Source organism: Pseudopipra pipra, chromosome 5, assembly GCF_036250125.1.
Source record: "Pseudopipra pipra isolate bDixPip1 chromosome 5, bDixPip1.hap1, whole genome shotgun sequence".
Taxonomy (NCBI): domain Eukaryota; kingdom Metazoa; phylum Chordata; class Aves; order Passeriformes; family Pipridae; genus Pseudopipra; species Pseudopipra pipra.
Window position 1 is genome coordinate 61,657,182 of NC_087553.1, and position 72,089 is coordinate 61,729,270.

The 72,089-nt window shown below is 41.1% G+C and overlaps 2 protein-coding genes and 1 long non-coding RNA gene across 5 annotated transcripts; 1 reads left to right on the forward strand and 2 right to left on the reverse strand.

Moving 5' to 3' along the window:
• Nucleotides 1-4,519: 4,519 nt before the first annotated feature.
• On the reverse strand, nt 4,520-37,374 carry PIK3CG (phosphatidylinositol-4,5-bisphosphate 3-kinase catalytic subunit gamma). Of its 3 annotated transcripts, none has more exons than XM_064656328.1 (11): nt 37,283-37,374; nt 29,679-31,694; nt 25,337-25,402; nt 25,007-25,232; nt 21,109-21,212; nt 19,438-19,584; nt 18,117-18,207; nt 14,923-15,053; nt 14,200-14,311; nt 12,159-12,316; nt 4,520-6,519 (listed from the first exon to the last, which is right to left on the reverse strand). In XM_064656328.1, exons 2-11 carry the CDS (start codon nt 31,680-31,682, stop codon nt 6,238-6,240), a joined length of 3,321 nt encoding a protein of 1,106 aa, XP_064512398.1. In that variant the 5' UTR covers nt 31,683-31,694; nt 37,283-37,374; the 3' UTR covers nt 4,520-6,237. The 3 variants fall into 3 exon arrangements, with proteins under 3 accessions (XP_064512398.1, XP_064512397.1, XP_064512399.1); XM_064656327.1 differs by lacking the exon at nt 37,283-37,374 and adding an exon at nt 36,759-36,884; XM_064656329.1 differs by lacking the exon at nt 37,283-37,374 and adding an exon at nt 32,921-33,159.
• A 20,271-nt stretch (nt 37,375-57,645) lies between these two features.
• LOC135414954 (uncharacterized) lies at nt 57,646-63,530 on the reverse strand. Its single transcript, XR_010430916.1, has 4 exons — nt 63,295-63,530; nt 58,823-59,098; nt 58,032-58,161; nt 57,646-57,847 (listed from the first exon to the last, which is right to left on the reverse strand). It is a non-coding gene; the product is annotated as an uncharacterized LOC135414954 (long non-coding RNA).
• Nucleotides 63,531-63,609: 79 nt separating this feature from the next.
• CCDC71L (coiled-coil domain containing 71 like) lies at nt 63,610-65,370 on the forward strand. The gene has a single exon (XM_064656330.1). The coding sequence runs from the start codon at nt 63,762-63,764 to the stop codon at nt 64,605-64,607; it is 846 nt and encodes a 281-aa protein (XP_064512400.1). The 5' UTR covers nt 63,610-63,761; the 3' UTR covers nt 64,608-65,370.
• The last annotated feature ends 6,719 nt before the right edge of the window (nt 65,371-72,089 follow it).

Here is a 72,089-nt window from a genome sequence, read left to right on the forward strand (position 1 = left end):
AGAACAGAAATGAAGAATTAGGGTGAAAATCCTGAGCAACAGCAGGGAATAATCATCCATATTATGGTTTTATCTACTGATAAAAAAAAGGGAAAGTTTAAATTTTATTAACTGCATTTATTCTCATTGAATAGTCCTGATAACAAAGTAATAAATGATAACAAAGTAATAAATAACATACTTAAATGCCATGAATCCTGTGAAGAGGCCTTTCAGTAACATACTCTTATCTGCTGAGGTCTAAACCCTGCTGGTGGTGCTGGCTGTGCCTTCAGAGCCCTCAAGAGGGGAGAGCAGTACCAGTCCCTCATCAGACAGAGGGTCAGGGATCTGCTTCAGAGTGAGGGGGGGAGAATCTGTCATCAAGCAGTTTTCGGTCAGCTCTTTAGTGCAACATGCTTACCTTTGCTTCAAAGCCTCAGAGCACACAGCTCATCCTGGCACATAAACCCTGACTCTACATCCACGTTTGCCAGGACTGCTGTAACTGTGTCCCCGTTCCCCTGGGAAGGCTGCAGCTGCACCCAGCGGCCACGTACTCCCCACAAGGCTGGTGGCAATCTCCACAGGACCTTCAAGCCTGTGGTCTTGTTAGAAGCCACTCTTCACCCTTGCTTTGGTGTGCGTTGAAATGACAAAATCCCAAAGATGGTCCTCTGAAAAATTAACATGTGTAGCTAATTAGCATCTCCCTAGAATGCAAGGTTTGTGGTGGCATGGACAGTAATGCCTTTGCATGAGCTATAGGCTTGAATTGAAAGGTCCCTGCCTGGAGTGATTTGGTTTCAGATTTCTTAAAAGTTACTGAGATCTCCTGGGTGTTTTATCTTCCAGGTAGGCAGAATTACTGTTTTACAAGGTTTGGAAAATACATCATATTCTGTGGAAAAGAAGCAGGTTTGTAAAAGAGAGATCCTGTCATGAACTTCATCAAAATGAAGGATAACTTTGGCTGGAGAGAGAGCATTTCCTGAGGAGACCTGTTTATTTCACCAAGATTCTTTTGTACAGACATCTGACAGCTGAGCAGAACATCTGCCATCCTGCATCAGAGTCTGTCCAGGCCAGTATCCTGTTCCTGACAGGGGCCAGCTCCAAATGCTTCAGAGAAAAATGCATTTCCATCATGATGGGAAATAACTTCCTCATGTGATGAGTTTAATGCCACTCCCAGACACTTGTTGGTTGATTTGGGGAAGAAGCATTAGATCAGTTGTTTCTTTGCCTTTTGTTTTGTTTTGTTGTTTGTGGGGTTTTGTTTGGGTTTTTTTTGCTTTTGTTGTTGTTGTTATGGTTAATCTCAGGTTATTTAACTGTAAATATACTGAACAAAATTCAGCTCTGGCCATATCTTGAATTGTTAATGAACTCTATCATGGAACTGCATTGTGGGAGCAGATTTCTTAGGTTACGAAACATTCATAGGCCTCATAGCCTTTTGCAAGATAAGTTTTGATAAAGGAAGATACATTCAAAGGGAAAGGAGGATCTGGTACAAAGTCTGAGCAGTAGTTTTAAAACTGTTTTGTACTACTGGTCATTAACATTTTTATTTTCTTTCTCTTTCTCCTTTCAGGGCTCTTGCCTGGGTATTCTTCATTACATTAGATTTGACCTTTCTTTATCTACTTGATGCTTATCTTATAAAGAAATGCTGCTATCTACAGGGTATCATTTTCCTTTTTTTTTCATGCACCTAATAAATAGATCAGTGGTAAACTCTGGCCATAGACACTAGACCAAAGACAGCTCTGAGAGTGTGACCAGCTCTTAAAAACAGTGACTCCTAATGCTGAACACCAGAGTGATTGCACCCGAATGTGGGATGTGCTCTCACTTCCTACATACAGCACTTCTGCCATACACAGGTCTCTTTTGTCAGCTAAAATTAACTGGCACATGTTCCTGGCAGTGCTGCTGCTGTTTCCAAAGTGACAGCCTCTTCTTTTGCGTCCCCAGGAGAACACCTGAGAAACGGCGCATCTTTCTCTAAATGCTGCCTCCCTGCCTTCCCCAGCCTGCAGAGGGCTCTTGCCATGCCAAATGCTGCTGGGCACCCTCTGAAACAACAAACCCCCATTCCCAGGGTAGGAAGGAAGAAGTTTTTCCTGTCAAGTGTCCACTTCTTATTATCATCAGCCTCTCTCTTACTGGGTATGAGACTTACTGATGCTCAAAAAGCCAGGAAAAACCATGTCCTTCTGACTGTCTCCTTGTATCAGCAGACTAGAACGGGTCACCAATTCCCCTTTTCTCTAATGACATAAGTATGTACAAATCTCACGTGGGTATAACCATGTCATTTTTATTTTTGGTCAGTCCTTGTTATTAACCATGTAACTGCAGACAAACAGGTTTCTCTTCCTCTCTGCTTTCCCTTCTCCAGCATGAATCTTATTTTCTCTAAGCGTGCCACAAAGTTTAGAAATGTATTAGTATCTTTTCTGGCCAGTTCTGCCTCCAAAATGCAGAGTGGGGTAAGCACAGCAACAATTTCTTCCTGCGGACCTCTATCCAGGAGAATCAATGATTTCTAGAGTGTTGTTTCTAACATACATTGTGTAAGTTGTAATTAGAAGATTCATGAAAGCACATCAGTGCTTTTCAGAAACTTTAGTATTACTGGGATGCTCAAAGGGCACACCGGACCCTGCAGGTGGTTTGGTATCCCAGATTTTAATTTTAATAATTTCTTATTTTCAAGACTACTTTACACAAACTACATAACAAAGTCATCAGCACAGAATCTGTAATCTACATAATCCCTGCCACTCATGTGGATTTGCAGAATGCTGCTGGTAGACAGGAAAAAGGTTTATAATGAAAAATATGAGAGTTGTAATTTCCACTGATATTTTTCTCAACCAGTTGTTCGTATCTGTATTTCTGTAGAATTGATCACATTTTAGAAAAAAAACCCTGTTAAACATGTTAAATGCGGCTAAATACTCTGGTAATGATGATTAAATACCTCTAACAAGTGCAAACAGTGTTTTCAATGAAGATCTAAATATAATCATGCTGTACATCTTAGCTCCATTTCAACTTCTCTTCCTGTCCTGGAATATAATTAGGATGGAGCCTTGGGGACACACTCATCACTAACTAGCATCTTGATGACCTTGCTGGAGCCAAAGCATATGTCAAGTCACAACCAAGTCTGAGGAACTGACTCCAAGAATAGATTCAAATTTCCACTGTTAGGTTCAGTAGTAACATGAATTAGGCTACCAAGCAAATATAACACATCTTAAAGACAAAGTAGCCCTTAAAAGCAATTTTCAAAAAATAATCTTAAGACTCAGGAGACAATGATGATAATTGAAACCTCTCTGCATGCTGTGTTAGAGCCTCTGAAAAACATGGTTAGTGACTAATTTACATTTCCTGATTTATAGCCCCTAAAACCCAGCTATTCTGAAGGGTCAGTGTGTTTATGCACTGGAAGACTCAGGAAATTCTGGTTCAGCCTCCTGTCCTGGCAGTGGTGTCTGTGCTAAAGCTCCAGCTCTCCAGGCCTTGGGTATGTAGCTGCCACTGCAGACAGGGACGGCCGCGTTCTGCACTGGGACATGCAGATGTGTGTGTACTCATGCCCACCTCCTCACCTGAAAAGCAGCTCCACTCCACCTGGAAGCTGCACTGCCTCAAACCACATCTCTGCACTGTTTCTCCCTTGTGTCAGGGCTTGCCAGAAACAAAGTCAGTTGTGGGTGGAGCTTTCCAGAGGGACATGAAATCCAACCGATAACCAGCCGTACGAATGTGCAGCTGTGTACAAGCACAGGGCCGGTGCCCAGGGCTTGCTCTGTAGGTAAAAAGGAGATTTGGCAGCTCCAGAAGTCAGGCTGGCAAACATCCAGCACTCAGAAGACACAAGGCAGCCTAGCACTGCCTAGGCAGCCCAACCATATGCTTCATGGGCAAGGAAAGCAATGAAGAGTCTGCAAATTAGCTCAGCACGGAGGTGCTCCAGATGTGTGTAACAAACTTATACAATTCAATATAGCACATTGTAAAGTGCTGATAAAAATCATCAGCCTAAGTTTAGTCCTGCACTAAACAGCTTTCCTCTGGGTACAGATCTCTCATAGACTTTTTCCTGCAAATGCAAGCTGCTTCAAGAGTGCCGTTTCCTTTGAAGTTGTGATTAGCATTTATTTCCCCATGCTAGAGTTAAATTTAGCAGTAGATCTACTTACTTTTTGAAACCAGGAACTTACTAAAATCTTCTTTCTTTATAGAACAAACCAGGAATTAATAAAGTGCTCTTAGAAAGTGGCAACATTCTATTCAAATTTTACAACTACAATAACTGCAACTCTAATACTATACACTATTAAAATTTAAGATATTTGACATCGTACAGAGTTATTAATATGGAACTAAATCAATTCCTCTGAGTGGGACTTTGAATACGATTTCTAACTGAGATTAAATAGTCTTTAAGAAACTGGATAAAAAATATTTACATGTATTTTGGGCTAAGCTGCTTTTTCATAAATAATAATCAAATGAATAGAACATGTCCATTTATTTCAGATCTATAAAATACAAATCTAGAAATATCATTTTACAGACAATATTCACCATTTAGTTTACATTTCAGTATGGTCTTAAGCCTTGCACAGAATAATAATGTAGCAGAACAACAAAACGGTCTACATTTTAACTTTATAGATTTCCTTAACTAGAGTCTACCATATACATCAAAAATAGTTGTGCACAGTAACCAATTAAACATCTACATTTCAAAAATAGATTGGCTACATCTCATAACTGAGACACCAATTACAGTACATTTATTAAAAATCCTTCAAGAATGCACTCAGTAGTAACAGTAGTTAAAATCATAACTATTCGGAGAAATGATCAAAGCAAATGATAACAGAATTTAAAAAATTCAGTTAATCATTTATATGTAATGTAAAGGCCATGTAACACTACAATAAAGAAAGAAATTACATGGGCACAAGTGCAAAAAAGCAATATTGTAAGCCATCTCCTTTCTTTGGTAAAAATCAATTAGCAGGAAGTATACCATAATTCAAATTGAAGACTAATTCAGGCTATACTTTTTTCCTTTCCTACCATAGGCAGACTTGATGATTTGCAGGCATCCTACAGTAGAAAAGTTAAAATTCTACTTAACACTGTCCATTTTCTCCTCTTTTAAGTTTAAATATTGGAATTAAAGATAAGGATTTTTTTCTTTCATAAATAGCTTTTCAGCAGTATAGTCTCTTAAGGAATTTAAAAATAAATAACAAAATATACACAATTTCAAAGATTACATTTAATTCCTTCTAGGTATATCCTGAAAATATATCGCCAAAGAATAAATAACTTTGGGTTTCTCAAATATTTGGTCAAATGTCAATTACTCTCATATAAGGAGTTTTCTCTGAGGGATAAGGAATTACCACTGCTTTTCCTACAAAGCTTTTACTATACAGGTGAAATTTTAATAACTTCACAGTAAGAATAGAATCTGTAATATAATATGGATGTTCACCATTAAAAAGTACAATAAAAAAATCTTTCAAAATTAAACCTTCAGAATTTCATGTTCAAACCTGAGGAACTTCCAGGTAACTATGAAGTTGTCCTGGCAGGAAGGACAATCAAGCTGAGTTGTCTGTGTCAGGAGGCTACAGTAACAGTAAGGCAGTTTCCTCCAGTGGTAGAACCAAAGCTCTTTTCTATTGACAACATATTAAAAGTCCAGAAAGGACAAATGTTGAGGAAGGGGCAAGAGAAGGATGTTGGTTAAGAACACTTGAGTGTAAGTCATCCTGAGACAGGCATGGGCTGCCTACAGGGATTTTACTATAACCACAGATTATAAATAAATTCTTCTGGTTTTGAAGGACTTGACTGTCATGAACAATTAAGGTAACGTCACAGGGGATTTGTAGGTTACCATCTTACTCAAGCTCCTCATATTTATCTGAAATTATTACTAAAGAAAACATGAAAAATGCAGGCCACATCAGCAAAGCAACTGGTTAATAGAATTCATCCAGCAACCTGAAGTGTCATTAAAAATTAAAAAAAAAAATTAACTGCAGGAAGATCTTCTGGAGGGGCAGAGCAAAGTCCTTGCCTTTTTAGATGATCCATTTAAGCTGCCAGCAAAGTAAAGGTTATTTTGATTGCTCATTTATTCAGAATTCATAAATAACGTGTAGATTCACTAACCTCTTATTCACACCCACAGCTAATTTACATAAAATATTAAGCAGAATGCTTTTCTACTCCTTGTTTGATTCCAAGCACAAGATGTAAAAACCAGTTAAATTGCACAGTCCAACCCTTATCTCTGCAAACCTCTATCTGATCAAGGAAATGCTTTTTGGCATCTTCTTCACTTTTCCCTACTGTCAGTGCATCCCTGATATATTCAATATCTTCTTTGCTGGTTAATTGGGGCATTCCAGTCATTAGCATCATGGAGAACAGGATGATCAGCAGGTTTGTGTGGTGTCGAAGAGCTAAGTAAGCCTTCACACATATGTCCTACGAGAGAGAAGAGTTTTTTGTTAATTAATGAGAAGAGCCGAGAGGGATGGGGGCAGGAATTTCACAGGACTCCCATTAACCAATGCTGTTCAGTCACTCATGTCAGAGGGAGGAGACCCAACAGAGTCACTCACCTGAGCAGAGACACGACCTGCTCACCTCTGCACCTGGTGTTCAGTGTGACTTCATTCATCACCCCACGCTGGGGCAATGAGTGCTGTTTTGGTGTACAAAGCAACAGCTCTTCCTAACCATACATTAATCACTAAAAATCTCAGCTTCACCAAGATCTCAAATTAATTTCCTTGCCATATAATCTCCTGTGGCTGTTAAAAGAGATAGCAATAAGTCATTGTCTTCCTTTCCAATTGGGATGTTCCCATTTAAAGACCATGGCTGGAAAGTGATACTGGATAAAGCAGGGGACTGCTCTTCATTTTGTGTAGATGTCTATTAACTTCGCAGTGGTGACGGTTTATTTAACGAGGAAGATTTTTCAGGCCTGGTGTTCTAAGAAATATTTCTAGCTGACAGCTCTAGTCTTCAGGCACTCTGCCTTGCTGTAGGACTTCTATCTTTTTGTACTATCAAACTGGATTCCACAGACTTTTTTTATAGCATTTTCATTTCCATGTATAAATAATCTATGCTTAACAACACAATCTTTACAAGAATGAAATATCTACAGCTTGGAAAAACATGCAATGCTTTTTTAAAATAATATTTAATGATAAGTGACTAACATATAAGCTGAAATTATTTCTTTTATTAAATTTATTACTCATTTACTATTAGAAATAAGAACAATGCAAAAAAGACATCAATCATCAATCAAGTAGAAACTAGGCCTGCAATGCAGTAATGTAAAAACATGAAAAATATCTCCATGAAGGTTGTTATTAATAAAACCAAAGCTGAAGCAATGCTAATTTTTACCCAATTAAATATTCAATTTAACCTTTCCACAACTGTATATTAATTTATCGAAGAATTCTTAGGAAATCTAAATATTTTAATGTAAACTTCCATCAAATCCCATCAGCCCTCTAGAATGCTTTTTTTTTATTATTTAACAAGCTGTGTGGGTTTTTTTGTCCTCTGAAACAGGAAGATGTGCACAAATAATCTTAACATCTATCACTGTTCACTTGAGCAACACCAGGACACCCAACCAGACAGGTCAGGAAGATATTAAGGAAGGAAGATGATGTATTGAAGAACTGTCTGTACGATTTCTTTTCTTTCCTATTGCCTGGAAACTTAAATTTTTCACTCTGTTTCCAAAAAAAATCTGTCCTGAAATAAGATCATATTTATGAACTCCAATGCTAGTTTAGTTCTAGCAAAGCAGAAGATAAATTGCAATGGTCAAAGTACAATTTACAACAGAAAACACCATCATCTTATCACAGGGAATAGTTTCTCTCCATGACACCAGGGGAAAAATAAAAAAAAGAAAAAGAAATTTTACTTATGCATTATCAACTTCAAACAGGGAAATCTTGTCACAAGAGTTAGTCTGTGTTTTGTTCCCTTTGAAAGAGATGAAAGCTCTTTACAGTTACACCAAAGAAGGTTTTACATTTCTGTATGGATGATGCATCTCACTGCTCTGGGTGTCTGAGACAGAAAAACAATTATGCAGTCAAGAAGAACCTGGCATCACTGCATCTCAAAGGCAGTCCTTCTAGGAATTCAAAAGATTTGAAAAATCTGCATCTGCCTGTTACACTTATTTATTCAGACAAGAACTTAATGTAGTTTTGAATTAGGATCTTCCAAGAAAACGAGTTTTTACACTTCTAGGAGAGGCAGAGAGAACCAAAAATAACACAGACAGTCTGTATGTGTCAAGGATATGTGCATGTTTACCCTGGGATTAAGAAGAAAACTGCTAACTAATCTAAAGCCATAGGCAAGATGAGAGGAGCTGAGGAGAAACCAAAATCCCATTGTCCAACAAACAATAAAGAATAATTATTCTGAGAGCTTGAAACTGTCCTAAATACTACTATCCTAAAATTCAGGCATTTTTGTAATATAAAGTGTCCAAATTCTGTTACATCTCTTCTCTGTATATTCCAAGTAAGTATTTTTCAATGATGAATTGTCTACCCTTCAGTTTTCTATCACCTTTGTTTGACAATCAAATAGAAGAGTTTGTACTGAAAATACAGATCTCTGTATTACCAAGTCAGCAGAGTAATGAAAAAAATTCAGTAAATTAGATATATAGACTAAAAATGCATTATTTAATGCAAAAAATTTAATACAAAAACTATCAAAGATAATTTTAGGCAAATTATTAATAGGTAGGTGGACAAAGCACAAAAAAGACTACAAAGATCTCAGATGAGGCTTTCTCAAGGGTTTCTAAAAGTAAGAAGTGAAAAAGTTATGTGTTCATTGGAGTAAGAGAGTTGGTGGGTTTCAGCCAAAGGTTGGAAAGGAATTGCCACCACATATGACAAAGCAAGAGAAATCTGGGCAGTACTAAGGCAGCTGAAAAATTCATAGACAAAAGAGAAAAATACTTACCTTCTCGGATCAAGTTATGCTTAAATATATGTTTGCAATGGGGACAAACCCCCATCAAATAGTGCTTCCTACTAAGCATTTCTGTGATGTCATTAATAACCTCTGGCCTCTAATTTTCATTAAATCATCACAAACAAAAACGGAAACAAGATTTAGATTAAGAACTTTCTATTGAAAGGAGCTTCATTGCTAGTTCCAGAAAGGTTGCCAGGCCATTGGCAGCCTCAGAAGTTCACTAATAACAAACTATACTCTTCTGCAGTGAATTCCAGACAAAATTAATTGTCATTTTAACCTCCTCTGGTGTCTGTAGTATGAGCTATGGCTACATCTGTATGGACTGTGTCTAATCAGTAACAGAGAAATAAAATTTTTAAGAAGTAGATATTTTAAGTTATTAAAAACACCAAAGCCTCTAAAAAACAAAGGATTCTTCTGAAGTACAACCTCTTTTAATGTAGTTCAAGTACAAAATAATGAGAGATGCTCTTAAAAATTAATGAAGGATAAATGCTGAGAGTTTTCCATTAATACATGAATGAGTCAGCAGGCACGCTGAATGAATGTCTCAGTATTAGGAAATATAATGAAACAAGTTAGTTGAAAAGTGAAACTATAATTTTGTTTATTTTTTTTACTCTGGCCATGTAATTAACACATACCTTTTTTATAGCAAAATATGTGATGCAGATCTTGCTCTATGTTACTGTTTTGCTTGTATGAAAGTATTTTAACTTCCTTTTTACTGGTCTTTGAGATGGAAAAGCCTTTTATTGTACTACCACAGTGGTTTATAAACAGTAGCTATTGCAGCATAACTATACATGAACTTATGTTTTTTAGTGAGTTTATTGTTGCCCGTGCCTAAATCATCTCACTCAAAATGCCCAGGTCACATATCATGGTCACAGTTCACAAAGGCAAGGCACATTAATCACCTTTTATCTGGTTAATGACACTAATGGAAATGACAGTGGCGCTATCACAGCATTCCTAAAATGTCTGCATTAGTGGGATGAAATTAGAAATTAATTTTAGAATTAGTACCAGAGTAACAAAATGTGTATTAGTCAAATCCAAGACAGGGTGATGGAGGCAAGACATATTGAAGAGAAGCTGAGACCAAAATCACCTCCAATTGCTTTTGGCATTTGGGCTGCTGAAGTAAAGGTCAGATATTCCCTAAAGAGCCAGATGATCCACATATACGAACACAACTTTAATTCACTGAAGTCATCAACAGGTCTTTCAACTCTGTTTGAAAGTCCACTTTCACACTTGAACTATCTTCTGCTTCCAGAAAAGAGGTCTTCTTTGAAATAACACACCCAAGAGTGGTGTTTCAGCCCCTCACTTGCACATGGCTACATCTGCAGCAACAGCATCATTGCCATAGGCAGCACAGCTCATAGGCTTCTCTGAAAGCATGGGCTCAGCATCCCCTTCCCATCCTTAAATCTTTTGAGCTACAAGCCCCCTTCAAAACACTTGCACTGTGATAAAGCTAGTCCTTGCAAAGTGAAGACTCAAATATTGCACTTGTTCTTCAGTTATTTTCAGAAGTGTGGGCAGTGACTTCAATGAAAAGATAGTTGGATCTTCTTGTGGGTCCTTTCCCCCTACACACACCCCCTCTCCCTCCCTTGTGACTGTCTCTGGTGGACAATGTGATTTGTCCTAAGATAAGAATACCAGGTGGGAATTGTCCTAAGATAAGAATACCAGGTGGGAATTGCAGGAGGAACTGTCTGGATGCTCACATAATGAATGCATTCCAGAGATGGGGGAGCAGCGATGACTGTGATCAACTTTGGTACACATCCTCTGATTTTGGTATACATTGTCCTGCAAAAGGGTATAAAAACTGGGCCAACTGGGCAAACTGGTCTCCCGAGGCTGCAGGCAGCTTCCACCCCTGGCAGGCACACCTGCAGGGTATGTCCAGCTGTTAAATGGGGAACACTCACTTTTGTATGAGTGAGTAAAAGTGCTGAGATCCGGTCACTTACGGAGATACAACTGCTGAAGTAGTTGCGAGGACCCACCTGGTGTTCTTATCTTAGGACAGTTCACACTGTTCATCATACACAATTGCAAGGGAGAGGAGGTGTGTGTGTAGGACCCAGATCTGCTATATAGTCATGTATATGTTCAAAGGGACATAGTCACCGTCCAACAGTGAGAATCTTAATTAGGTACTCAGGTTAGAAAACCAGACTCCTGACTGGGACTGGTTCACCCACAGCAAATCTAGAACATAAAAGTTAGGCTTTTGCTCTGACTCACACTCTGCAGGAGACTTTTCTTTTGATATTGTAAGGAACCTGCTTTCTAAATCAGGCACTTATTTGAAGCCTCTAAAGATGACCACAGGAATAACACTGCAGACATACATTTACTTCAGACTAGCCATGCTCTCAACCACTTCATTAAACACGCTGAACAGCATTTTGCTTTGCTCCCTCTTTGCCCAGGTCCTACAGTTGCTTGAATAATCACAACTGTTTTGGAAGTGCTCAATTTCAAATAGAAGCTGCAACTGAATAGATTTTTTAACACCATTCTTTTCTTTCAGAGTTAAAATCTATCCATCCATTTCACAAAACCAGCATCTGACATAGCTTAGGGTCACTACGGATTTTTATTCAGATGCAGCAGTCTGACCACTAAAACTCGAGAGCAGAATCAGTAGGGAATCACTAGTAAAGCCAGCTGAGGAATGCCTCACACCTGCTTGCACTATACAGAGGCTCTGCTTAGTGCCATGAGTTTCCTCTAATTTCACAAGCACTGAAGCCCTCTGCAAAGTATTTTCAATCGAGATAAGAAACAATGAAAGCACTGCTTATCTGGTCTGCTGCTAACAAGCTTTTCAATGTGGCTTTGCGGATGTTTGAATTCTATTTCCCATAATCCTACAAATAATTTTTCCTCTTAGTTGGGCTTAAAGTATCCCAGAATTGTATTATGATTCATTACATTTTACTAACATAATGCCAAGGAGCCTAGATCTTTGAAAACCAAGGCACTAATGTTCATTTCAGATGATAAAAAAAACATTGCTTAATTGATTTGCAGCTAGATACTCATTCTTTTACCTGAAATTTATGGAAATGGAGACTTGTCTTCTTTCCGGAAGTCCCCATGACATACAGGAAATCTGGAGTCAGCACAAAAGGAACTCTCTCCTTATTAATTCCAAGGAAGCTTTTATAATTCCCAAGAATATGGCCAAAATCAATATGGAAAAGGTTACCTTCATAAAGAGAAGAAGAAGTCAGAGTCACACTCAAATACAATAAAATGCCAAGAACACTTACTTGTATTTACAGTAGTTCCAAACCCTTTTTTTTTTTTTTGGTATATATGATCACTCTTTAGTTCAGCAGAAAAGACAATTTTCTCTATTTTTTTTTTCTTGAAATAGATAATTCTGTCCTTTTGGCAAAATTACTTTTTATTTATCTTTGGCAATTGTTAAAAACCCAGCAGAGCTGTTGTATTTCCTAAACATACACTCACAGCTTTTAAAAAATCAACCAAGGAAAGCCTGTGCCTCAGATCCATAACAATCAGGGCATCACTACACGGAAAAGGCTTGAGGGTTGTGTTTCAAATACCCATGGGATTCTGGTACTACCCATCTCCTTGGCATATGTCATTGACTACAACATGCTTCTTCCTCACAGACCTGCTCTAGCAATTTCTAAACCACTCTGTATGTGCAGAGTAACTCTGTATTGTCACCCTTCTGATAGCTTTGAGAGAGCAGCAGGGTATCAGTTCCCACAAAAACAATGAAAAACTTCCCTTTTAAGGATCTCTACACCTACAGGACTGGAATTTGCTGCTACTCTTCAGATTACTTCATTAATTTCCCTGGCAGCCAGGTTAAGGATAAAAGAATATGGTTACTTAAAAACACAGATTTGTAACAGTGACACATGTATAAAAAAAGATAAAACATCAAATTATGTAAGATGATACTCAGGAGTGATCTGTAGGTGGAACATCCTTATTTTAAGCCAGCTTCCAAGTTCCCCCAACCTACCAAATCTGACTCCCTGCAGACCTCTCAGACTGACATCCTTCTGGCTTCTCAGGCTTAAGATAGCCCCCATAAAACACTCAAAGGCAAACCTGCTCCTGAGCACAGCAGAATAACACTTCTCTGCTTCCCTGTCTACTGACCTATGCCTCATGTTCTGCCTATAGGAACTAACACTGCATTATATTATATATAATGTTGAAATTAAAGCATTCCTTTGTTGTCTTTTCCTCAAGGACTTCTGCTGAACTTTTTTACTGTAGTCTTCAATCAGCTAATTTCTGCCTTCAGGGTACTTCTCTCTAGCCTTCAACTGGTAAAATTTTAGCTATAATATGATGAATATTACATATCCAGCTTTCTAACTAAGCCCTATTTTCCTAATTTTCCTAAAGACTAATTATGAAGTAAGAGGATCATGAAACTAAAAGTGAATTCCTTAGACCAAAAAAAACTTCTTCATATATACTGCTTGTTCTGGTGTCCTTCCCGGGACTTCCATAGGTAAGTAAAATTAGTATGAAACAATGTGCAGCTACAGAAACAATTCCCAAAGTTTATACTACAAAAATTTGTGGGTTTCTTCAGAAGGATTGCAACTTTCCCCAGATTTTAGCAGCAAAAACAATACACTCCATGTACAATTATTTCCTAGGATTTTTTTACAATACATAAAGCAATTATGTTCCTCAGAAGTGAAAACACCTGAATTCTGACATGCAGTTCCACTGAATTCTGTCAGAACCACATCCACACATCATCAGCTGTCTGCTTTATGTTTTTCTGGTGTTTGGATCTTAGATGTAGACACAAAAAACCATTGTTTTACATTCCTCATGACTTAGTTTGTATCAAACTGCTCCTTGAAAAATAATGGCATTATTAATGATAATATCTAGAGCCTGTATGAAGGCCAACAGGGGTGACAGTACATTTCAATGTCACAGGAAGACCTGAACATGTAAGCAACACTGACAGAACTGGATTGTGTCTCTTCATTCATTGTTAAATGCCTTATTTATTAAAATGAAAAATAAATCTAGTTAAGTATAGACAGTCTACTTCTATGAAATTCTCACAAAATAACCCACCTGTTTCTGTAATCATGATGTTGTCATTGTGCCTGTCACCTATTCCAAGTACAAAGGTTGCCACACAGTATCCAGCACAAGAGTAAACAAATCTTTCCACAGCTGCCTGAAACTAAAAATAAATCTTAGAGTTGACAAATGCTTCAATGCTAGACACTAAATGCAATAATTCTCAGAGTTATGTACCTTTCTGTTGACATGTATCTATCAGCAGTTAGACAAACTGTCTTATAAAACACACTGCTGCACAGCAGAGATCACGATCACAGCCCCGCACTGAGCTGTGTGAGCAGGCTCTATCCCTCAGCACAGAGAAAAGCAGCATACAGTTGCTCACACATTCTGAGGAAGAAAAGCTGGCAGAAAGCTCTAGCTGGTCAGTGGACCTGCCCAAGCAAAGGACTTGTGAATACCCAAAACTGTATCTAAATCCTCTAAAACTACACTGACTTTCAGTGCTCTTAGATGTCCTTTCAATCTTCTCCTCATGTATCACTTCTAACTTCCACTGACAAAGAAGTAATTTCAAAAGCATCTTGTCTCTCAAGAGTCTGGCTGCCAGCTGGATGCTAAGGCTCTTTCACAGACACCTGCAGCTGAGTGCAGGGAAAACAAATGGATTTTTCAAACTCCTGTAAGTAACAAACACAAACATATGGGCTCTATGCTCCTAAATCAGTAGGGTACATCTGAAAATCCTACTTAAAAATTCAAAGAACTCACCTTCTCTTCAATCATGCATCTCTCCTTGAGCCACTGATTTAGTATTTCATCCTTAAATGCACCAGTGTTCCCAACTGTGCTCTGTTGAATTTTGGCAATTGTTGTAGCATCTTTCACAATTTCGATCATTCCTAGAGAAAGTAAGGAAGAAGTTAGAAGAAGTTATTGAATTTATATCAGAGCATATTAAAAATATGCAAAATTAAATTTTAAACTGGGTTTTAAAATTTACTACAGAACTTCATAGGTTGTGAGCAGACATTCATTTTACAAGCAAGGTTCTTGTTCATTTCCAGCTGAAACCAGCCAGAGCTCACAAATAGCCTGGCATCCTAAAATCCTCCTCTTTTATAATGGAAAGTATTACATGATGAGTGGGGACCCTCTGCATAAGGCGTTACCCCAGGAGAGAAACTACTCCTGTCCTGAGCCCCATTCACATTCTCTGCAGCTTCTCTCCAACTTCACAAATATGAGGAGCTGAAGAAAAGCTTCAGTGTTGCAGCAGTCTAGGGATGCAAGTGTTGCCAGGGCTGTGGCAGAGGAACAGAGCTGGCCATCCTGCAGTAAATTCAACTTAAGCTTCAGTGTTCATATACACAGAAAAGTTCAGAAATACCAGTACACAGTGAGGATTGGTAATGACATTGCTGGTGGAAAGCTCTGGCTGTCAGGGCTCACAGGTCTGTCCCAAAACTGAACAGACCCTCGCCAAGGCAAATTGGCACATCACAGCAACGTGGTGCAGAAACAAGGCCTCATACTGTCCATGACAACACAGCATGTGATGTAGGGGAAGCTAGAGGGAAATGCAGGAACAGAGGCTGCAACACAACTCTACACTGTAGCCAAGACTAGCAAATGCAGTCTGCCCTTGGACTGGGCATACCTGCATGGGGGGGGAAGTCAGATTTTAGCTGAGGTTATTAGGTAATTGGAAATATTTAGTTTCCTCCTCTGGTTCAAGTTCAACAGTGTCTTCTAGCTTCAGGTCCAGCTCAGAGATGAGCAAGCAAAGAAAAATATCCCTTTCTCCTCAAAGCAGTTTCTGACTTCGTTTCAGTTTGACTCTGAAACAGATCAATTTATTTCTATTCACAGACCTTTTTCCTTTTTGCAATTACTGCATTATGTGCAAATTTTTCAGTCACAGAATAACAACGCAGTAATCTCTTCCTGCCTTCCACTCATGACTGAATTCATGGCTGAATACTCCCTGAAGGTATCTCTTCTGTCCTGACAGTGGCCTGGATTTGTTTGTAATAAAACTATTGTGGAAATATGACCTCTGAAACCCACTGTCAAGACCACCAAACTAAAAAGCTCTGCATTTTGGTCCGTGCTTGCCAAGTTGTTGTTTTCCTCCGGGGAGTGAGCTCCAGATCACATTCCAGCTGTTGAAAAGGTTTTCCCTGCCTGTGCTCAGAAATCTCCCTCTACCGGCCAACAGCTCCTTGATTCCAGGGCCACAGAGCTGGCGCAGGAGGCATCTTTAATTAGGACAGAGGTTCTCAGCTGGGAGGAAGTGCAGCAGTAAATGCACTATGTGATGTGTTTCTGGGGATCTGTGGTACTAAAGCAGATGATTTTTTAAGAGCCAGCTTGAACTGCCCTGAAATTCGGCAGGAATGCAGCACAGTAAGTAGTGATCATTGTCTCGCAGAGCTAGGAACATACAGACGTGTCAAAGGGCAAGAGAACAGGGTATGATCTTTTACTAGTGATACATAGAAGAGAAAATTCCTCCTATAGAGTAGAAGTCTACTTGGCAGCAGCAGTGGAGAGGACACGTTTCCAAAATTACAAACTGCACTGAATGCAGATGTCTTTAACAGACTGAGAAAGCCCTACAAGGGAGGGGATGCCAGCCCCAGGTCTAAGACACCTGTTCCACCCTGTGTTCAGTGTAGCATGGGATACTGTCCTTGTGCCAATACACAGAAACTGCCCAAGTTCCATGGAAATATTAGGAGGGAGGGAAGAAGAAGCTTGTAAGAAGACTCTGTGTGAATATTGTGAAAGAACATTTGCATACCACTACTCTTTGGTTTTGTTCCGAACAAGTATAAGCTCTACATCAAAGTGTCCAATATTGAGTATTACTAATTTAGGCTGCAGGTATTCCCAGCAAGCCAAGCAGGAGTGTTTACATGATTAACCATGCCCCTACTGTGGTGCTAAAAGGAGGCTAAATTCTTACATCTCTTCCATGCATATAGGAAAATAAGAAATTATTTCCTTAAAGAGACAAAGGAATGGGGAATCAATTAAGAATTCATGAAAGAATAATTAAGTCTGTAGCTTGAATATGAGAATGCTGGGATCAGTAGCAGAACTTCTCTTTCTTCCTCCATTTTTTCAATAAATTACACTGCCTTAAGATGATTTTAAACAAAATCATACAAAATCCTAAAAATCTCTCTAAAATATTAGGTTTATTTTACCACATCTAGAAGAGGAAAAAACCCCCAATCTTCCTTATATTTAATTAGTATTCTGATTTACAATGTTCCATTTCCTTTATTATTAAAATTCTATCGATATGTATTATTCAATTTTAAAACATTTATATTAGTAGAAAGGAAACCCTCTTATATCACACTACCAGGTATTTTATCAGTGAGTTTGGGTTTCCTGTGTTACTGAGATATGCTGAAATTTTATTTGCCAATGGGTTTTAGAGAGCAAGTGCATTACACATGTATATTAAAAAGAGTTCTTCATTTTACTGGGATTTCTTACCTGATTTCTCTCACTATGAATTTTGAAAAATAGATCATCACGTTGTTGCTTCTATGTAGTATAGGGTATGAAGCTTTAGGTCAGAAAAAAATGTAGATGTTTTGCTCTTTTCTCTGTTTCATTCTTATCAACACGTTAAAACACATCTTGAATAAGTCACTCACTTTCACCACTGTTTCCTATTAAATATTGTTATTAAAGAGAAACTTGCAGCACCACCCAAGCAGTTGGACTTGCACAGGAACCACAGTTAAGCTGGTGCAGTGCAGCAGCTCAAGGACATCCATCAGAAGGGCAGAAATCACTGCCAAGACGCAAACAAAGGCTGCTCACAGACAATGTAATAAAGTTCTATTTATCTTAGGACTACAGTACATATTAGAGTAGTTCTCCCATACACAACTTTGGTAAATATGATATTTTGAATTTCTAATTACAGTGTGATCACATACCTATTTTGTTCCCTGTAGAAATACAACCATACGGTAACAAACAGAGGTCCAAGGATTCTGCTTCCCAAATGGATTCCATAATTCGAAGAATCTAGTAAAAAAAAAAGTATATGCTAAGTTATTTCAGATTATTTGAATGTTACGTATTACTCATACAAATAACACTACCCAGATTTCTGAGATGGGGCTAAATTTACAAGGCTATTGGACAGACTAAGAGACAAATACAGAAAGTGTGCAGCCATTCAAGATTATCAGTAACAGAACCAGGGTTTGTACTTCCTCATCTGTCCTGTGACTGGGCAATCTCTACCCCTTTATAAAGTATTAATAAATATATTGTATAATTTCTACATATGCTGTGAGGTTGAATACATTAGTAAGGACGTCCATTTTTCCCCATAAATATCCCCAAAAGTACTAACAAACCAGTTTTCAAAACAATCACTGAAATATTACTACAGTAATGCTACCTACCAATTTCTTTTTCATTTAACTTCACCCATTGCATAAATAAATGATAAAAACACTTCAGAAAAACAGGCCATCTTTCATGAAGTAAGATTCCATCTCTAGAACACCCAGATGTGATGTATGGTATATGGCAGGAAAAAACAGGGTTACAGTATGGACTGGGTCTAGCTGGGATGAAGCTCATTTTCTTCAGAGCAGCTTGTATGGTGCTGAGTTTTAGGCTGGTGACCAAAGCAATGCTGGGAACACACTGATGTCCCAGCTATTGCTGAAGGGTGTTTGCTGAGCGTCAGTGCTGCCTGTTCTTCACTCTGCCTCACTGTGACTAGATCAGGAGGGCACAAGAGGTTGGGAGGGGACACAGCCAGGCAGATGACTCAAACCAACCAAAGTAATACTCCATGCTCAGCAATACAAGAGGGAGGAAGGGGGTAGGTTACCCATCCCCTGTGCAGGAACCGGCTGGACACTGGTCTACCCATGGGATGTGGTGAGTGACTGCCTTAGCATCACTTGTTTTGTTTTCTTTCTCTTTTCTTCCACTTCTCCTTTGCTTACTAAACAGTTTTTAGCTCAACCCACAAGTTTTCTTGCTTTCATTCTTCCTTTCCTCTTTCCCCATCCCATTGGCATTAATCCACAAAACAGTAACATAAGAAACTGCAGCACAAGAAAGATGATCCAATGTTGATAAGAACCTTGCCATACACAGTTTAAAAAACAAAAGACAACCTCATATTTCATATGGACAGTAAAGATAAGGTACACATACTTTCAAAAAGGAAAACTATGTTAAAATATTTTAAAATATTCACATTATTCACTTTATATGTTTTAGCTATCATACCTGTAAAATAAGCATGTCCTGACGGAGGTCATCTCCATGTTTGAAGATTATGCCTATGGTTTCATTTGACAGAGCTGTTGGATCTGCACATTTAAACTCAAGCCAGAGGGGCTTCTTCTTAGATGCCATTACTTTACATTTTTCTATCTGTGAAAGACACATTTACTGTTTGCTAGCCATTCTACTCCAATGTCAACAGAACTAACCTTTTTACACAGCAGCTACAGGATCATTTATCAACTTCCAATCAATTATACCACAAAAAACACACTGAAAGTACATGTAAGGAACAGTGTTCAATTGCCATATAAAGCCTTACTGAACCTGCACAACTTTTAACCACTGCCCATGATAAAGGAAAAAGTGTATCTTGACTCTCCAAAACTGGATTTGGCATGTAAATCTGCTTTAGACAGATTTAATTAGGAATAGAGATCCTGACAAAACTGGCAAATATGGACCCTCAAAACAGGACTTCAATAGGTGCTTTGCAAAAACAGAACATAATCATTGTCCAATGCAATTTACCACATTATCCACCCTTGTGACTCCTAGCAACTACACTCCATATTGCTTGACTCAATTCCCTTAGCAAACTGGTCAAATTCATGGAGAAAACGGCATTTTTAAAACTAATGTAACATAATAATTCGTAAAATAAGAAAATTAATTCCCTAGTTTTATTACATTTTTAATCTTGATAAATTCAGCATTGCAATGAGTGAAACTGCATTACTTCAAATGTTTTCTCCAGTAATTATGGCTAATAAAACTGCAGTATGCAATACTTTCTATTCTGGAATTCCTGATTCATGGCTGAACATTACTATGTACAATAAAGCCATCTAAAACAAAAAAATAAGCAACTGCACATTAGTGTTTGAGAGCTGATAGAGAGAGATGACACAGGAGATGAGTATTTTAGAATATTCACATTTCATAAACTGAAGTTCTGAGCCTGCAGTTTAAAGCAAAACAGTTTTTACCATCCTTGGTTTGAAAAAGGAAAGAAGTTTTTAAATCTTTGAACTTTCTATAAACACACTGATTTTGCTTCTAATACTTGGTTTAGACTAGTACCTCAGCCATGCACAACTGGGAAGTGTTTAATTCTCTCATTTTGAAGATAGATGAGCCTATAGCCTGTTTACTGAGGCACAGGTTTATTTAACAGAGACATGGCCATATCTAGACCTGATGATACCTAATATCCAAATGAGTACCTGGCTATTCAGCAATTCCTTAAGTTGGATGGTCCTTGGCTAAGAGAAAAATCAAGGGATTCTTTTCTTGTGGGGTCCTTGCTGCACATCAAGTGACTCCAAGGATCTTCACTGTGCCTCTTTACCCACACCTCATTTTGCATAGCAAATGTATGATCCAATTTCCTTTCACTACATATCCTGGATTAAACTAATGGAAAAATTATAATTGCCATTTAATGATTAGAATTTCATGGGTTGCGTTTTTTGTAGCACACAGTGGCATATCATTACACTTAGAGAAATTGTAATAGCTCTGGGAACAAAAACTTACTGAGCCCATGAAATGGCATCATGTTCACACTGAAATAAGACCTTAGACATATTAGCAAGATTTTTTACCAAATGACACATACTTGCAAATACACTTCTTTTAAAAAGGATTTTCAGAAACTCAGAATATACTTACCACCAGGGCTCCTGCTCTTAGCCCAGGATCATATGGAACTCTAAAACTTTCTGGAAGTTTGCTGCTCTGTAATTTTTCAAGCTTTTGTCTCAGCTGTGCAATAACTACAATGACAAGTAAAAAACCACAATGAAATCAAAAGCTGGATGGCAAAAAGCTTACAGGTAATCAAACTTGTTAAGCATCATGATTGGTTAAAAAGCTCTGCTTAGCTACTTTTTAAATTGTTTTCCTCATGGATCTCCTGATTTGAAGAATGAAGGAAGACTCTTTAACTTGCACTATCAATGGTCAGGGTTGTTTCAGATACCTAAAGTTTTCGAGCACCACACAAGTCGTGTGCTTTCTCTGCAGTGTTAGAAGCACTGCATAGTGCTTGGTGTCCTTCTGAAAATTCAACAGATTACATTAAAATGTCAACTTTCATTTAAAAAACAAAACACAGTAGAACACAGAAAAATACTCTGCCTTATAACTGACAAGAAATGCAGACAGACTTGTGGCTTTTGAACTCTTGGTAAGAGACAATAGAGAGGTACTGAATTTCCTATCCTCCTAAAACTGATTTCATATTGCAGCCCTGTTAATCCCACATTCCAGTAAGAAGAAAATTTGCTGCATGTTTATATGAACGAGAATTTTACTGTTCATATCTGAACTCAATCTTTTAATTCATAAAACTTCAAGCTTCTGAATCTTCAGCTCAGAACAGTACAGATTACACAACATATGAAGTACTTTGTTCATCTCAGCTAGCAGGTGTTAGCAGTATAAGCAATACACTGGTTATTACCCTGCATTAGGATGAAGACCTGAACACTGTTCTAAAAGAAACTGTAGCTACACAGCAGAGGATGCATATACATGTTCGAGTAATTTTGGAGATAAAAATTAAAGAGCAAAAAAAACTGTATTGAGAAAACTAGACATGGACCTGGATACTTGAAATGGGATCATAATCATAGAATCATGGATTAGTTTGAGTTGGACAGGACCTTGAAAGGCCGTCTAGTCCAACCCCCTGCAACGAGCAGGGATATCTTCAACAAAACTTGCTCAGAGCTCTGTCCAACCTGATCTTGAGTATTTCCAGGCATGGGGCATCTCCATTTCCCTGGGCAACCTATTCCAGTGTTCCAACACCCTCATCATAAAAAATGTCTTCCCTATGCATAGTCAAATGTACCCTCCTTTAGTTTAAAGCCATTACCCCTTGTCCTGTTGCTGTAGGTTCTGCTAAAATGTTTGTCTCCACCCTTTTTTTATAAACTCCCCGTAAGTACTGCAAGGCTGCTGTAAGGTCTCCCCAGAGCCTTCTCTTCTCCAGGCTGAACAACCCCAACTCTCTCAGTCTTTCCTCACAGGAGAGGTGCTCCAGCCCTCTGATCATTTTTGTGACCCTCCTCTGGACTCATTCCTGCAGGTCCATGTCTGTTCTGTCCTGAGGGCCCTGGATCTGGACACAGTGATCCAGGTGGGGTGTCACAAGGGCAGAGAAGAGGGTAGAATCACCTCCCTCAACCTGCTGTCCACACTGCTTTTGATGCAGCCCATGATACTTTGGCTTTTTGGGCTGTGAATGCACATTGACAGAAAATGAAGACAGTTTAAGAGCTGCTATCAAACTAAGAAAGTCAAGCCAAAAGAATTAGCCAAGAACTCACAGAACACAAATGTTACACAAACTACAAGGTTTTAGAAAAGAACTACCTAGCAGTGCCTGGTGACCATTTTCTTCTGGTAAAAAATAAATCTGACAGCAATACCCAGGAGCTACTAAGTGGACTTTATAATTAGACACTTTTCAAAAAAAACACCAAAACCCACAATAACCAAAACCAAACCAACAAAATCTCCTCCCCTCCCAAAAAAACCCCACCTAGGTTGTAGTAACTTGGGTCATGAAACAGCTATCTAAAACGTAACTATATATTTCCTAGAAAAATGTAGCTTTACTTCAGTAAGTCTCCTCATTGCAATTAGTGTAAATTGAAAACTGCAGGCCAACTAATTGAAGCAAACAAAGATAAGGAATTAGCTGATTTTAAAACACAAGCAAAGGCACTTGCTAAAACAATTTTCAAGTTGATCTAGCTTAAGAACAAGGTGTTATGCATTTTAAGAGATGAAACAGCTGCACAGACACATTTCTGGGAAACAAATTATCTAGCACAGTGGTGATGAAAGCAGATAATCCTGTGAAAGATGTAGTATTATTATCTTAAGAATTTATTTATTATTACTTGCTATGTTCAAATATAAGCAAAGAGATTACATGAAAAGTTAAAGAAACAGTTTGACAGCATGACTGCTACTAGAATAGTATGGGCTTAACATTTTTAAAAAAATCCACAAACACTGGAGGAAGAAACATATATACAAGAATTAGATTAGACTCCATGACAGAATGAAATGAAACAGAACAGAACATTCAGACTGAAAATATGAACAACGATGAACATAGAAATGACAGGGCAAAAAAGAAGCAATAACCTAAAGAATAAATTTTAGGATATACATTTTTAAAAACATAAGAAGTAGAGGGGGCCTGTAGGAAAAATTATGTCCCCCATAATCTGAGAATAAATTACATTACTTATAGAATTAGTAGGACACTCCACATTTTCAGGAAGCCTTATTCAGTGAAAATGTCAATTATATAAGTCATCTTTCAATGTTCTGCTGTACATTACATACAAAGATTTCTGTAACTTCAAAACCTCGTGGGTGTTAATGTGATTGCTTTCTCTTGAAACTTTTCTTCTTTGCCCACATATCCTTCAAAGATAATGTATTATGGAATCCACTGCTGTTACAGACATGTACAGCTGCAAGGATGTAAAATTTCTTTCCAAAATACGGAATTCTGACTAAATACATTTAGGTTACGGAGTATTTTAAGATAAATTTAGGAAGTTGATTAGAAACAATGTTTTATATGGGGCTTCAGTAAGCCACTTAACTCACACTATGTGGTAACATAACAGATATTACACAATATATTGAAGAATAAATGCATATTTCCTTCAATTTTCTTTTGAAACACCACCACACCCACTTCTGCATAGCCAGGGTGGAAAGGCTCTCCAATCCAAGGAATTCCTGGCCTGGAACAGCCCATGCTGAACACACAGGAAGAGGTGGTCTCTCCACAGCTTTAAGAGCTTTAATATTATCATATGTCTTCTTGCACTTACCCCCAACACCAAGAAAGTAACAAGAATGATGATAGACAAGCTTTTAGGGAAGTTGGGGGGGGAAGGCGGGCAAACCCCAGAGGTAAGCAGGCACTGCATGATACTACTGTGGCTTCCAAAGCAGTGTTTCCAAGAACTAGAAATAACAACACCACATCCACATCCGTGTCTCAGAGGAAAAAATGCTCCTCAAAGACATGCTCAGTATATTCAGCCCTGATCCACCACCAGCTTCTTTCATGGCATAGCAGAAGTGGTACTGGACTCCTCCACCATCTTCTTGCCAAGAGTCTTTTAGTGAGAGCTTAGGGTAAGGCTGTGTTTCTTGGCAAGTGTCACTTTTTATTTCCAGTTGATATTTGTGTCCTGGATTGTTTCTTTCTTCAGTGCTGGCATTCAGCTAAGGGTTACGTACAAGAACTTAGCTGTTTGCCAGTTGCATGGTGTGAGGTTCAAGAAGATAAGCCAAAGCATGGGAAAGCACTGGGTGTCTAGAACAGTGATATTCTTCCCCTTCTGGGGGAAGAAACTATTACTGGTTCAATCATTATTAGCTTACACACATATTTTAAAAGAAAATTATGCCCTTTGATGGTAATTTATCCACAAATTTTCTAAATAAACAGCGCTATCTAGTTTTTCAAACCCAAAGAGAAAAAGCCAGTAATATTACCAACAAAGAAATGCCTGTTAGCAAATACCTTGAGAAGTAACATCATACTTTTCTGCAGAAACTGATTTTATCTCCATTGTGACTTTGTGCAGTAATTCAATAACTTGAACCTGCTTCATGAAGTCATGCAGCATTGCCTTCCCACAGCCCCTGAGATAGGCCTCGAGGATGACCGCAAACCTCTGCTGGTAATGCATGGACTGGGCAATCTCGCTTCTCAAGAACCAAAACAAGAAGTGACCAATTCTTTTGTTCTGGTGGTGAAGAAAAATACTGGAATCAGCACACATTTCTTGACAAAGGGTTTTAATAATGCCAGCAACTTCAGCGTAAGTTGGCTGTATTTTGAAGTACTTACCCTCAAACCACGTTTGAGCAGAAATCTGGCTAATGCGCTGTCATGATATGGCTCAAATTTCACAGCCTGAGTAATACAAACAGAAGGCATGTTATTAACACACTTAAGATCCCAATGCACTTACATGTATGCTGACATCTACAGAATACACTGCTGCAGGAGTAGAAAATGTGTAACCAAGCAGATCTTTTCGAGGCTTCTCTGTATCTCATTCAAGAAGCACTTTTTCTTTGCAACAGGGTTCTTTTCAGGTTTATTATTAATGTGACAAGCAAGGCATGGAGTATCTAACCAGTGAGGTTGACCTGAGCACATTAAGGAATGTGAACAAAACAACATCATTCCCACGCTGCAGGAAAAGGTAGCAAGATCAGGAAACAGTCTGCAGTCTGACTGATGCTGAGAATGCTTGAAATTTTTACTGCCAGATGAAATAACATATTTGTAATAATTCTTCAATAAAAATATCAATAATAAAGTGCTGGTTTTGGACAACATCTGCTACTTTGGGAGTAAGGCCCCAGGGTTCACTGCTGGGTTCTCCAGAAAGCATGGGATACAGGAGCAGCTTCTCAGAGCACCTATCTGGCCTTTAACCCCTAAACGAATCACAGAATCATAGAATCAACCAGGATGGAAAAGACGTCGGAGATCATCAAGTCCAACCCTTGATAACAGAATAAAGGCTCTGATACACATCCTGTACTGATGCAGTGCAATTAAGAGGAAGACTTCACCAGAGCTTTTTTTTTAATGACTCTGTGAGAACAGATGTATTTTTTCTCTTCCAAAAGCTGCTCCCCTCCACCCAAGCCCAAAGACATTTCCAAGCTACTGCCAAAAAAGCGTGTGGAAAAAAAGTCAACAATTCTTTTCAAGTGTCAGCATTGGAACTTTTTTGCTGTTATTCTCTTCTTCAACCCAATAACCAAGTGAATTTGTCTTCCAGAAAACTATCGCACTTCCAGATACTGGGCTGTGCCAGGGAACTTCACTTCAACTCATTTTTCCAGCAACTTCTTTTCTGTTGCTTCAGGAACTCAAGTTTATAGGAGCTTTGTATTAAGGTTAATGGTGGAAAAAAAGTATGCATGTATATCTCATGGCAAGAAAAAATAAATAAGATGCATACAATCTCTGAAACAGAGTCAGAAAATCCTGTCATGGACTGAGGGGGTTGGTGAATGGCTTCAGGTTCTGGAAATAGAGTGCCAGGAAGCAGCCTGTAGGGAGATCAAGGGAAAACAAAGGGATGCGCAGAGAGCTGGGTGCATGTAGTACGCTCAGCTTTCAGAAGCAACTAAGTATGCAAACCTCTAGCAGTACTTATTCAACAGAATATAATGGCTCTTTCAAGATCGTTGCAGTCTGCAGCTTGCAAAGAAGCAACCAAGCCATCAGCAAAGGTCTGCTAAATTCATCAAACGAATCATAGTTTTATAAACTCTTAAAAGTGCTGTGGCACACAGTTGCTTTTTTATTAAAATATCAACATGATTTCTGAAATGTTAATCTTCCTGTGGGTTTATTCAACAGAAAAAAAATCAAGCTTTTTTAGTCAACCTTCTAGAATGAACCAACTTAGAAAAAGGTCATAAAGACACGTTCTTCCCAGCTGCTGGTTAAGAGACAGACAAGAAAGCCAAGCACCAGACTTGCCCTTCTCCTGTATCATAATTCTGCAAGAACTGTCTTGACTGTCTCTACAATACGGTGCCATTTCCCCAAACAACTTCATCTTATTTAGGAAAGATGATAAGAATTCACAAGCATAAACTGATTTTATGATATATAGATCCTTTTACTTTGTGTATGAGATTAGGAGGTATGAGGGATTTTTAATAAAAATTAATTTTCACTGCAGTAAGGTGCCCAACAGCAATAACTATCACATAAATTCAAATGGATTTGCTTACAGTTCCAAGGAAGCCTATTAAAAACCTCATTCTGGTATATACTATGCTTAATGTTCTCAGTGCATATCCTTGAAAAACAATTTAAGACTGAAATACAGCCAAACCACCAACATTGCTCCAAAACAAAGCCTCCTCATTAAAGTTGCAAATATAGTTTCATAAAATAATATTAAAAATGTATTATGAGCATTCTTATCGAGCTGATGTTTTAGAAATAATCATTTTCAAAAGTCAAGCCCGTTTTTCTTTTTTCCTCACAAAGTCAAACATCAACTTTTGCACAGCAACAATAAAAGCTGGCCATTAAAAGATGTCTGCTGGCACTTCATCAGGTCCCTGCACATATCCTTTGCCTTGTCAAATCAGCACAAGAGCTTTAGTCACTGCCATATGCATGAACTGTAGTCGTTAGTGTTTGTCTTACAAAGGATTCTGTTGCATTTTAACTATCCTATCCATGTTCTATCAACTGAACAGAGAATGACAGACCATTACAGGAAGCTAAATAGGTTTATTTATGGTGTGGCTGCTTCTATTTGGTATAAACCTGGGGGGAAATAAAATGCTTGCTTGATTTCTAAGGGGAGGTAAAATGGAGGTAAAAAGAGGGCAATAAGCCACAGAGCTTTCATAAAGGCATGCATTTGAAAGGTGATGACCATTTGCGAAATGGACATTTCGGATGTGTCCACTGACGTAAAGGAATGGCTGACATCCATTCTCTGAAAAACGTAGATTTTTACATACATTGTGGTACCAAAGCTTTCCTGCAGGATGCTGACAGCCTACATTCCACTGTTAGCTGAGAAACAAAGACAAGGATAGCAGTAGAGAGGTGAAAGTTGGAATCTAGCATTTTTTTCCTTTTTAAGGATAGTAATCTGTAATTTCTTACATCTCTTCCTAAAAATGACACAGCTAAGTTAAGCCACTATGATTTTATGCTATGGTACTTTATTTAACTTTTAGAGAGATTTATTTTTTTTAAAACTCACCAGATTTGTACTTTCTGAAAACAAACAATTTCAAAAACAAATGGAAAAAAATCCAGTACTTCCTCCATTCTCTCAGGCATTTGGATAGCAACCAATCACCATCCCAAACTCCTAATTTGGATACCAAAAAAAGTGAATAAAATTGCTGAGCCACATGTAGATAGCAAAAGCTCACAAGCCAAGCAGATATATATAGCAGCAACTATGTGGGAGGCCCAATGAGGTAACCGTAGCGACTCGTTTGGTTAATGCAGAAGTGCATAAATTCTGCCTAATCTTCAGATAGGCAAATACAAGGCTAGAAAGGTTTTGTTTAAAGCACTACTGATGTGCAGCAAAATCTGAGCTACTAACTTCCATTTTCCTGGGAACTCAGGTGCTCTCTGAACCTGCAGAAATTAAAAGCCCCATCCTGCAGCTTCCCCAGCTGTAGCTGTTCCATTTCTATTTTCTTTTGAATTTTGAATGCCAACTTTGTCCTCTGATTTTCTGAAAAAAGTATTTCCTGCTCTGAGGGACGACAGCCTTTCCACGCAAACCAGAGCCCTGCCAGGTGCAGAAAGCCTGTGGAGTCGCGTGACTTCAGGGGCCAGGCTCACCAGGAAGAACACGGGGTTACAGCTTCCATCAGCCACCAGAGGAGAGGAGACTTTGCTGCTGCCCAGTGAGGGCACCGTGTTGAGAAAAAGCAACCAAACCAATTTTCATGTATAACTGATATAAACCTTCCCAACGTTTCATCTGGCAGATCCACATACAAAGCACTTCAAATCAATACAGCATTGCCATTAAACCCACAGATTTTCACCCAACTTCCCCAAATGACTTAATCTTATTATGTAGTCCTAGCAACTCTTTAATTACTTTCAAAAATTTTTTTGGAAGCTTCTAGATAAATTTGGTCCCCTTAACACAACAAGACTGAAGTCTGCAACATACTGTGTAACTACACTGGTGTTCCTGACCTAAAACTCAACACCAGATTTTTCTTCAGGCCTTGCCCATGTCAACCTCTGCCTTTACTTTCTTTCTGTCAACACTCTCTTTTCTAAACTATTGTAAAGTCGGTCAACAGCTCTTCAGTGCTGTGTGATTCAGACCTGATATGAACAAGATTAAAGACAGCACAGTTAGGATTTACTCCCACCATAGCTTTGCTGGAATTAACAATTTTCAGAAAAACTTACTACTGTAAACACAAGATGTAAATTGTAAGACAAAAGGCAATTATAACACAGAAACAATGACACGAGCAAAACACAAGAAGTAGAAAAGTATGTTTTGTGTTAACTTGGTTACTACCACTGCTTTGACTAAACCCTGAAGACTTCAAACCCAGGGATTACTAATAAGACCTACAAAAATGAGAATTGTGATGGGGTATGCAAATATTCCTGCAAGGCAGAGTTCAAGAATGCAAATACACCTTACCTGCACAAGCTGTAAAAGATAATGAAGAACATCATCATCTTCTAAACTTTCCAGTTTTTGAACTGCCATTGCTCGGACATTTTCATCTGAAAAGTTACAGTCCAGAAGTTGCATTGTGAGTCCAACATCTAAAGTGCTCTGATCCCAAACCTCTTTTTTAGCTAGCAACTGGTATGTTTTGGCCACTATTTCTTGTTGTCCCCATTTCACAGAGCTAAGCAGCTTAGGATATGCCTTGGGGTGCTTTATGCTTTCATATCTGAAGTGCCACAACAGTTCTTTGTCCTCAGGAGAAAGTGGATTAAGCGGGTCAGTTGCTATGATCTCTTCAAGTTGTTTGCGAAGCTGGTTGGGCATTTCAGCTCGGGTCCTGTCCCCTTGGGGGTCTGATGCTATCCTGTGCTTGGGCAAGGCAATTGGGTGACAATATCTGTCCAGCACAATAGAGATAGCCATTGAGTTTTCTTTATCTGGGTTAGTTGCTGATGTGAGTTTGTCTGCATTGATACTTCCCTGTTCTTCCCCCTTGCCTGGAATTTTCCACATGTGGAGCACATACTCCCCACTTCGTAGCAAGAAACGGTGGTCTATCAACAAAAGATTTACATAATAGAGAAGCTGGGTTTTGCATTTTGTATCAGAGTTGGAGGATTCATGTGACTGAAGGTTCGTCTTTGTGGAAGGCCCCTGTGCTTTGCCACAGTATATCTGAAGATTCAGAAGTGCTCCTTTAGGCAAATCCTTAATTTTGATATCAAACTCCAGCCAAATATTCCATAGAACCTCCTCAGTAAAAGGCTTTGATGAAGTTCTTCTCTGTGAAAGGAGCTGCTGCCCATGTTGAATGTTAGCTTCCACAAACACGGTAAGATCAGTATTTCTTGGTAAAATTGGGATATCAATGCCAATTATTTTCACCCTGAATTTCCTATTACAATCCCACAATGAGATAGTGAAGACTCTCTCATGGTCTTTTCCGTCTATTGTCAATTGTTCATGGTAACCCGTAACTCCTGTACAGTCATCCACCAAGGGCCATTCTTCCTTCTGAACCTCATCCTCATTTGGGTCAGGGGGATCGTCTAGGACAAGGTGAATTTCTTCCCCATTCTTAAGGCACTGTCTTATCCAGTGAAAGTCTTTGACTGGTGTCTCTCCAATAATGTACTCATCTCTGCCACAAACCCTGAGAACAAAATCCAGTTCGCTATGATCTTCAGGAATGTCCATCAAAGATTTTTTCTTTGCCATTTTGGTGAAAAAGCTGTGAAGAATCATATCTGGAGTGTCATCTATTGACACTTTAATTTTTTGACTAGTTGTTCCCCTATGTATGATTATGAAAATGTTATTATTAATGATCTTTTTAAATAAATATTCTGGGAGTGGCTTAGATGTAGTCCATGGGTGCATTGCATACAATTTAGGATCTCTGCAGGCTACCTCTATCATTCGTGGAGTGACTAATCTGCGACGGGTAAATTCTAGCTCATCATCATGCACATTGCTTACATCAGTGACATCATAACCAATTAAATCGTTAAGCTGCCGCTGAAATTCCTGAACTTCTTCTGACGGTTTTTGTTTCTGGACAACATAAATCTTGCCTACCTTTTTCTGTAACACTTTCCAGTACAATATGCAGTCCAGTGTCTGCAATACTTGGTGTTTATCATAAATTTCATACCATTGCCCTTTCTTCTGATACTGCAGGACAAACTGATCCGGGGTGAATGCATGGTAGAAGTCTGTGGTTTGACTCATCTCTATTGCACGCATCCAAATCTGAGCCTTCATTTGCTCAACCGTACAGTTGCCAGCTATTTCAAGTAACATCATTTCTGGTACTTTAGTATGTTTATTGCTTGTAGGTAAAATGAACTCAATGGATATCAGTTCCATTGATGAAAAACTACTCGATGTACAATGAGGTTTCATTCTTCTTCTCCTTCGTTTGTTTTCCTCTCTCATAACAACAGGCTGTTCATGATCTCCCAACTCCATGCCAGAAGAAACCTAGCAAAACATACAAATTCTTGATTACTTTTTCATTTACATTTATCTTTAATTTTTTAAGTCTTGCTAATTAAAATCGTAGGCCACTCAGAATCCTGCCATGTATACACTTACCATATTTCTGCTTCCCCTTAATTTCTAGTCACAAATACTTGATTTACATGGATCAACTCAGATGTAGGCTATTCAATTCAATACCAAATATAAGTAAAAAAAAAAAAATCAACCCTACAATGATTAAATAATTAAAATGGAGCTTTTAGACATCCTTCCCAGATTTTACTGAGGATAAGCAGTCTGAGTGCACGACCTCCACATTGATTTGTTCTTGCTTCTATTTGATCAAGCACTGATTCTCCTGTGGCCTGATCTGTTTTGATGGTGCTGATGTTAACACAAGTGGATTTACATAGAAATCAAAAGACACACTCCTGTGTATGAGCAGAACACGATCTCACTGAGCTCCAGGAATGGCAGAAAGTAACAAAAAATGCAATATTTGCAGACTGGACAGACATGAGCTTATTCCCAGTTTCCACTGCCTCTTTTAACTGATGAGCAATCAGGACTTCCACCTAAAAATAGCCCTTAGGATTCAAAAGTCAGGAACTATTTCTGAAGACAGGTATTTAACATGTATCTAAATACAAGGCTAGTGTCCTTAGATATGCTTCTTTTGAATAAATCAATTCACCAGACTGATAACATCTACCCATTTCCAAAGTACACACTTTCAGTATGAACTAACAGTTTACTACAGAAGAAAAATCTCCCAAGTTGATGCCAATTTATTACCCTATACATCAAATCACACCTAAAACAATACCAAACATAAGTAGCCTACCTTATTAGCATTCAGTAAACAAAATATATTGTTGCTCTCAGTCAATCTCCATTGAACAATATTAAAGTGCAAATTATTCATCGAGAGCTTGAAAGCGGAAAGCAGTGCTGATCGAGCACACTCGCACAAGCCAAGCTACCACAACATACTGAACTTCCTTCCCAAACAAGACTTTCTACACAGAAAATCTTTCTCTAACTACTGGAGAAAGGTAAAATCGGTGTAATGATGCCTCAGCAGATAATAAAACAAGCAGATAAAAATGTAAAAGTTTAAACTGAAGCAACACAGCATGCTAACTAAAATTCTTTTTTCAAGTTCTGGAACGCAGTGACTGTGGTCACACCACCTCTGTAATTGACAAAGTAGAAGGAAATATTACCTGCTTATAAAACAAAGGCTGAATTGCCGAAGACGACTCATTTGTTTAATTTTTGAAGTTCCTATTTTTTTAGTGGAAGATCATTCACACAGAAAGTTTCTTTGTTTAAGCTGTTCTGCTTTTCTTGCTTGCCCTCATATCCAGATGCAAAGGAAGTGCTGCACTTACCAGGAAGGAAGTTTTAACCAAGTTGCTTATACATATGATTGCTCATTTTAAAAGAAGTCAGAATGCTTTTCCTGTTATAACAGTAAAAATACACCAACAGTACACCAATTTAACATAGACGCATAGAAGACATGCTTGAATCCTTCTAAAAATAGCAAAGAATAATCTGGGCAATAAATTTAATTAGTTCAAATAAAACATTTAAAACCAATACATTTTTGAGAGATTACTTTATACAAATACCAATACTTTATAAATACCAATACCAAATAAAAGACAACTAAATCTGCAATGTTTCATTACTTTTATTTTCATGGGGACAGCTGTTTGAAGTTATCAACTTAAATTCACTAGAGTTTTTTAAGCCAGTCTCTGTATAGGCATCACGTGGATGTTGTATCTGCCAAGGACCGTGCATGGTAACCTCAGCAGTAGAACTGCTGGGCAATCTTATCCCTAGTATTTTTAACTCATTCATTTATGATTACAAACACATAGTGAAATCCACTAGAAATGATGACTTAAGATTCAGGAAGAAAATAAACTACATACTTCCAACTCTAAATCTTGTGGTTAACTACAACCTGAAGAGCTGTTCCTTTACTAAAAAAAATGCCCACAGGAAAAAATATTTGGGAAAACATGCTCAAAACAGAAAGACAGAAAAAACTCTAATTGTATCCTTTTTCCTTACGACTCTTCCAGTAAAATACTGACCATTTTGAAGAGCAACAAGTAGTACACATCCTACACTGGTACATATCCTACAAAAATTATGATTCTGGAGAAGGAAGAAAAAATATGAAATAACTGAAAGGTCTTTTAACAACAGTGAAGTGGTGTGCCTTTTTCTTTTCTTTAACATATTCACACTTCCTATTTGTAAGACATTTTTTTATTAAAAAGTGAAAAATAACCCTCCCTCTGTGTTGGCGAAAAAATCTGACAGCCTCTTACATGTCTCCAATGTGCCATTCCCAACCTCTGAAATTAACATTTTACAGGGGTTAAAAAACAGAAAAATGCCCTCCCCCATATACACAGCTCTTCTTTCTCAGAGAATCATTCTGCTTGGCAATCAAGATTGATTTGTTTTTAGAGGATATTTTTCTCAGGAAGTGAGTTTGGGGGAAACACAGTGTCGCAGCTCCTTTTACCTTATAAAGCCAGTATTTGAATTTTCTCATGGCAGTGGCGAAGTTACCCTGAACATTTTGTCACTGAGGTGGAACCTACTCATCTTGGCCAAGACACTTCCAACACTCATCCTCCACCATGTGCAGCTTGTCAGCATTCATCAGCCACAGTCTCTGTGGCATCTCAGCACTACACACTGCGTTCCTCTCTCACGTTGTGTAATTTCTAAAATGCAATGTAGTCACATATTTTTCTTCATTTAAACATAAGCAACTGGCATCAAGGGTTTTTTCATGCCAACAGGCTGCATAGATTTTTTGCAAACAGCCCTTGTTTTAAAGTCATTATTCTGCCCTTATATAAGTAAATCTGGACTCATTTCAGTTTCATTAGGTTCTGCAAATCTAAGAAAGCTTCCAGATTTAAAATGTCCTCAGCTTGCTGCTATGTGCTATGCACCCAAGGATTAATTTTTCAAACACATATACAACAAATAGTCCATCTTCTGCTAAGCTCTTCTAGCACTACTCCATTGATCGAGACCATCCTTAAGGTGACACCAAACTATATCCATTTTCTGCTATTCTATGTGTTGGCAAAACCATCTTGCTTCACGCATACGTGTCATAAAACTTTGATGTTAAATCATTCAAAATAAGTTCCTAAAGCCTTTGTCATGCCAAAGCTTTACTTACAGTGTTGACATTTCTTTATGCCTACTGCAACAACACCCTCAAAAAAGGGGGAAAAACCCCCACTTTTTTATTTCTAATTCTAATGAGCCTCATCAACCTTGAATATCCCTGTATTAAGAGAACTGTCCTATCACTGGTGCATAAATCCTGATGCGGTGCAATGGAGCAGGAGGAGGTGGGGTATGTAGAAGGTAACCAAGGCAAGTAAACAGTCTTGCCTTTGTCTCCAGTTTGTTCCTATTTCTTCACCCAGGTCAGCAAGCTGACCATAACAAGAACAACAAAAAATTTGGTTAATTTTCAGCTGGATCAGTTCCTTTATCTGACTCATCACTTGCAGGAGTGGTAGGGCAGTGAGGGAAGAGAAGGGAAAGGAATGGAACCAGTACAGTTAAGATGAGATTGAAACATGATTCACAGCAGACTTAGGAGACAAATTAATGAGCAAACTTGTTAAATGATTTGAAAACACGGGATGAAAGGCGCTTTGAAAAGACAATGTGGTATTATGATGAATTACTTCATATATTCAGCTAGAAAAAATTTAGGATAGCTGTCAGTCTTCACTGCTCTGTTAGGCCTGCATTAAAGTTCTGCTGGTTACTATTATGCTTATTCTACATTAGCTCCTGCTTCTGCTTTAATCCATCATGTGGAAACCTTATTTTAAAATTAGTCTTTTCACTTTAGTGTGAACTCCTTCCCAGACAACTTAACCTGCAAGAAAATAAGCACTCTCTACCAGAGTAAGAATTACCTCATGTGTACATTATGCCAATATAATAATCACAGAATCAACTAGGTTGGAAAAGACCTGTGAGATCATCGAGTCCAACCTTTGACCCAACACCACCTCATCTACTAGACCATGGCACTAAGTGCCACATCCAGTCTCTTCTTAAACACCTCCACGGTTTTTATGTTCACAATTTTAGACAAAGTTAACATAAAAAATAAGTTTAACCCCCCCCCCCCCGAAAACTATCATGACATGACCCAAAGCTTTCCGAGCAGCATACTACATCTACTTGCCTGCACTGTCCTGTAGCAGGAGATAACTTTGCATTTGCTGGACAGGAGGACATCTTTCCTACACCTACTGGTGATCCAGTGCTGAACTTTGCAGGTAAGGTACACCGCTAACATATTAAGGATGAACACAACAACAAAACCCCACTTTGCTCAGTTTGTCAGATCCTCTAGCAACTACTAGCTCTCATGGGAATTACATCAGTGCAAGTTCCCATTTGCAAGTAAACTTCACAGGTAATGCAGTCACATTTCTCATCAAAAAGTATACAACTCAGCAGATACAGCTTGGTCCGGAGGTAGTTAGTCAATCAGACTGCTATTACAGCTGTAGCACTTTCAGGCTCCTCCTGCCTTCACTACAGACCTTTGCATATTTTGGTTTCTACATGAGTTATCTATTTGGGGCCGATTCTGGAACAAACAGTAACTTCTGTCCGGCTCCGAAAATTTAGGTAAGGATTTCAGCCAAGTTCTAGTAACTGGCGTTACACAAGCCATGGATAATCTATCTACCTTCAAAGCAACACTTCACAGAGTTTGGAAACACGGAGATGGCAGCTATGGTTCCCGCTGGGACACACTCGCCATTTGGACACTGCCTGTCCTGTCAGTTTGTGCCCAACACTGATTCCCAACGCCGTGATCTGATCGAGACCAACAACCAGCTCCCGAATGCCCTCAGCTATTATTTCAGACGATTTGTGGCGCGGTTTTATGGTCTGCATGTACCAGACAAACACAAGAGGCTACTATTTGCCGGATGAGGCAATACCGTTATTTACTGTTTAAAAGCGGAGCTGACTCACAGATCTTAAGACCCAAGGGAACTGCTGCCACTGTCTAGTGTGATCATTCGCTTCGCATTGTTTCAACGTTCCAGCAGCTTCGTCGGCGGCTTTTCCATCAAACTCCATAACTCCTGTTTGGGCCATGACGTGAGGCGGGACCGAGGCCGCGCGGGACCGGGCAGCTCGGGGGGCTCAGCGGCGCCGGGGGGCGACCCCGACCAGACGCACATGCCCTGCGGGAAGAGGCCCCGAGCTCGGGAACGGCGGGATGGAGCCGGGGCTACCTCCCTTCTTCCCTCCCCCGGGCCACTACCCGAGCCCCGAGATGGCGGCCGGCGCCGCCCGCAGCTCCTGCGGGCGGGCGAACCTCGCCGCGCCCGGACCGCCGGGGCCGGGAGCGCCCTGCGGCGGGCGCGGGGCCGGGCAGGTCCGCCCGTGGCCGCCGCGGGAGCGGAGCTGCACCGCCACCTGCGAGCCCGGGCCTGCGGCAGGGCCGGCCTGGGGCGGGGTCCGCCGCGACCCCCCGGCACGGAGCTACTCACCGCAGTGGCGGCCCCGGCCCCGGCTCCGGACAGGTGTTCGCCTCAGCAGCAGGAAGCAGCGCGGGCCGGGGGCCGGCGGGGAGGCTCCATGGCCGGCGGGAGACGCAGCTCTGGAGCCGCCGCCAATCACACGCCGGGCAAAGAGGGAACCGGCTGTGGGGCCTCCCCGCCCCGCCCGGCCCCGCCGCGGCCCCGGGGCACCCGGCCCTGGCCCCTGCCCCCGGCGCGGCCGCATCAGCCGGAGTGCGGACAGACCCGCCGGTGGCGTGGAAGCACCACAGCCGCGGTGCGGGTTTACTCGTCAGCACAAGTCATGCAGGATGTGCCCTGGTGTCAGTACAAGCAGCAAATCCCCCCTGGGAGGAGCTTCCTGGGTATTCCTTGCCCAGGGCCCCGCAGCCGGCGTGCGCAAGGCACTCCCGCAGTGACCCCCGGCTGCTCGGGCTGCGGGCGGCTCGTTCAGGGCAGGGACAAATCAGTTTGTCTAAGCTGCCCTTCTCCTTTGGAATGATTTTCATACTGTCTGACTAAACGTCTTCTACAGGTTAAGCATCTTGCTTATTTTTTTTTAAACTACTTTTTTGTTCGAAGTTGCTGTGTTATTGTTTTTCTACTATTTTCCCATCTCCAGCCTGGGCAGTCCTGGATCTCTCTTTTTAGGTCATGTTCTTGAGACCTTCTGTGATTCCTGTCGCTCGCCTCCGGGTTCTTGCCAAATGGGCCACATTGTTTTTGGAAAGCACTGCACAAAACTGGACATAGTAGTATTCCAGCTAAGGCCTTGCCAAGGCTGCCCACAGCAGGAGGAATAATTCATCAGCCTTAGGGTGCCAGGGCTCCAAATGCAGCTCAGGAATAACCATTCACATCCAATTCAAACAAACAAACAACTCCCCCTCACCACTCTTTCCCCACCCCGGCTGCTGTCTGTTTGGCTCTGAATATGGAGCTGAGTGTTTCTGTCTCCGCAGCTCTTTTTTGGAATGAACAGCAAAACTTTCCATGATTATGTTGAGATTTTTTTTGAGCCAGATCGTGCAGCCAGTGTCACAGATGAACCCTATATGGCACAGAGTGCACACACTCGCCCTGAAAGCCATGTTGACATAAGGTCACATCTTCAGGCAGCACTGTACAAGACCACAGGTTGCCACAAAGACTATTATTGACTTCCACAGAAAGAAAATATCAGAAGGAAATAACTAGTATGTTACACATACAGATGCTATTATAAAAAGTTGGATAATTGTTGTTATAGCATGGATGGATTCATTCAGCTTAAAAAATCATTTGCATGACATTAAGAATCATAATACCAGCCTGAAGCAGCAAGTATTTGAGGAACTATTGTATAAACATGGAGTTTCTAAATGAATATACATTATACTGAACTGTGGCTATAAGGAATCATAACTCTGTGGTGGCCTCAAGTTCCTCAAGTTTTTACAAAGGTGAAAACAAAGCAAAAGCCTTTTACAGCTATCACGTGATGTGTGAGCAGCATAGGGGAAACACAGTAAAGACTCACTTCATGCCCGATTTTTCCTCATTCAGTGGGTAATATCTGTCAAAGAAGTTCAGCTATGCACAGCATGTGTATTACTGAATGCTTTAAAAGACATTTAAAAGCCTTATCAAAATAGGAAGTCTTTTTTTGTTGTTGTTGGCTGGATCCCCAGATGGATCACTCCGGGAACACAAGTGTAGCCAGTTTGGAGACTAATCTTGTTAAAATCCATGGACTTTATTTGGGGATGCACAAACATATGGAGATTTGAGCAGCTGAATAAAAAGACTGTCATTTGTCAAAAGACAGTTATAGAGGAATAATTTACAGCCAGAGCAAATGACACATTTCATGTTGATTTCAGCCAAAATTGCGTAACATATTTTTTAAATAGCTATAAATCAACATAATCTTATCTGCAATGCAAGAATAAATTATTTTGCTAATTATATTTGAGAAAGATCAGTAAACTGAAAATCTTTGTCTTTTCAGGGTTAAGTTAATAAAATACTAAATTTTTGCTGTTAATCTTCAGCTTGTCTATATATACACAATTTTCTTTATTGCCTTTTTTGGCAAATCAAGTGATACAAATTTTCCTGTAAGCAAGGATGCTCTCCTTCTAGGTTGTATAGTCTTTGGAAATACACATTTTAACATTATTTTATTCCTATTCATTTCCAAATGGGAGTTAAATCCTTTCTCATAAATTATCTGTTCATTTGTTGGTTTTGAGTTTTGGGGTTTTCTTTTTAAGTCAAAACCACCCTGTACAATAGATTGAAATGCATACTTTACCATATCAAAAATGGAACTTTAGAACAGTCAGGAATACCATAGCTTAATGAAGGAAGGTAAAGAACATAATTTGATATTTAAATGAAGCTGATTTAATCAAAATTAGTTATGCAAAGAAGCAATCATTTTGCTAATATAATCTTGTGGTGTGCAGTCAAAATGCAATTATTTTCTTTATGTTCCAGCTGTGATAAAAATATGACAAGGAATCACTGTCATGATCTTAAACGGGAGTTTTGGAGGTTGGAAAAATGTAAGATGGTATCTCTTGTGTCCTCTGCACAGTCAAACATCAGTTTTTATGTTCTTTGATGGAGAACTGCGATAAAGAATAACAGCCACATTAAATGTTCAGCAACAACTTTATGTACTGACATATGTTGGAACTGGATATGATTGTTCTGTTGTCATTGACAAACTGAGTTCATTACAATTTAGGAAATAGTATCTAGTAGTTTGGGTTGGATTTTATTTTCTATATTGCCAGCAGAGAAAAAAAATAAATGCAGAAACTTTGTAGGTCTTCTAACAACAAAATCAAAGCCTGCTTGCCTAGTTCCAGCAATAGCTACATTCAGTTTTGTAATTGCTTCTTTATGTAAAGAAAATGGGAAAAACACATTGTGGGATACATTGTGCATCCTCTTGGAATGGTAGGTAGCTTTCTCCTTTCTTGGAGAATTTATAAGCTGGAATTTTCTAATTGGGTGTGAACACTTTATGGTGCTTTCAGTAGAGGATTTAAAATAAACAGACAGAATCTCTTTATCTTACAGCTCTGCTGTGAAAACTGATCTTGTAAATATGTGATCAGTTGTATTGACATAATTGCTGTTGAGTTGTCCATATGCACAATCATATGGTAACTTTGGTATGAAAAATAAGTTTTTCTTCTTGCTATAACTTGCCAACAAACAGAACAGGAGTGAGATGAATTTTAGTTTGACTTTTGTGTCATGTTCTAGGTGAGGTAGCTGCCTGTGTAAGGGATATAACTGATAGTTAAGTGTTGCCTGCAGATCTGTCCTCCATTCATAGTTTTGTCATGGGAAAGGCAGCTCTTCTTATGCTGGTTCTGGGTCATGGCTTGGGGAAGCAGTAGAAGGCTCTGGGAGAGTAGACGGGATCCAGAGAAGAGCAAATTAAGGGTGGGCTCTTGCTGCATCCCCTCTGTAGGGATGCCAGCAAGCAAGTAAGTCCTCTGTGAGATGTCTCCATCGTGAACTTGGGTTCCAAGGGAGAGGCTGGGTCCAGGGGAATCTTAACATCTGCTGGGCCTGATCCAGAAATGATCTCTATGAATCTCTGTAGGCAGAGCAACGTCAGGAAAACTCTAACAAGAAAAAGGGGAATCTTGCATATCTCTTTGCCTTCTCCTTCAAGAAATACCCACTCTTTCCTTTTCTCCTGATAGACTGTTACTCATGTGATCGAGATTCTGCACGAAATTCCTCACTTCAAACACCTTAAGCTTCACAAACAGGAAACAGCAGGTGTTCATAAGCCTTCAGAGGTACATCTGCTGAAGACTTTGTCTCCTATTTTATTGATTTAGGCTGTTATACTTCAGAATAGGTATTTAAAGCACAGGGGTGGGAGTGCAAGCTGTTTCCTCTGTACCACATATGTACACACATCAGCCGAGATGTAAAACTCCCGTAATACCTCTTACTGGCTTGAATGCCTATTTTTGTCTGTTCATATGTGTATGAGTTTGTCAGAGAGAGAGGTACTCCCCATGGTACCAGAGTGTGTGTAAACAGATCTTTAAGATCACTGGTTATTCTAAAGGGGTAGGGAAACTCAAAAGATTTTGTGGCTGCTGACAGAGGTCTCAATATTAGGGGATGTTGATGCAATATTGCATCATCTTGTGGTGTTGGGACTTGACAGAGGAAATGAAAGAGGTCAGAAATAGAAATGTAAAGAAAATGAGTTCACACTTCCAACAAGGCCTCTAGTCTAATATCAGTATATTAAGTACTGTTAAATATAAGGTACAGACAGGAATTCCTCAGTCTCTGAGAGTTTCTGACACTGAAAATAATTAGTCTAATTTGGCAATATGTTATGAGGTTTCTCTAGACAAGCTCTCTGAACCGTGTTGCTATGTTATCTTCCTGTCCTGATATTTATTGCTCTTAATCTTTGAAAATTTGCTCAGCTGTGTACTCATTTGTTGGTGCATCCTCCTGTCTATGAGGAGGTAAATATATTTACATTGCACAGGACTTATGTAAGGCTGGACTTTTATCAGAGAATTTCTGTATTTTTGTTGTTGTAAATGAGTAATGTAAAATGGTTTCCCTTTAAACTACCTCATTGCCTCTCCCTGTATATTGAAGTAACATATCCTTCAGACACAAAACTGTTTCTTACTGGAGTTTCAGGCACCCCACAGGCTAATTGATCTGCTGTCATAATACTCAGGAATACTGAAAAGACATTCAAGGAGGAATCTATTTGTTCCACTGAGTTTAGTTGAATACAAATTCAGCTTCAGAAAAAGCTCTTTCCCAGCCTGATCTTTTCTGGAAACACATCCTTAATCTTCTCAAACAGCTTTAACAGGTGGCCTCAGCAGAGTGTCTGGATCACCACATTTGGGGGTTTTATAGGACCGAATAAAAGAATTTTGTTAAAAAATGCTGGATCCCTTGTACAGGAAGCCTGTGACGAGGACTCTCTCTTTCAGGAGGAGGCTGGGGATCCTGTCTGGGAGCTGGGGACCCTGTTGGGATGTCAGGGTTGAATCTATGACAGCACTGCACATACAGGAGACAGTACCTCATCATACTGGTAGCTTTTTAAATAAACACCTTCCTCACATTGAAATATAGAGCTTCTTTCTTTACAAACAAATCAAAGCCAGCCAGCCAACACAACCATAATGAGTAAAAAGCCAGTTTCAGACCTTGAACTTTGCATATTTTCTCCCTAGAAATAGAAGCTAAGTAAAGCTGTGAACTAAAACTTCCACATTGGAAGTGTCAACCCTTACACACAAAATGAGGACAGCACTATGCTGTAGATATTAGTGTTTCACCACATGTCAGTCTGGTCTGTATAGATGGCCCTCCATTGTCTATGTCAGCCAGGGATGGTTAAAGACAAACATGGGAACATTGCTCAGATACTAAAAAGCTGGTATTACCAGACATTCTGTGTATTTTAGGATTCCCTGAGTTACCATCACAAATATTGCATTATCTATAAAATGCATGTCCCCATATTTCCCTGCTAGCAGTGGAAAGCCAGGCCTCTCCATCAAACTTTTGCAAAGCATCTTTAGTCTTTTGCATTTCACAGCATGAAGGCAGTAACTGCTGCAAAGTGCTGGTCAGGATCTGGTCTTCCCGCCCTCCCTGTGCCCAGAAAGTAAGCTGTGACTTATTCTCCCCTGATCTGCAGTTCTGCACCCCGAAGCCCAAAGGGAACATAACAACGTCTGCCTGGCCACCACGATTCAGGTGGAGTCATACCACCTCGGGTATCAGCTAGATACCTGCTACACTGCCTAGGTGTGCTAGAAATTATATCTCCTATTTCTGCAGTTAAAATATGTCAGATGGCCAGATCATGCTTTCCAAGGCACATAGGACACCTATCCCAAGTATGTTGGTCGAGTTAGGCCAGCTTGCCTGCATGCAGCTATGTGGCTGAAAACAGGCAGGGCATGGCACTGGATTTCTTCGTAGTTGTTCACCTGGCTGTCTCTCAGCTACTGAACAGACATCCCACAATAATAATCTCTTGAACAACATTCAGAGTCTCTTTGATGCATTTCAGAAGCTACGGGAAGTCTTCCTAAATTCACATAATGAGGCAGACATGCAGGAACCTTCTGTTCCATCCCAGCGGGGAACAATTGTTCTGTGGGCAGGTGATGTTCTTTTCCAGTATTTTTTTCCATGTGTCTTCAATAACAAAATGCTTTGGCTGAGATGGTGTGATTTTCCTCCCTGAAGAGAGTGTCCTAGTACTGGATAGACCAGATGTTGCAGTGTTTCCACAGTACAACAAGTACCCCCAAATATGTGGTAAGTTGGCGTGAATAAGGATATAGAGATGAGGGACACACAGGAGGATACTAGGGAAGCTGGTCCTTATGAATGAGGCTCAGTGCTGTTGAGCTGGCCCTGAGGAAGGGAGACCTGCTGGCACAGGACTGCATGGTCCCTTGGATGTCACCACCTGTGCAGAGAATGGGGCTTCTCAGACTTTCCTCCAAAAGTGAAGTCTGGAAGAGTCTAATGACTACTCTGTCTTGATAGGCTGAGCGTTGGAAATGGCAACCACACTTTGATTAATACTTTTCCATATTTTTGCCTCTGTTTCAAGTAATTGGCATCACAATAGTTGTAGATGAAAGGGACATTTGAAAAGGTGTTACTGGGACTTTAGGAGTTGAGGGTTTGCATCCAGGAGGTTACTAATGAGGGGAAGCAGCCCAGAAGACCATGGATTGACTGTTGCGTGCCCATTACATGAATTGCCTGTGTTTATAGCTCAGGAAGGAACAGTATTGGCAGAGTTAACTCAGTTTCACTTGGATGAACAGTAAGATACTCATAGCAGTGTCCATCTGCTAAGAGTGAGGGCATGAAACTGATTGATCTGAAATCCCACATTCAGCTTGCAAGATGCTCCAGGACCAGTGAGGTGAGTACCATGAACTAACCTTACTGAAACTTATGACAGATAAAATGTATGGAGGCCAATGACTATACAAGCCATTTTTAACAAAAATATTATTTAGGTGATACATGGTCCATGCAGAGGAAAAAAAGATATATTTTAGGGTTCCATATAGTTAAGGGATGAAAGTGCAGACCCAAGAATACTGGAAGTCCAGGAGGGATTGATACAGGGTGCATACAGGGTGCATGTGCAATGGTGGCAATATTTTTGTTGGCAGTCATTCCAAAGGAACTTGGCATTACCCTGTTTTCCAGCCTTAATTCTATGAAAGGAGTACAAAAAGAAAGGATTCTTTTTGCTAGTGATTAGGGAGGAAACCAGCTGTTTGCATCTGAGTTAGTCTGATAATCTAATTTAACCAAATTATGTATATTGAAACGCTGTGGAATTTGAGATAAGCAAATCCGTCACAGGTCCTGCAGTCAAGGAAAAGAGGTCTTGTGTTTGATGTGCTTGGAAAGATACATGTGCAATTTTTAGCAGTGTAACTTGCCAGGCAATTGAACACCAGTCCAGATTCAGCCCATGAAAGAGGCTTTAGATCAGCCTTTGGAGATGTAGACCTATCTATGAGGAGTACACAGCTGGCATGAACCCAGACCTTGCAGCTGATCACAAATGCTCTCTGTGACATCCCTGTGCCAGAGCTTTGGTACCGAAGCTCTCTGACCTGCCACCCCCCCCCATGGACACACCCCTTGCTCCCACTTTTCCACTGAGACAATTAAATGGGTCACCTTTAGTGGGCACGAGCCTTGGACCTGGCCCTCCCCAGCCATCACTGCCCTGCTACGGTGCCACAAACAGCAGCATCACTGGCTGGGCCAAAGGATGCAAAGCCTACAGAGTTGCTTTGCGAATGCAAAGCCTTGGGAGTCGCCCCTTCCATTTGCCCACTGCATCACCGCCCGCGGGTGTGACGTCATCCACCGCACGGTCCAGGGTGGCATTGCGTCACGCTCCGGGACAGAGACCCTGGTGCAGTGGGGACACCTGCTGGGCCAACGGGAGCATCACCGGGGCCTTGTCCCGGCAGTGTGACAGCCAGAAGGTCTCTGGATTTCTGTCTCGGCCTCTCCCTGGCTCATCCATGGGATGTGGAGAATAATGTTACTCACCAGAGTTACCCATGGTTAACCTGTAGTTAATCTAACCCATAGTTACTTCATTTTTTTCAGTCATTAGTATCTGAAGTAATTAAAGATCCTTAGGGTATGGAAATACTAAGTATTGTGTGTGTTTTTATGGAAGAGAGGTGGTGACATGATTTTGCTGCATCTGTGCTGCAAGTACGTGTGTCATTCCAAAATGAGTGTTAGCAGAGCTTTCACATCCCACCCAATCATCAGGTAAATTGTGTCAGGTAAGCACCTAAATCCAGTTCTGGACATCCAGTTCTCGGCAGAGAGGAGCAGGATGGGAAAGAGAGTGACTTCTCTTGCTGAGAACAGGCTCCATGCGAGAGCTCAGTCTGTCAGAGGTGCTGTGCCAGAGCTGCCTCCCAGCTGCCCACCACATTTTGGGCTGAGGCTTTGCTAGAGCTGAACAGACAGCTTGGGTTGAGGAGCTCAGATGGGGACCTGGGATCTCCAAACACTTTTCAACTTGCCTCTGCGAGGGGTTACAGCTGGGGGTGCCTGGCAAAACCAAGGGTGCCACATAGACCAGTGAGGCTTCTGATATCTTAAGGACATTAACATGTAAGTCTCTCTCACACACAAGGTTGGTCTGAAATTGGCCCTGAGGAATATGTGTTGCTTGACAGGGTGGCTGCTGATGCTGGGGTTGGCTCAGGCCTCCTGGCTGCTGTCATCTCCCAGCAATGTAAATCTTCCTGAGTCCATTTTAATTTCCATTTTTTTCATCTTCCTGACTTCATTTTCTGCAAAATATTTCCCTTCCTTATACACGTACCCAGGAGCCTAAGCACTGCCCATGCTTTTGTTGAACCTTTCCGTAAGTCTGCACTCTCCCTTCTCTCAGCTGCTCAAACGGCTACATTTGAGGAACTTACATACTGTCTTTCTCCTGCTGTGTGAACCAGATAGCCATTCCAGGCATGAAGGTCTACATGAGTGATATTAGAAATACTGAGCCAGCCATGTGTGATGTCAGGCATCAAATGGAAGCCTAGCCTTTTTCCTCAAACCCTCTGCTTTTCTGCAGCCATCTTCTCTTCCCAGCTTCTCAGGTAAAAGTCTGAAAACTCTTAAATGAAAGCTGCTGTCACTTCAGTTGTTGGACACAATGGGATATCTATGACAGAGTATTATCTGCCAGAATATCACCATGGAACATGGTAAAACTCTGCACCCTCACAGCACCAGCAGATCTGATGGGTTACTGATGAGCCAGCTTCTATTGTAGCTCATGAGATAAAAGTTATCCCTATCACAGGAAAGCAGAGTCCAGGACAAATTATTAAATTCAGATGTAAAGATTCTAGTCAAGATATTATCAAGTTCAGTAAAAGAAGTCAAATAGTTATGAAATATAAATACTTTTCCAGTAATATGAGAAGGGGATCAAGTTATTCTATATTCAAAAAAGAGAAAGAAAAGCATACCAGTGAAACTGCATGCCGACTTATGGGAAATGATCTTTTAAAAAAGAGAAGTTTCTGATGAACAATATGAAGTTGAATGGTATGCAGTAAGCAATACTAGTTTCAACACAAGGCTTTTCTGGAGCAAATTGAATGTCTTAAGAAACATCCCCATGTTACAACAACCCCCTGCAGTGCAACAGGCTGGGCACAGAGTGGCTGGAGAGCAGCCAGGCAGAAAGGGACCTGGGAGTTTGGACTGACAGGAAGCTGAACGTGAGCCAGCAGTGTGCCCAGGTGGCCAAGAAGGCCAATGGCATCCTGGCCAGTGATTCACTCCCATCCTGGAAGTGATTCTTCCCCTGTACTCAGTGCTGGTAAGGCCACACCTGGAGTACTGTGTCCAGGTCTGGGCCCCTCAATTCAGGAAGGATATTGAGGTGCTGGAGCAGGTCCAGAGAAGAGCAACAAGGCTGGTGAAGGGACTCGAGCACAAGTCTTATGAGGAGAGGCTGAGGGAGCTGGGGTTCTTTAGCCTGGAGAAGAGGAGGCTCAGGGGAGACCTCATCACTCTCTACAAGGAGGTTCTCATCATTTGAAAGGAGGTTGTAGCCAGGTGGGAGTTGGTCTCTTCTCCCAGGCAGCTCTCAGTAAGACAAGAGGGCATGGTCTTAAGCTCTGCCAGGGGAGGTTTAGGTTAGATATTTGGAAGAAATTCTTTACAGAGAGGGTAATCAGGCATTGGAATGGGCTGCCCAGGGAGGTGGTGGATTCTCCGTCCCTGGAGGATTTTAAGATGAGACTGGTTGTGACACTTAGTGCCATGGTCTAGTAACCATGATTCTATGATGATCCAGCTTTAAGTTGAAAGATAAAATTTTAAAATGTTTGACCTCTATTAATAAGTTTAAAATATATTTAGAACAGTACCAAATGCAAAAAAAAAAAAGCCTCCTTGGAATAAAAGATTTTCCAGAAAATCTATGTGAGTAGGTAGAAGCATGAGCAGACCCTTTGGAGTTATAGTAGTAGGACAGCCCTCCCTTCCTCCCTGTCCTCAGTTACTGGCAATGGAAGAGGGACTGTATTTGCTAAGTTACAGGTGGTCTTGACCCTTCACTGTTTAGGAAGAAACCTCAAATACCACTGAGGGCACAATAACTTATTTCTAGCACAGAGCCTCAGTGCAGGGGACTGCTGGGAAATGTGGCTCTTGGACACTCACTTGGTAGACCTAAGCTGAAGAAAAACCTGCTGTAAAGTTTGTTTTCTCCTAGAGAAAAGAAAGAGACAGGAGAGGAGAAGCTGGTTGTTTCCCTCTAGAAAGAGAAAATACCTGTCTTTTGGCCTGGTTCGGTTAGAGTGGGTGTAGCTTGCTGACATGTTCAGCCAAGGATTTTCCACGAGGCCATGCTCCTGCCTTCAGTCTGTTCCTGCCAGATACAGAGACAGCACGGGCAGATGAGCTGTCCCATGTGGGGGAAAAGGTCTTACCGTGTTCAGCCACTCTGCAGTGATGGGAGACAGTACAGCTGGGCCAAAGGCAGGATGGTTCTTCCTACAACACTAGTGAAGCCAGTGTCGTCTGTGTTGCTGCTGCATGCAGTGACCTCCAAAGTATCTGTAAGAAGAAGGAAGAAATTTATGTTAGATTAAGGCATCGATGATATACAACAGACACCCAGGAGGTCAATGACTCAGATGGGGTGGGTTGGGATATAACACAAACAGGGAATGTCTTGTGCTCACAACCTTGCAGTGAAAAATGGTAAGAATTAGAATGAGGACATTTTAGACTGTGGTTAAAGAGTATAGCACTGCACACTGAAGATGGCATATTCCCATTCGTTTTCAGACAGTTGTGTTATTACTGTTTGTCTCACGGTTATTTTATGATAGGTAGCTATTTTACGGTTTGGAATCAATGGCTTGTCTTTTTGCAAGTGCTCGTACAGCCACGTGTCACATAACCAAATCCATTCATTAAGTAATTCAGTGTTGATAAAATAACCTTGATATTATTGAAATCTTTGCAGGCAGACAGCTAGCCAGCTGCTAACAACTGTCTACAGGTATGTATGCTGAACTCAAAGCTGGATTGCAGCTGTTTGGCATTAGCTGAACCACGGTATCCCTAAGGGTTGCCTTATTTTCAGAGCAACACAATGTAGGAAGGTTTACTGTGCACAGTTGGATGGCCTGGAACACTTCTGACAGTCCTGGCACACGGGATACCTGATTCCAGCATTTTCCAGTGTTTCCCACAGGTAACCAGAGTGAACATCTGTACGGCATCTGCCCCTGGTTGGCCCACATTCTGTCAAAAAATCTTTAGGGAAGTGACAGACATCTGTCTTCAGGGTGATAGCTCTCATGTTCTCCCTTTGCTTTGTGTTGATCCTGATGTCCATTTGTCATGGGTGAGGTGTGATTACTCTTTCATTACTGGCCTTTAATAATTTTTTCTGCTTGTAGAGGATAGAGAAGAATTCTTTTGTGTCACCTCTGTGCAGCTAATGCTTAGAAAATGGGAGAGTACACTGTACATCAGTGCCTGGAAAAGTCCAAGAAAGCAATCCTGGAGCATGCACACTACCTACTGTAGTGTATTTCAAAAACAAATTCAGAGGATCTGAAACTAGGCCTTTTTTTTGTTTTCTTCAGTTGAAGATTCATGTGTTTTCCATGGGCATCTCAGTATTTAACTTAGATGCCTAAAGTAAGTATGTGATTACAGCCTTCACTTGCTGCATTAGGACAAGATAAGTTGGATATTTTTGTCAGCCTTATAGGTTTCTATTTCCTCTTGGTAAACTACTTGGTTCAGTAGGTACTACCTTATATTAGCATATTCCCAGTTAAAACTGGTTATGGTAAAAATCTAATTTTCTTCTCCCCCCCCTTCTAATTATAGTCTCTGAGACTTGCTTATGGGTTACTTCAGTGATGACAGATGCCTTTTACTAATATTATTCCTTTTAAAATTAATAAGTGCAAAGTTTGTAAACAAAAATCACAAGTTTCCTTATAGGGTTTAGCTTTCACATGCTAGAGGGGAACCCTGGGCCCCTGTCTGTGCCATGCTTCTCATCCTCAAATTAGGCCACCTTGTTGCAGTATCCTTCAGAACTATAATTTTATATAGCCTTGTAATGTTAATTATTATTTTCATCATCATCAGTACAGCAACTGCCACTTATGTACTTGGAGGAGGATCGGCATCTCAAGGCTATTCTCCAGGCTTAATCCTGCGGAGACAACCAGGCTTGTCACTAGCACATCCAGGCCAAGGCCTGATCCTGTGGTGTGATTTCTTTTCATAGTGCCTGGTAGATTATTTTCAGTCATGAATTTGTCTAATTATTCTTTGAATCATGTAGGCTTTTGAAACCCATGGCATCTTGCAATTAGTTCCACAGCTCAATTATGCAGTGCATAGAAAAGTGTCTCTTTTGTTTGCCACCTGAGAATTTGATTTTATGCCTTCTAGATCTCATATGATGCGAAACAGCCCACAACCATTCCCCATTTGTCTTTCCCATAAACTGTGTTTCACAGGCTAAAAGTCTGAGCACTCCTACTGCAGAAACCATCCCATTGCTTCTTCACCATGTTAAATTTCACATTCACAGCTTTTCTAGATCTGCTCTGCCAAAGGGATGCACCATGGATTTATGGTTGCTTATTGGTATTTCCTATTTTGTTCTCCTGTCCTTTCCTAATAATGCCTTTTCATTTAAATAATGTATCACCTGGACTTCTTTGCATCACAGAGAGAGGAGGATGTTTGAGTCGCACCTTGCTAAGTCTCATGCTACCCAAAGATTTAGGAAGAGCTGTGAGAATAGGCGCTAGAGAAGTGGTATCCTCAACACATGGTCCAGTGCTGCATCAGAGCCAAGGAACTCAAACACAAGCACAGAAAGGATTGTCCCTCACTGGGTGGCTGTGATTAATATCTGCTTGCACACTGTGTGAATACATACTTGGCAGAGGGATGGTAATAGTGTCCTGCTGCCTACCTGAAACTACTGCTGTGGTGCTTTCCAAGCAGTTCCATTGCAGCACAGGGACTTTCATAGTCATTTAGAGGCGCTGAATCTTTTGTACAATGTTTGTGAAACCAGAGAGAATGTTTTCACCAACAGCAAATACAAATGGTCCTTCCAAAGAACTATGATTGAACCCCACATTTCTAGTTAATCCACTGCAATACATTCAGTTTCACTCTTGATCTCTTGCCTTTATAATGTGTTTGACTCTGTGCTCTATCCTGACTGGATAGATAGATTTAGGCTGTGAGTTTGTGGTACTAGTAATGCAGTCTATTTATTAATAAAATGAGGTTCTTCTGGGCTATTGCCCTTAGCCTTTCTGTGTGTCTCCTTAAAAGAGTTCCTATTCTTGAAATTCTTTCCAGAGTAATCTAAACCCCAGCTGCTGGTTGCCAGACCATGTTCATTGCACAGGACACTCACATTGCTCCTGAGCAGATTATGTTGTGAATGCTAAAAATTCACGTGTGTCCTAGTTAGAACAGCTGGGACCAGTTCATCACTGTATGGGTGTAACCCAAAACTGTGTATTCTATAGCCTTCCATGCCATTTCCCAGAAACTAGTATCAATAGACTATTTACACCTTCTGCCCAGAGCAGCCTGACTCCTCAGGCTATAAACTAGGTGTTAAGAGGCCTGCGAGATAGGAGGGTTTCTCCCTGTCCTCACACTCTTTTGTGGAACTCCCTGCCCTGAGGGAAGTACTGAGCATTCCTGCCTGAACTGGAGAATATATAATCTTGGAGTCTTGGAACTTTTGGAACCACTCGTGGGATCCAGAGGAACACTGCAGATCACCACTCTCAATCAGACTGCAACCATCACTCTCAACCAGACTGCAACCATCACTCTCAACCGGACTGCAATCGCCACTCTTGACCAGACTGCAACAGCACTCTCACCAACAGGTTTTCCCCTCTCCTTTTACTTTGGACTCAGGGGGCCCAACGAACACCACTCTGTTCATGCCCCAGGGTGCTGGGTTATACATTTGGGGTTTGTGGGTTAAAACCAATTGTTTGTCTGTATAATCGTACTTACTGTATTATTTTATTAAATTGTTATTCTGATTTATAATCTCTCTTTTGAGTTGAGTTCATTTCCCCTTCTGGTTTACCTTTAAGCCAGCACAACGTGGATTAGGGGAAGCCTGAGCACAGTCACGGAGGAGAACTCTGTGGCCTTTCAGTTGCTCCAGAGCAGCCGCACTCCACCCACTGCTGATGCCAGCCCAGCTGCTGACCACTACTTGCCACCACCGCCTGTGGTAACAGGATCTTCTCTCCTTCAGCATCCAGTACTAAGAGAGGGAAATGGAAGCATTTTTCTTGCACCCCCACAACCCTTGCATGGGGAAAGAAGAGAGGAGCACCACCACGCCACTACACAATTTTCACCCTGCAGTTCGATTTGCAGCACTTCTGTTGCCACTGCTGCCTGAACCTCCACCAATGCCACCACCTAACCATGTCAAGTGGCAGGAGGCAAGAAGTGCACTCTGATACAATGCAACTAACCCTTTTCCTGTAGAGTGGTGGAAAGGAATAACATGATTTGGTGACAGGTGAAAGAAAAATGGAAAAAAAGGGACAAAGAAGAAAATGAAAACAGTTTGAGAGCAGAAGGAACTGCATGCAAGAGAAATATTACAGAGAGAGGAAACGAAAGGTGAATGGGGTTTGTGTGTGTAAAAAATTGAGGCATTAACTGGACAGACAGGAGACGTAGTAGCTGAGAAGGGCAGTGATACACATAACAAAACAAGGCTGACCCAAATAGCCCTTGGGAACAGAGAGGAAAATTTGGGAATGGTGGGAGCTATTTCTTCAGGTCACAATTTATGGGGCTTGCTGTACTAAGGTATTGGGTGCAGCAGTAGTTGCAGTCCTTGTCTCTTTTCAAAAACAGTGAGAGGTGAAACTTCAGAAGTTGGTGGTGGCAATTCTCACACTGTTGATGTTGGTGTTGGAGGGCTGCAGCCATAGTGGTGCTGGTTCTTCTACTCGTTTCTGCCTCCCTTTACTTGGGTATTAGAGGAGAAGAAAATACAGAAGAAGCTAGGAGCAGAGCTTCTTGTTCATTGAGAGTACCTGGCTTGCAGGGCAATAAAAGAGGGTGAAGCCAGTACTACAGCTGGCCACTATCACAGATGGACCTTCAGTCTATCCCAATAAGCTCTTCTCAGAGCCATCAGTGCCTCTCCCAGCTCCAAGGAGTTTGGCCACCTTAGTCAAGCTCAGCCTCTTCACTGGTAAAAGCTGTTGCAAAGGAAATGAAGAGAGAGCCTCCTTCCTTCTGGAGCTGCTTTTATGTTAACGCTCTTTGGTTTGCAGCTGTTGTCTGCACCTCCTCTCAGACCTTCTCCTTCTGACCTGGACCTTGACACCCTGGCTTAGCCTCAGACGTGATTCAACATCACAGACCTCCTGGCTGATCAGTGGCCTGAGGCTGACTCTGATCACCGCCTCCAGACCTGCTCCTGATCCGGACTCATCATCTCAAATTCCTGACACCTCATCGATGAGGCAGTATTGTTGTCATCCTCAGCTCCTGGCCTCCATGCCTTCCCTGGTGGAGCAGCCTGCCTGTCCTGCCCCCAACACTGTTTCTCTCACCTTACAGAGCTCTGCATTTGAAATGCAGAAACTGTTAGATGTGGCAAAGTATATTTCCATATCAACTGAGCTTGGACAGGAAAGAGGGGTTTTATCCTGAAGATATGTATATGTTCAAAATTTTAAAAATATTTTATCCTGCCATAGACAGCAGAATTTTCAGAATAGTTATTTTGGTGATAAATTTAAAGCAAGCAACAGCTCAGGACTTACAACACTTTTGGGAGACCACGGCTCATGTTTTTCTGCCAGTGCATGATTAGTCAGGTCTACAAAATGCAGTAGTGCCAATGAATTATACTAAAGAAATCCTACACTGTATTAGCCATAGTTTGAGACAACTGGGTTGAGCGATAACAGGAGAGTTCAAGTCAAACATGGGCGTGGCAGATAATCAGTAGCTCTAGTCTGTACTAGGAGCTATATGTCCAAATGGTTTCCCAGTGTGAAAACTCTTTAACCTAGTTTTGGTAGTTTTGTTCATCTTTAATATCAGCACATGACATACTGCTGAAATATAACTCCTTTTTACTGGCCATAGCTAAGTGGTGCGTCTCTGGATCAGAACCTGGAGATGCTGTTTGAAGTGGAAGTAACTAGGGATTGGTTCACAAGTATGAAGTGGTAAGTGACTTCTAGGAAAGATATGGAACTGGAATACAGTCCATAAGGAAGGACAGGAGAAGGCTGCATAGGAGCTGAACTGATTTATCAATGGCCAATTTGTTTTTGCCACCAATCTCTCCACTTCTGCTCTGGGTGTTACATAAGCGATGTAGGTTAGTTTAAAGAAGAGACTGGTCGTTGGAAATGACCAGTTTTGACTGAAAATATATCTACAACTGTGATAGAATTAATTTCATTTTAATCAGGATTCCCAGAGGACTCTTATCTAAACTAAGCATAACATTTTTCTAAAATCAATGGAGATAAATGGTTGAAATGCCCATATCCATGCTGACAGCTAGCCTACACCAGGCACTTCAGTGATTTAAAATACATCTGATTTAGTTTGTGATCAGGTGAAGCATTTCCTTGCAATCCACTTGTCTTTCTCGCTCATTTTCTAATCCCTTTCTAATCTTTCCACTTCTGTATAATTGGACAGCTCTCCATCTTCACGTGTTTTAACCTCTCCTGGCACAAGAACTGTCTGTAAGGAAATGCCTGCCACCGAGGAAAGCCATTCTACCATCTCTGCCTTGGTGAGTTTGTGGGGGTTTTTTTGGTTGGTTGGTTTTGGATATTTGTTTTGGTTTTGTTTGTCCAAATTTTATGCAAAGAGAGATTATGTCTAGCAACCATTTTCAGCAATTATCGATAATTGTTACATCAGTCCTGGAGTCTTGGTCTCAGCTTTTTAGTTTTCTCTATTGTTTTTTCCCCAACTTATTTTTCCTTTGCTGTTGTACATGGGATGTACCTATCAAGATCTACATATTATCATATTTACTTTGTAACTAAATTGTTTGATTCTATAAGCATTGTGGGACAAAACAGAACATGCAGCAAGCAAAGCAAACCTGTGTTGTAGGATATTGTACTATATTAGTCAGTGGGAGGAAGTGGTGCTTTTGGAAATACCGGCTCATTTTAGCAGGAAGCAAATGGGCAGGAATTTCAGTGATTCAGCTTTCAGTCAGGGAGGGACGACCAGGAAGAATCTGGATCAGGAAGAAGCCAGAAAAGGAATGGAGAGTATGAGGAATATGAAAGGGAAGATGGTTCTGGGGCATATAATATGTAATGCTGAGGATAAATGTGGTATTTCTCTGCTACGCTGTGTCCAATCCATTGCTACAGAGCAGAGAAGCCAGTCTGTGTTTCGGACAAGACTTGAGGTTAGCCTCTGGCATCTTCATTTACGCTTCTAAGTAATGTTCACTTTTTCCAAAGTGATGGGCCATTTGCAGTTCTCACTGCCTGCAAGGGAATAATGAATGGCTCAGGCCATGAATTGCAAATGCCAAGCACTGAGCAGCTCCCTCCAGACAATGCATTAACTTCAGACTTTAGGCTCCCAGTGTCAAAAACTTAGAACTCAAAATGCAGATGTAAAAGAATGCTAATGGACAGTGAAAATTCTGACTTAATTAGATGGCTTTAATTAAACCAGTAGTAACCTGTACGTGGATACCCTTAAATGTGAGCAACAATGGCTCTTTGAGCTTAAACTGAATAGGAGCCAGTATAAACTAAACTGAAATGCCACACAAACTGACCACACTAGGTCTTACCATGGGTTTAAGTCAGTAAAAGATTAAACAACTACCATTTCTTATTTGGAGGAGCCTTCCAAAGGTAGCTGAAGGGAGTGGGAATCAAATATACACAATTTGTTAACTCACTTTTTCACTTTACAGTTAAAGTTTGGGGCACTTGTATATTTTGGAAAATATTTTATGCAATCGCTGGTTAATAACACTCATATATATCTCTGTGAGAACAAAGACATTAAGAAATTCACTGTATTTCTTAAAGATAATTTTAAAATACTGGTAAATGAGCTACTTATCCACCTGGAGCCATTTCAGGTTCACGAGTATGAATGAACCTGCCCTTTTTGTAGAGAACCTTTATAATAATGCAGATCATGTGTAAGGTCAGAACCTCAGCTAGTAGCAGTCACTGTGCCTGTATTGAAATGAAGGATATCTACAGCTATAGAGAATCTGTTCTTTCATTTGAAAATCTAAAACCCCAGTTCTCAAGGTATTATAATTCTATTTGTATTCTTTCTTCGTAAAAATGTTATTAAAAAATGGTCAAAATAATTACTGTGTTCACATTATCCAGTTTTGATATTTATTATGTGCTGGCATGAAATCACACGAATTTTAAAAGGATTATAAAGAATGCTATCAACCAAGTGTTACAGAACTATAAATTATTAGAATATTTTGGGAAATTTTTATAAGTCACAGTTGAGGGGTTTGAACTGGATCTGCATTGAATAACATTAAAAATACTTTTAAGGAATAGAAAATGATACAACTAGAAGTAATGTGGGTGGAATTCTAGCAGGTGTAAGTCGGGGCAAGATATCAGTTTAGTAAAGGAATTCAGCTCATGTGAGGTGACGTGGCACCTCCGCGTTCCCTACGCCAGGTCTCCCATGCCGGCTCCCAGCGCTGCAAACAGGGGCCACTGAAGGCCCCTGCCCGTCTGCGGCGGGGACACGGGGCCCTTGGCAGGAGCAAGGGAGCAGGTCGGAGATAAGCCTTCCAGGCTTTTGAAGCCCATGCCTAACTTGGAGAACAAAAGAGAGATTCAAAAGGAGGTGTTAATGCTAACAGCGAACATCTACATGATAATTGACTGCTTACAACTTTCACTGAAACAGAGAGATCAAGACCCTTTTTCACCTAAAGTGTCTGAAGCTTACTTTCTCTGCCCTGTGAAAGTGCCAGAGGCGACCTGAAAAAAAGACCGGTTTCTGTCACTTTCCATTAAAACAAACACAGCGGGCAGCAGGGTTTGCAGGATTCATTTGGACAAAGAGAACAAATAAGAGCGAGCCTGACTAAGACGTGGTCCGGTGACACAGTAAAGCTGCTGTAAGTATCTATTTAATAAAGCTACATCCATATGACATACAAAGCCGAGCTAGTATCAACTCCCTTGCTCTAATTCACTCAAAGCATTTTGGAGGGTATCTTCTCTCCATGGACTTTATGCTGGATCATGTATTGTGTCCTCCCTAGGCCAGCATAAAACATAAATCCAGTATAAACATTGCATTGTATCCTGTGGCAAGTTAAACAACAAAAAAAATCAATTGCGGCTCCCTCTGTTCTGGAGTGAATTTGTCCTGTCAGCTCATCTGGTAGGAAGGAAAACGGCAGCACAGGCTGGAGGGTATCATGAAAAGAATTCCTGAGCTGACGTGCTCAGCCACACGGTATCAAGAAATAAGATTTAATTAATAAGGTTATTAAATAATTGCTAGTAGGCTTTAAAAAATGTCTGGTTTGAGACAAGTGAATGAAATTCACATTTGTTTTAACAGTGACGGTACTTTAAATAGGGTGCCTCAGGAAACAGTGTGATCAATATTACAAGATGACATGGTCTGTGATGTGTGAGAACCATGTTCTTGAGCAACATATTTCTTATGCTGGAATTATATTCAGAAATCTCCCTTAAAAACATTTTTTCTTGTGTTGCTGCACACCCTGGTGACATCTTCTCATGGTGACAGTTTCTCAACAATGGCACGTCTCCTGCAGGCTAGGAGACCACCTCCCACTGCTCTCGCTCCAGTGAAAGGCTCCAGGCACTCCCAGCAGCCTGAGGAGTGCAGAACTCAATCCTCCTTCTGAAGCTTTATTTGGAAGCTGTCCTAGAATGAAATAGGTAAGAACACAAAAGAAATTGGAATAGGTATTGTGAAATAATCTAATCTGTGGAAGCATTTATTGTAAAATCAGAATGGGGGGGGGGGCTTTTTCCCCTTAGTCTAGCATATTCAGTTTCCAAAACCTGCATTCTCTACATACACCACGTTCCACTATTTGATCACTCGCCTTACCAACTTACTTGGTGAAGACAATACGATGTATGTCTCAGCATGTCTCTTTTGCACTGACTTTCCAAAGATGGCACAGTGGTTAGTGTTACTTTGTCTGCAGTAACGTTAACATCCCGTGAACTACTCTAGGAGTAGAAAAGATAGAACATTTGGTAATAATACGGTCAAAGCCAACAGGAGAGGTAAAACAGAAGGCTTAGATGGACTGAAAGGCATAAGAGAAAAATAAGATGAAATAAAAACAGGATTAGCGAGAAAAGTTTTCACATTGGATGTAAAACCCAAGGGCTTCTTAATGTTTTAGACCAAGAGACCATTACTGACCCTCAAGACTGTAGTGACCACAGACACAGCTACTATCAGCATTTTTCAGTTGTAGGGCAATGACAAGACAAGTGATGCAGAGTTTGTATATTTATGTGCATCACATACAGATAACTTCCCAGAATGTGAAAAAAGTTAAATGTTAAACAGCCTCTGCTGAAATATCTTCCAGCAGTGCTCTCTGTATCACAACGCATGCTTCTTTGTGTATTTTTATTTTTACTTTTCCTTCGGGTTTTTTTTGAATGTACCAAAGTCTTCTGCTAAAATATGTTAGAGAAGTTTTCTTCTTTCAAACATTACTGACAATGAATGCTATTAAAATAAAAGCTTATTTTAAAAAAATCCTTTCTTCCCCTCTGATGTAGCCAGTCATCATTTTGAAAGACTATTTTGAAATTGTATTGAAGCAATGGACAATGTGAATAATGAGTATGTAATGATCAGTGGAATACACTTTACCTCAGGCTCAGTCCTTGCTGTGCCCCTGCCAGAGTGTGGTTCTTGACTGCTGGTGGATTTTGTAACCTCTGCATTTCTTTCTCTGCAAATGCTTTGTTACTTTTTATCTCAAGAATATTTTCTTTAGTTGCTGCAAGCTGATGAAACAGTAAAGCTCTGGGAGAGAAATACTATATTTAATTGATGTGGATGCCCTCTTCCGTATTCTAACAGGTCCATAGAGTACAACCAGCTTTGATGCCCAGTTCCAGGGTCCACCTAGACCAGCTTCTGTGTCTGTTAGAGGCCAGAAGAGGAAGGTTAGGGAAAATATGTGAGAATATTGCAAACATCGAGAATTACTTCCCTAGATATATTCTTCCTTCCTTTCCTAGCCCTTGGCTTATGCCCTTTCTGAGCCCAAGGTTTTCATGTGCAACAGTTATTGGTGGATTTTTTTTCTTCCAGTCATGTCTAATCATTTTGAATGGTGTGCTCTGTAATGCCTGTAAATGTACTAGGGTACATTTTTCCATTTTGGGACCCACAATTTCGCTGGAAAATGAGTTCCACAGAGGAATTATGATTCATCAGGAAAAAAAAAAAAAGCATGTCTTTTTGGTCATTTAGTTTTCTGCTTTATAGCTTCATCTGCTTCTCTGTCATTCTTAGATTATGAAAACTAAGACATAATAATTTCTTATCTCCCTTCTTTGTACTATCGCAGTTTTATAAATCTTTATCATATTCATCCTCAACCATCTGTTTTTTTCAAGCTGAAGAGTCTTAGCCTATTTAATCGCTTCTCATAGAGAAGCTGTTCCATATTTTTACTCATCCCAGTTGCCCTTCTTTGTATCATTGCTATATTCATTTAGAGATGGTAAGACTAGAAATGCACGGTATTCAAGATTCCTGGAGGCACAATGGACTTGCATTCAGCAGAATGCTCTCTTCTGTTTTGCTTTCTATCCCTTCCACAGTGATTCCTAACACCCTATTTCCCTTTTTGACTGCAGCTGTGATTTCTACACACAGTGATTCTGCATTTTTTTAGCTCAAATAACTGCTTGAGAAACTATATTCTTGTAAATTATTTGCTTTTGTCTGTTTTTTAAAGTATTTTCAGGAATTTTGCCAGTGCTTGTCTGAGCACTTCTCAGACACAGGAACCTGATGACTACTGGGTAACATCTGAAGTTTAGTTGCTAATGGATGTGGAGTCATGTTTGCACTGCCATGCAAACTTTCCTGAAAGTATGCTAAAGACATTTAGGAATCAAATTAACTGAAGCAGGCTGACAGTTAATGCAACCTCTCAACAGCAGAGGTAAAGATATTAGGAAAAGACATTGGACAGAAAGCCTGTTCTTGCTGATCTGGGTGAAGAGCATAAGTACGCTGGAGGAAAAGTCCCAGCAGCATAAGTGGTGTGACTTAATATCCAGAATTTTAGGATTCATCAACAGGACTCAAAATGGTGGGATCATAAGATTGTTAGCATTTAAAATAATTGTCAGTTACCTGTGAGTTTTTGTGGTACTAGAAAGGAATTTTTTAAAAAAGTAAAGTGTCCTTGTTGTGTAGCAATTAATGTATCAATATCTCAATTGCTACTTCACTTGTCGTTCTCAAGAATTCTATAAAGAAAAGAAATTCTAACAAATAATTGAGAACAAAGATTACAGGGGTTTTTTTCACTCCTCTCTGTTCCAATGTAGACATTTCCTGTATTTTTAGAATAATGATTGTTAGAAGATCTACAGAAAATTAAGTAATCGAGTCTACACATCTTAGTCAAGCCATTTTGATCCACTTTTTCATTTTATTCATCTATTAAGGAAAGGCAATATTTACTTATATAACTCATGAGTACTGTGAGTGATAATTAATGCTTATAAGATGTAGTATGATTGAAATGAAGAGCTATACACTTCCAAAGGATTATTAATTTTATTATCATCGTTATTACTGTACTGAGCTATTGGAAATTACTAAAAGATAGCCAATTACTGTGGATTTTCTTGAGTTGACTTTGTAGGGTATTAAAACGAGTGTGTTACGCTGCAGAAAACTCATAATGAAGTTGTAAAAGTGAGATTATATCCCATGCCTTAAAATGGTAGTGTCCATCCTGGAAGCAAAAAAATCCAAATAATGAATAAATTCTGATTAAGACAAAAATGTGCTGATCTCTCTTTTCACTTATAGTTATAGTGACTCATTTACTGCTTGCTGAAAAATCCCCGTCTCTGTCTCCATGATTTTTGAGTCATATGCCAGAAATGTTTGTGATTTCTGGAAAAAAGGTTATGGCCAATGGGCAACTGGATTTCTGCAGTTTAACGAGAGCCCTCTTGTCAGGTGAGCTGCTGAATTGGATAGTTTGATAGCTCCTGCCACTGAGAATGTGAGCACAGGTCAGCTCTTGTGGTCCAAGTGATGAGCCACTTGTTAAGCTGTGGTGACCTCGTGGCTGCGACCCTCATACACCAGAGTGTGACTAACAGCAGCATCGCTGGATCAAGAGATGCCTGTCCCTAACGCTTTCAGCTCGGGGCTTTTATTCTCTGCTTCATAGGACATCTCCCTCAGTTAAACCAATCTGGCTACATGACTGTGCTTTACAGCACAGTATGCTGTGAAATGAATCCGATTAAAAATGGCACTAACACCATCATTTTGGAAAAGGTTTCCTTTGAAAAAATAGGTCATTTATAAAGCTGATTTAGAACATGGCTGTACCTCGAGATTGTCCCCATGAAGATATAAAATATCTTTGTTAATATCCACTCTAAATGGTTATTTGGATTAATATTCTTGAGTTTCCTATGAACACAGGTTGAATTATACTGTGAAGAAAATTAATTATTTCCACTGGCAATAAGGAATAATTTCTTACGCAGAATTTCTGCCTCCGACTTGACTGGATTTCTAGACATTCCAATTTAAGTTCTTGATGAGTAGAGAATAAAAGATTTCCCTATCCTAAACTGAAAGATTAATTACAGAACAAAGACTGTCTATGAAGAAAAATGTTATTCCTCACCCTTTACCAATGCTGAGAGAAAGTAATTAGTTAGGGGTCTAATCAAACTCCCAGCAGGATTTGTAGTGAAAGGTTAAACCATCGCTGTCCTTCCTGACACCTTGCTGTTCTGGGTGCTGGAAAGAGCAGGCAGGAGGAGTACAGCAGCTTGCTGTTCTGGGTGCTGGTTTAATTGCAACAATCCAAGAACCTAACAGGACACTCTCCTTATGACAGCAATCTCTGAAGTATTGGAAAGCATGATCTAGAGGATCATGGGATTTCACAACAGCTGACAAAATTGTGCAATTGTAGCAGTGCTGTGCAGGAAGAAATGCTGATGTGGATTCAGAGAGGTGGTGACTCTCAGAGGGCTCAACCAGTGCAAGTTTTTACTGCTTCATTTGGGACATGCTTTGTTGGGATATCAAGCCAATTCCACTGCTGGTGAGGCCACACCTGGAGTCCAGTTCTGGGTTTCTCGGTACAAGAGAAACATAGACACACCGGAGAGAGTCCAACAAAGGGCTGCAAAGATGATGAAGAGGCTGGAGTATCTCTCCTGTGAGGAAAGGCTGAGCGAGCTGGGACTGTTCAGCCTGGAGAAGAGAAGGCTCGGGGAATCTCATCAGTGTACACAGATACCTGAAGGGAAGGAGCAGAGAGAGTAGAGCTGGACTCTTCTTATGGTGCCCAGTGACAGGACCAGAGGCAATGGGCACAAACCGAAACACAGAAGGTTCCTTCCAAGCATCAGGAAACACCTTTTTATTGTGAGGGTGACCGAGCCCTGGCACAGGTTGCCCAGAGAGATTGAAAGCACCCACAAAGATCAGAGTCCAACTCTCTGCTCCTCACAGGAATACCTAAAACTAAACCATATGAGAAAGACTATAACTGAGATGTTCCTTGAACTCTGACAGGGTTGGTGCTGTGATCGTTTTGCTGGGGAGCCTGTTCCAGTGACCAATTACCCTCTCAGAAAACTTTTTCTTGATGTCAAATCTGAACTTCCCCTGATGCAGCTTCATTCCAATTTCTCAAGTCCTATCAGTCGTCATCAGAGAGAGGAGTCTCCATCCTTGGAGATGTTCAAAAGCCATCTAGACATGATCCTGGATAACCTGCTTTAGGTGGCCCTGCTTGAGCAGGAAGGTTGGACCAGGTACCTCCAGAGGTTCCTTCCAACCTTCACTGTTCTGTGATTCTGTGACTTATGATGTTGTTGACTGACCGGCCTACAGGTTCATGTTAAAAAAACCCACTGCAACAGGATGGATGTATTTAATATCATGTGAAGGACTTCACTGTATCACGTCTGTTGACCTATTTTTGTCATTTCACTCAGTATATTCATGGTTCCTCCTCCAGGGAGCTTGCCCATCGAAGTGTCCAACCAGACCCTTACTCAAACATATTTCAGTCACCAAACCACCTTCGTCGACCTCCCTGTGAGGATGCTCACCCTCGAAGCGAGGCGCGACGCCGGCACACGGCTCAGAGCTCGCCCCGCCACGCGGGACCGTCACGCCCTTCCCCTGCGGGAAGGGGCCGCCAGCTGGGACACCCTACCGGGGATAGGGGTCTCGGGGCTCGGTGTCGCGCTGGGGTCCGGCCTGGCCGAGCCCGCGGTACCTCCGCTGCGGGGGCCCGAGGCTCCGGGGCCCCCCCCGCCGCCCCCCGCGGCCACCGCCCCCGACGGGGCGGGGCCGGGCCCGCCCGACGCGTTTCGAACGGGCCAACGGGCGGCGCGGGGGGGGCGGGCGCGCGCAGGCCCCGCCCGGGACTTTAAAGCGCCATTTTGTGCTGGGCGCAGGACATCGATCGTCGCTCACACCCGGCGGGCGCCCGGCGGCGGCCGGAGCGTGCTCTCGGCGCTGCGTCCGCGCTGCCTTCTCGGCGTCTGTCCCGCCACCCCGTTCCTCTGCCTCCATGACCCGCAGTAGGAAGCAGGCGGCACTGGAGAGAGGAGCCGGGAAGATGAACCCAGAGGCGGGGAGCGCCGCGGCGGCGGCCGCGGGAGCCCGGGCGGCGGCGGCGGCGGCAGGGGCAGCTGGCGGCGAAACGGCGGCCGCCGCCTGGGGGCTGGAGGGGGAAGCGGAGAAAGTTGTGTACTCGCGCTCGCAGGTCTCCTTCGCTGGCACCAAGGCGCTGGGCGACGCCCTCAAGCTCTTCATGCCCAAGTCCACTGAGTTTATGAGCTCGGACTCGGAGCTGTGGAACTTCCTCTGCAGCCTCAAGCACGAGTTCTCCCCGGTCATCCTCCGCAGCAAGGACGTCTACGGATACTCCTCCTGCCGCGCCGTCGTCCCCGACCCGCCACCGCCCTCGGAGCGGCCCCGCCGCCGCGCCGGCAAGCGGCGCCTCCCGGCCGCCGACGCCAAGCGCCGGGCCGGGGCGGCGGGCGGCAGCGCCAAGCGGCGGCGGCGGCGGCGGCGCCGCAGGAGGGAGCGGGGCAGGCAGCGCTCGGCGGTCGGTGGCCCCCGCGCAGCGGGGCAGGAGGAGGAGGCGGAGGCGCCGGAGCCGCCGGGCGAGCAGGCGGACAGGGAGCGGGGCAGCCCGGCGGCGGCCGCCTGGGAGCCGTTCGGCGGCAGATCGCTGGAGGAGATTTGGAAGGCGGCCACCCCCCGCCTCACCACGTTCCCCACCATCCGTGTGCGGGGTAGCGTGTGGAGCCGCCGGAGCCTGGCGGCGGCGCGGCGGCGGGCGCAGCGGATCCTCGGCGTGGACCTGTCCCCCGTGGTGCGGGTGCGCCGCTTCCCCGTGGCGCCGTCCTGAGCCCGCGGGGTCCCGCTCCCCGCGCCTTACCTGGGCCGCGGTGCGGACAAAGAGACCGGTATCAGTCACCTGTTTACATTGCTTTTGTCTGGATCGTGTTCTGCTGCAGCACTTTATGGCCCGCTCGGGCGGCGCCGGGCCCCCCGCCGTATGGGGGGCGGCCTGCCGGGCCCCGGCCTCGCCCCGGGCTGGGACCGTCTGGCAGGTATCACGCATAGGGACCAAGTTCCACTTCCACTTTTTTTCTCTCCCATTGGGCTACCTCACTGGTCCAGAAGTCCACCCAAGAAGTTATTTTCCAAAGGAACTTACTTTCATGCTTGTATAATAAAGCACCATCTGAATTCTTGCTATTTTTTCCCTTCTCCCTCCCTTCCCCATTTCTGATGGATTATGTATGCTTTGTGGTGTTGCACTAGTATGTGCTCAGGGTATTTTGAATCCCAAGCATTCCCAAGTTTCAGTTTATTCTGATAAAGGATGCATAAAGAATGGAGGTTCAGGACTTGTGGCTGTTCTTGATGGTGCAAAAACTTTTTTTTTATTATAATTTCATGGGCTTAGTGATATATAAAGATGTATTGCGCAGTATAATTGTTACACTTTTGTATCTAAAGTCATTTTTAAAGTTTTCTAGTTGAACTAAGTATTTGTTTCTATGGAGCACCTAAAGATAGAATCATCCTGATATTTTATAACCCTGTTTACTTTAGGGAAGCTCATTTGGTCAACCTAAGTGAACTTAATAAAAGTTAAAGAACAAGTGGCTTTCAGTTCAATGAAACTGCACAGGGTTGGGTTCCTGGTGAAGTACACCACCACCGAGGCGCTTTATGTCAATGAGCTCTGCCTTTTTGAAGAATGTAACTGCTCATCAAAGCAATCTGTAGGTATCTGGAGGTGAACTATGATCCAGTGTTGGTGCTGACAGCCAGAAGTCAGGAGCTCGCATGACATAAATATCACACTGAAGTGCCTAGCTCTGCAAAAAGAGCTGAACTTGATACCTGATCACTTCATGACAAACTAGCACTTGTTGACCTGCAGTTGGAAGATGGTTAATGATGGATAATCATATTTAATATAATTATTTGCACATAATTATTTTTATAAACCTTTCATGGGTTTCGCAGTAGACTGGTGAAAATTCATGATGTAGCTTGATTATTGTGACTGAAAAATAACGTAGTCATTCTGTGTGCTAGGCAGTCACTTTTAAACTGATTTATTAAAGGCTTTTTTTTAGGTCTTATGCCTTGCAGTTGGTGTGTGAGGAGCAAGGGTGTGTGTGAAGGGAGAATGTGATATTTTCTTTTTACATTAACTTTTTTATGCTGCGAGAGGAGTAAAAACTGCTGGGTAATACAGAGTTTATGTCCCTAGTATCCTGGCAGACGGGACTAACAAGTTTTCATGGTGGAATGAACAACTTCACAACTTACTTATAGAATCATTTGGTGACTCTTAACATTTCTGATGTCTGTCAACTCCTTGTTGTCTACTGTCAACAGAGGCAATAAGATGACTTGATGTATAGAGGCTGCTTGTAAAAACATGCTAGTGCTAACCTAAAACATCCAGCTTCTAAAAATCTGTGTATATTTTGTAGTTCTTTCTTACATAGTGGAGCTGCAAACTTCTTCCAAACTAGCACTTAATCTATTCTATATCCATCTGGCTTTTGAAATTGTTTACATAACGTTAGACCGTCTGCTGATCGCTGCAGTAGTGCCACGTCGCATTTCAGAAGTGAATTAAATGAAAGTTCAAGGACACATAGTGTTCTGCTGTTTCTCTGCTATAATACCTGCTTAAACGCAGAGGCAAAATTTGGTTGCTTTAAAACCCAGTAAGGCAAGTTGCAATGTGACCAAATGCTGAGGCTCCAGGTATTTTAGTTTTGAAATTCCTCTTCAGAAACACAAGAGCATCACTTCTAGTTCTTGAAGCAGCTAGGTGATTTCAGTGCTCCTACTGTTAGGTTGAGGGGTTTTTTTTAGTATTCTTTTCAACTGTGTAGAAAGATGATAAAATGTAAGCAGTTGTCTTATGCAAACTCTTAACTCATAAACAGGCACAGGACAGGCTAGGTCAGATTTCAAGGGCAAGAGTTAAGGCTGCCAGAGGTATGATATGGGAGACACTGTGTTAAATTTGTGCTGCTCCAAATTTGTTTGGAGGCATATCGTGAAATGTTCTGTGTGGGAACAAAATATAATGAAGTAACTTATAACTCTGTTGAGTGACTCTTGCTGTGTGGGCTGTATACATAAGGCTTCCTTATTTTTCTCTTGGTTGTGCTTTGACTTCTTGGTTTAGAAGTGGCAGCTTTACTGGGAGTATAGTGTGCTTTGCTGATACCCTCTTAGCAAATTGGTTGAAGTTTCACTGGAGTCTGAACTCCTCTGACAGAGGCGTTTACAGATTCTTAACTGAGCTATTTCAGTCTGTGAAGTCAGTTAAGAAGGGGAAATCTTTAGTCAGGTTTTCTGGCAAATTAATATGCTGAAATAACTCAGCAAAGGATCTGAGTACAGGGCAGACGGAGTGTGAAAGCCGACAGGTCACAGGGAAGCTAAACCAGCTTGTTTCGTGATTGTGTTTGTGGCAATCCAGGACAGGATGATCTGTGGTCCAGCTTCTCCCCTCTTTTTCTCTCTCAGAGCTGTGACTCCCACCTACCTCTCTGTGTTCATCTGAGGAAGCTAAGCAATCAGAAGACTCTTCAATTTAGATTTGGCCTTTGCTCAGCCTTCTAGCTGTAGACCAGAGCTGAGGAAGATTGAAAACGACTGTGCAGTATTGCTTCAATATTGAGTTAGATAATTTTAAGCATGGCAGCAGTAGGGTTTATTTTATAAAAAGGGCTAATAATACTATTGTACTCTACCTATATGTATGCTGTTGGAGAAAGTGTAATGGATTGGCCAGGCTTCTAGTCTGACTCCATGTGGCTGTTCCTATGCACACACTGAGCAGTGTGAGAGGTGTGACTTGCCTGATTTTAACTCAGTGATTTCAGCATCCTGTCACACTGGGCTACTTCTGAGACTGACAAAATGCAGGCCCAGAATAAATCCAGTGTACAATGCCCAGTCTAATTCTGTCAGCATGACTGGTTTCATATTAAACAGGAATTTTGTGGTAGCCTCTGTTATTGGAATTCTCTTGCAGTAGCTGGTTCCTTCCCTTATGAGCTCCCTTTATAGAATGACTTTGTGTATTGAAAGTTTGACCGTTTCCTTTACCAGCTCTGAATGTTCAACCAGTCACTCAAAGGTTATTGAACTTCCAAATGCCACAGTGCCAAAAAGCGTTGGAGGATGGCCCCAGATGTCAGGGGTAGAATTGAGGAGACCATTGGTCTAGTGCAGGCTTTACATTCAAGAGGCAGTGCCTTCCTCTGAGTCATTGCACAAATACATTGTTCAGGACTAAGCTCACAAAAGGAGAATGCAGTGCCCTGCAAGAATTCTCCTGACTACTGTTACGTAGAAGTTTTTACATCAAAAGGATCAAAGTGTACAACTGGCCCCTGAAACTCTCTGTTGCTGGCCTGTAGACAACAAACTCTATATGCCCAAACCTCATGCAGGGCATTGCTGTATGTGTTTGCAGAAGGCAATTTTGGTACTTGGACTTTGCTCTGAAGGGGCAGGGGATGTTGTGTGTATCTGCATTTACTTGCCTATCAGAAGCAAAGGGCAGAGTGAATTGGGTTTGAAGACTTCAGCTTCAAAATAATTTTTCACTTACTGGGTCTTCAGCAAGGCAGAGTCCTGGGCTCTTCATGCTATTTAAAACAGTTACTTACGGTAATTTATGATTGCTCTGTGCTGTACTTTGACTCCAAAGTTTGCATTCATAAGAAACCAGTAATTCTGAAAGCACCTCTATTTCCTTTTGGCTTAATGGATAGACAAAAAATTTTCTGATTGGTATGTATGAGTCAAAAACACTGATTTTGGGTTGAACAGAATGTTTGTTTTTTTTAACTTGAATTGCTCAGGTTTTGCTTGTGTCTATAAACACCGGAAATCTGGAAGCAAAGGACTAGATTGACAAGAGCGATTTGCCTCACAGAGGTGAGGCAGTTTATATCAAGAAAGACAGTAGATTAGAAAACCTGGACTTCTAAGACCCAAATTTCAGTGCCTCCTCTGTCATGCTTGGAAGGGGAGCTTTGAAATTCTGTGTCCTGAGAACCATGTTACAAGAGCTTGAACCATTTCTTTCTGTATAATAAATATTCAGTAAGCTAGAAAAAATCCTGGATATCAAGGTTTTTAGGGAACACCTTGGTTCTTCATCTGCTATTTATTTCAGGTGAGCATAACTGCCTTAGCAGGAAAGACTGAGGCAGACCCATGCCAGAGTATCCTGTGGTAGATGATCTGCTTAGGCAGTGACTCCCAAATATGAGATGCTCATGATGGCTTATTCCCAAAATATAGTGAGGTATCCGGTATGTATGGTGGTAGGACTATGTAGGAGAATTTTGGAACGTGTCTTATCCCTAATCAGAGCAAAGCCATTTTTCCATACTGTAAAAATAAAGCATATTTTCTCAGTGCTAAGGCCAAAATATCTTCATAGAATTACAAAAAAAATCTGTAGTTCTTCTCTTGTTGTGGCCACTTCTTTATGTGAAGGGACCTGAAAATATTTTTCGGGGTTGATTACAAGAATGGAGTCTTCTTTATCCATTTATTTACCATGAAACTGCTGAGTAGTACTCAACATTGTAGAAGATGGAAGAAGTGAGGCTCCATTCATGCGGTTCGTTTTCACTCAAAAGGGTGTGCAAGACACCCAGTGGAACAGAAAAGCTTGTGGTTCCATGTACTCTCTGCTGGCCTTTAAGAAAGCTTCCATTCTGTTTCTCTTTCAGCCTTCTTATTTGAGATTATAGAAGATGAGAGTTGACAGTTGTGCTGGTTTAAAGGTAAACCAGCAGGGGAAATGAACTCAACTCAAAAGAGAGATTATAAGTCAGAATAACAATTTAATAAAATAATACAGTAAGTACGATTATACAGACAAACAATTGGTTTTAACCCACAAACCCCAAATGTATAACCCAGCACCCTGGGGCATGAACAGAGTGGTGTTCGTTGGGCCCCCTGCGTCCAAAGTAAAAGGAGAGGGGAAAACCTGTTGGTGAGAGTGCTGTTGCAGTCTGGTCAAGAGTGGCGATTGCAGTCCGGTCGAGAGTGATGGTTGCAGTCTGGTTGAAAAGTGGTGGTTGCAGTCTGGTTGAGAGTGGTGATCTGCAGTGTTCCTCTGGATCCCACGAGTGGTTCCAAAAGTTCCAAGACTCCAAGATTATATATTCTCCAGTTCAGGCAGGAATGCCCAGTACTTCCCTCAGGGCGGGGAGTTCCACAAACGGTGTGAGGACAAGAGCATCCTCCTATCTCACAGGCCTCTTAACACCTAGTTTATAGCCTGAGGAGTCAGGCTCTATGGGCAGATGGTGTAAATGGTTCATTGATAACAGTTTCTGGGAAATGGCATGGAAAGCTATAGAATACACAGTTTTGGGTTACACCCATACAGTGATGAACTGGTCCCAGATGTTCTAACTAGGACAATGGTGTTGATGTGAAAAGGCAATAGTGTCAAAGTTAAAACACTGCCAACAGGAATGCCCCTGTCCCTTGAAGTGCTGTCATCATTCTGGGTTTCTCTCCCCATTGCTGCTTCAGGAATGCAGACATTCTGCACCTGCCCCTTCTCCTGCCCTCCTTTCCTAGGCTGGTTTTGAGGAGAGAGAGAGTTGAACCGTCTAGAGTAGATGGGAGGTGAAATTCCTGCTCTGAAAGACAGGCGGGATTTTTTTTTGTTTTATTTTTGTGTGTGTGTCTTGTCTTGTGTGTAGCTGGCTGCTGCTTTCCACCTCCTCAGAGAGTCTTCACTTTGTCTTTCCTCCGCTGTCAGCCATGTCTAATTGCCTGTTACTTTCCTTGTGCAACTGAGCAGCCTGTTCATCAGCTTACATTGCTTATGCCAAATCATCTTGCTATAGGATGATCTGTAAAGATGGAGAGGACATGTTCACATGTACACATGCTTGTAGTAAGTGTTATCTTCACCTCACATTTTGGCAGCACTGTACCTTACTCAAAATACCAGATGCTGTTTCCAAATGGATGGTATTTCCTGCATGAGAGGTAAGAAACCAAACTGAAAGAACATGGTGTGACAATTCCCTGTGTTTCAGTCTGCATGATCCAAAATGCTTTTTCAAAGCATTTTTAAAAAAGAAGGAAAGTTGCTTTCCATCTCCCCACGAATTCCTAAAAATTCTAAAATGGGGGTACTGTTATTACATTTCTTTTCCTTTCCAATTGAACAGTTGAAATAACAACGATTGACTTTGTACATCCCAGAATTGTTAAAATAATTTATAACCGAACTTGTCCCATTGCTCTGTAAGGTAACTGATGAATAATGAGCATGTACTTCTGATTGAACAGGTTGTGTAGGAAGCTGACACAACACATTTCACCCCTTCTAAGGAAATGTGTCTGCTCAGCTACTGGGAATTAGTGGCACAGTTTGGGAGCAATGAGGCAAGTTCTCTTGAAATGGAGCAGAAAGCATATGTTAAAGCATGGTCCCTTATCCTGTGCTTATCCTTCATTCTTGCCAAGCTCCAGTGTAAGGTTCCACATAGCAATGATTTCCTAATTATACAAATATAATTATGTATAGCAAAGAATCAATTGTATAGATGGTATAGATAACTATGAAAGGTTGTAATTAATATGAGTGTATATATGTACACACGCACACATACACTCAGACCCCAAAGCAGTTCTTGTAAAGAGGCTTCTGTTGTAGTTTTTATTTGTCCAATGCCATTGTATCCCACGTATATTCTAAAAATACCCCGCATTTCCGTGCTATATAGGATCAACAAAACTGTCCTAAGGCCACAGCAGTGCCTCTTGGAATCTACTTTGTGTACTTACTAACAGTTATTCCATCCGGAAATCCCTTTCCAGTAAGATTTTGCTGGACTTCTGCCTCATGTTGAATCCACTAATATTAAAAAGTTGTGGTATAATCTCCACTTAACACTTGCTGTCTTGGGGGGTTGTGAAGGAAATTTGGCTCTTCCAGAAGAATGGGATCTGATTTTTCTTTTACTCTTGCAGTATCAGTTTGACAGAGGAAGCAACCAGAGACAGAAAATCTTAAAAACAATCTTTTGTCTTAGCAGAAAGACTGAAGTGCAGTTCCTGCTGCTCTTGAGTGGCCTTCAGCAGGAAGCATCACACAGCTCAGGCACAAAATTCCTTCCACTTAAGTGCTTTTTCCAGGAAGAAACACGAAGTATCTCTTCCTGCGAATGTACAGAAACAGTGCTGTGCTGATTCTGAGTGGGCTTTAATGTGTTTATAAATGTCAGGTGTGGGCTTTTTTTCATAGAAATTCTTAGTATTTTGTACCTTAGGTTATACTAAGGAATAGTCA

Coding starts and splice junctions, on each gene's coding strand:
- PIK3CG (XM_064656327.1), bottom strand. CDS start 36,884: ATGGCCCAAACAGGAGTTATGGAGTTTGATGGAAAAGCCGCCGACGAA. Junction 21,213..25,006: donor GTATGATGTTACTTCTCAAG/GTATTTGCTAAC, acceptor TTGTCATTGTAG/TTATTGCACAGCTGAGACAA. Junction 18,208..19,437: donor AGGACATGCTTATTTTACAG/GTATGATAGCTA, acceptor TTTTTTTACTAG/ATTCTTCGAATTATGGAATC.
- CCDC71L (XM_064656330.1), top strand. CDS start 63,762: ATGACCCGCAGTAGGAAGCAGGCGGCACTGGAGAGAGGAGCCGGGAAG.